We start from the raw sequence: 72,089 nt of genomic DNA, 5'->3' as shown, positions 1-72,089 counted from the left end.
AGAAATATTGAAAAATCTCAAAACTGAAATATCGAAAAACTGAAAAATGAAAGAAAAACTGACGAATCGAAAAACTGAAAAATCCCAAAACTGAAATATCCAAAAACTGAGAATCTAAAGAACCGAAAAATTGAGAAATCGAAAGTTGAAACCGGTTAGGATGTGTATCAGATCACGGATCATTGTTCATAAATGAAATCTGAGTGCGCTCTGGTCTGTAGATCAAACAAGTTCTCAGACGACGAACGAACTGACCTGACCTGACCTGACCTGACCTGAATTAAAGTGAAGGAAACAGTAAGCAGCTTGTAATATTCTGGTAAATCTAGTGTCAATTTGTCGAAAGTAAAACGCGTCCTTAAAAATATTATGACATTTTTTCTAGTTAATTTTATTCCTAGTTAGAAACAACAAAAGTCGAGGAGTCCTCAACCGTCATTTAATTTAAACTATAACGCTTCCCTATGTTCTCTGATTATAATAATGATAGTTTTGATTCTCTGTTTGGAGAGGACGAATTCATTCAAATCAAACAAATTTCTACGTGACATTCTTCCGATGTATAAACATAAACGCTTTCAAGTTGTTTTTCTTATCGAGGATAGCCTAAGGACGTACAGTAATGAAGTTCATTGGGCAATTTGGTACTTTCAAATTTTCTCGATATTTTTAATTAAATTGCAAAATGGTGTTTCATAATTTTTAATTTTTTTCCAAAAATCTGGAGGTTTCGGGTAAAAACCCAATTGGGAGTTATTTTATACTACTTGAAACCCATTTAGCGTATACAATTTTGAAGTGACATCCTCACATTATTGGTGTGGATAATCCTAATATAAATACAAAATTTGACAACAATCGGCCCAGTACTTTCGGAAATTATCTGTCTAATAAAAATGGGGACGGCAGACAGACGGATAGACGGACAGACAGACAAACAGACGGAAACGGGAGACCTCTTTCTTCGCACTGTAGGTGTGATGAATGGTCGAAAACAGGTAAAAGCAAAGAGTCGACCGACGGACTCGATTACAATACCTCCTTCGCTTTCGCTCGGGAAGTAAAAGAAAATAAAATTTAAACCCTTTTAATTTATTTAGTTATGTCACAACGTGTGATTCAAACAACAAAAATTCTTTGATACTCACATTTGCAATTACAATAAAGTCAAGGACCATGGCACACACAGGATTTTCTTCACAGGAGAAATAGACTTCTAAAGCACTAATAAATATATATATAGGTTATAAAGTCTACGTGATCAAAATTCAACTGGGAACTAATATTTAATCGAAACCTCGTTAATTATTAATGCTAGTTCCAAGACATCTTCATACCGATATAATTGCTTGCAATTTTTATTTTTCATTATTTATAAGCTGTCTGCTAAGTAACTGATACTTTTCAAAATTACCGTATATTTATATTATTTGAACGAACTTATTTATTAAGGACCTTTTTCAGATGTCCTGGAAAATAGGAGTAATTATTTTCCATTAATTTTTTTATGGCATTTACAAGCTTCTAGGCTACTTGAAACATGCACACAGCTTTTAAAGAAAACGATATCAAATGTCTGTATAAATTAAACTAACATACTGATTATTTAATAAAATTTTAACAGTTGTCTATTTATTTTTTCACATATGCTCTGGAAGTATTGTAATCGAGTCCGTCGGCCGACTCTTTTGCTTTTACGTTTTCTAGTCTTTTCATGACCGCTACAGTACGAAGAAATAGGTCTCCCGTTTCTGTCTGTCGATCTGTCCATCTGTCTGTCTGTCTGTATGTCAGCCGTCCCGGTTTTGACCATCTTCGAATGTACTGGGCCGATTATTGTCAAATTTTGTATTAATATTAGGAATATCATGTAGATGCTAAAACGCTAACCAAAATTTGTCTAATCATCCTCACCAATGTCATGCTCATGACGTCACTTCAAAATTGTACATAGTAGATGGGTTTTAAATTGTGTAAAATAACATAGTCCTACACATGTAGTATATGCCTCCGCGAAAAAAAAATCTAAATTATAAAACAACATTCTGCAAAAATTTTGAACCAGCAAAACCGAACGCATTGCAATCTTGCAGACGTTTTAAATCTATGATAATAATAACAAATTTTTAATCAAAATATATTTGCTGATCCCGCCCAAAAAAATTATGACGTCAGCTCAAATCTAAAATGTCCAAAATTGATGAGCCTATATTTATGATCTATCACTACATTAATATTTTTTGGATTTGCTTATAAGGTGACACAAAAAAATTAATGATTGCGTGAATTTATTTTGCTGATTTAATCAAGAACTGCAAAACCGAGTGTATGTATTTGCCCATCTTCTATAAAAAATTGATGACGTCAACTCAAAATTTTAGTGAATAAATTGCACCCAAAATGTACAAAATGTGATTTTGGAAAAAAACTTCAAAATAATAAAATTTAAATGTCAAGTTTGTTGCAATATTATTCTTGTCATCATAAATCTAAAGAAAAAAATTCTCACAATTATATTATATACAAGGTGAGTCACTAAACAAACTTTATAAAAAAAATCGCAGTTTTGTTATTTTTTAAATTTGTGTTACAAAAATTTGTGAAGAGATACAGAAAAATACGTGCTTTGTTATGGTATAAATGAGATTAAAATTTCATATACGGAGTGTATGTATATAAAATGTTTAAATATTTTTCAAACGAAACACCCTATATTTTATTACTGCATTTTATTCAATTTTTTGTTCTCTTTGTTTCTTTCTTGCTGAGCATTTTCTATATTTAAAGTTGCTAGTTATTAGAAGAGTGAGGACAAAAATGGAGTTCCATTTGAAAAAACTGAGACATCGATATTTGAAAATTGTAAAGTTTTAATTTTTTTATAAACACTCTGTATATTAAAATTTGATTTAGTTGATATCGCAACAAATCGTGTACCTTTATTGCTAAAAATTCCAAGAATTTATCAATTATTATTATTACAGATAGAAAAAAGTCAAAGATGAAAGTTGTTCTGGTCTTTGAGGGCTATACTTCCTCATTCTCCTCTGTATATTAAAATTTGATTTAGTTGATATCGCAACAAATCGTGTACCTTTATTGCTAAAAATTCCAAGAATTTATCAATTATTATTATTACAGATAGAAAAAAGTCAAAGATGAAAGTTGTTCTGGTCTTTGAGGGCTATACTTCCTCATTCTTCTAATTTTGCAAAGTCAGTCTCATTTGAAATGTTCAGATTAGCGTACTTCTCTTTGTATATTCCTACTTTTTAGAATTGGTATACAGAGTGAAAATATTAATGAATGAGTCAATTCATTTTATTAGTTAAATCAAAAACAGCTGTCCCTATTTTTCTTAAATTCTGGGCACACGGTAGAACATAATTCTATAATTAAAGGGCAACGTCGTATATTTGATCATAAAACTTTTTTTAACACCAATTCTTCCAAAACTACATAAATGTGTAATATTCCAAAAAAAGCGCAAATTGTTTTATTTCTTCTGAGATTACAAAAAAAGCAAAATATGACCAGGCAGTTTTCAGAATCTACAAGATAAAATTAATTTCAGGTAACAACACTAACTACCATTACCCTCATATATGTATCCAACGACAGATAAAACAAATTCAGAGCAGATATCTGAACAGGTTTCAACTGCATGGTGAAGAACAACAATTTCTTTTTAATGTCTTGAGATAAACCGGTTGTGTTTTAGTCAGTCAGTCAGAGCAATAAAAAAGTCTGGACCGTCGGCATTGTGATCCGGTTATTGCAATTCGTAGAAAACATCTTTTAGTTTAGTTTATAATTCATCTCACGTCCACAGGTTGATAAGTGTTATCACTATGTGTCTTAAATTTCAAGTACCATAAATGATTTTCATTTCAGTCTGCAGTTGCACCTCTGTTATTACATAGGACAGACTTGATTAAATTGTTTCGTTATTTTATTGATTATAAATAGCTATTCAATAATAACAATAATACAATACTTATTATTAGTATTACAATGCATCTATCCAAACTGTTACAAAAGTGTTAAAACGTGACAGTTGCACACAATATATTATTATGAAACGTTACCTTACATACACACATTAATAACTTTAAAACAGAGTGATTAACCACTCTATGTTCCAACTTGATGTAGAAACGCGAAATAAGACCATGCCGTTTTCATTATCTAAAACACAAATAGTAAACTCTTGTTTATAAAATTTTGTTTTCTTCGTACCCTCATAAAAGTGTCCAGCGTGAGATAAAACAAATCTAAGGCAGATAGTCGTACTGGTTTCAGCAATTTCATCGTAAAAAATAGCAACATCTTTTTTGTGTTTAGAGGTATTTCCACCCAATTAGACTCGAAAGCTGCGTACGGAACCTTATCACTCTAATAAATAAAAAACAAATTAACAATACAATATGCAACGATTTTACGATAGAAATCACCTTTTCTTGGACTTCGTTTCCAAACCAACAAAACAGAAATATTTGCACTACAATTGCCGACCAGTACAAAATAAGAGAATTAAATTGGTTCGAAAGAGGTGCCACCTTTGAAAAATACAAATTTAATAGTCAAAATATCAAAACATTTTTAACTTACCAACGTTAATTGATACATTGTTATTCCTATAGAAATTGTACTCACGAAAAACTGTATAAAGACAATCCAGTTGAGAAACAGATTACATTTTTTAATATAACTAGAAAAAAAGAGCATTAGTGTAGAAATTTTCACCGAAATTATGTCCAATCATACTCTAGAATGGATTTATGATGCTTGATACATTTCACAAGCATCGTGCTATTTTCTCCAGCAAACTTTTCACTCTCCTTGCCAAAATTCTTCAAACTATCGGTTAAAATCTCAAACTGACAACTAGCATACACATTAAAAACACAAATTAACGAATCGACGTGAATGTGCACACTTGTGTTATACACCACAGCAAACATTTGATAAGTGTAGGTAATCTCGTAAAAAGGCGAAACTTTGCTGTCGAATGGGTACCAAGCCAAAAACGGGAGTCTTCTTTCTTCAGAAGATTTGTCAAAAAGGGGATATATACCGAAGAATAAGTTGCTTCCGTAACACGTGGACACGTACAACATTCGAACAAATTTCCAAAAACGCACGTTCGATTTAATTATTTCCTCTTGATTGGGGGTTTTGGGTCGAAAAATATCGTCGTCGAGAATTTCCAAAACTTGTTTAAGCAATCCCATGTTTTTGATGAGGTAGTAACCTTTGAAGCCGCTCAGAATTTTGATTAGTAGAATGTAGATAATTCCGACAACGGCGGATAAATTATCCCGCATGAAATAAATGTTAATTGCTTGAAAAAACACGTGGCAGATGATGAACGACGTGTACAAAAAAAAAGTGCACATCACGTATAAATTCAATTTATACGTCAGGTTATGGGGCCACAGTCCCATTATTTTTAATGATTGGATGTTTAGCTTGAGGGTGGACTTCCAGTCGTAACTTTCCATTTTTATTATCTGCAAAAACATTTAGTAGGAAACACTTACACTAAGTAACACTTACTTGTTTTTCCAACAGAGGGTGGTTATATTTTGACCAACACTATGTTTGGTTGTGAGTTTTTGTCGAATGCGTTTTTCGAAAATAGAAATGAAGTTCTGGTTAAGCTGTTTTATTATTTATGTGAGAACTTCTTCCAGACTCGGTACGCTGACACACATTCTTGTAGGGTTTAATAATAAATAGAAAACAAAGACTCGTCAAGAGACTCGTGGAACTTAAAATTCTTGCTTAGGTTCTGGAGGAGATTTCTAGTTATTTCTGGTCGCCTGTCTACTAAAAACTAAATAGAAATGCAAACATAAAACCTCTCATATCTAAGTCGACCCGGTAATTATCATTTTTATAATTAAAGCTTGTCAGAGTTTTATAGAATTAAAAAATTTCTAAACTCCTTACCCAAATTAAGTAGCTCTTATTTGTTATTTGGGACAAACCTACTTATTATATTTTTTCTAATAATTGTATTACGGAGTCAGTCAGAAATTTTCATAGGGAAATGTTAGATGGAGAATTGAAGTACATAGATTATTAATAAGGCAGAGCCTATTCTAGTATAATTAACTAGAAATGTTATTTTATATCATTCACGCCCCTTTCTATATTTTTATTTCATTAAATTTTTAATAGGGCACGTGTCGATGTCGAGTTCGTGTTCTTTCAGTGTGCTTTCAACATTTTTTAAGAAAGGATCTTAAATGTCTTCGAATTAGTGCTGCAATTACTTGTTCTGCAGTATAAGATTCAAACTAAAATTTTTAACTTCAGTTTTTGGGGAGTCATTTTGTAGTTACTAAAATTCAACAAATAACAAAGATTAATTTTATATTTCATCGACATTAAAGAAATGCTGCAAATTGGTAAGATATTTTTATTACTTATTATTCGTTTTAAAAATTATGTCACCTTATATTTCCACTTTCACATTTACTGGAAGAATGTTTTTATCTCTTGTGTGATTAGGTTTAAAAGAATGTGTGTTATTCAATTAATTTTATTAGCATTTCTTGGTTCAAAAACCCAAAATTTTACGTTAGATTTTAAAAATACATCATTTTTAAAAAGTAATTCAAAAAAAGGTTAAAAACTTGATTCTAGATGTAACAGTTGTATTTACTTTCATCCGGATTTTTTTTTTTTCTTGGAAGAATTAGATTCCTTAGATTTTCTTAATTTTATGGATATCCAGATTATGATTTTTTTATATTCAATATTAGCATTATTTTTCGATACTGAGGTTTCAATAATAATTCAAAATCTGAAAAAATAAAACACCCATGAACTAAATTTACGCAGATAACAGTGTTGCATAATATCATCTGTGAAAATTCGTAATGTGATGTTCGTTTTCCATAAGGTATGATTTATTTCGGCAAAAATTATTTGCCTTCTGTAAATTTTATCAGATACCGCACTATATTTTCTTTAATTAAACTACTGTGCAAATATTATTACCGATCTAGTAAGTGGTGGTTTATTTAAATATATTCCTTAATTTCCAAAATATTTTGTGTTTTTTGATAGTATTTAGAAAACGTGCCGCCTCTCAGTTTTAAAATTTACTAAATGCCTAAGCACGCACGCCAAATACCACAGACATATGTATAACTGGTTGCCTAAATGCGTCATATCTTATTAAAAAATAAAACTAATTCACTACAACAAAAATAAACGAATTTATTGCGGTTAAACATCGCAGTAAATGTTGAAAATGTTCACCATTTTATTCAAGGCACACCTAACAGTTTTGTTGTTTTAAGCCTGAATGAATGATATTTGCTGTTATTCACACGTGAAAAACATTAAAAGACTAATAACCCTGTAGAAGACTGCAAAAGCACTCTCCTGCTTCAAAAATCAAATCAAATGGCACAAATCAAAACAAATATTTAAATATCACAAACTTAACCACACAAAGAAAAAAGAGAAGTAACTGAATGGTAATACATAAGTAATTACGATGGTGTGGAGGTAAATTTAAATATGGATAAAAACCAAAGACTGTATTGGGACTCCACATTCCGTTATGGGATCGGTGCCTCTGATCAAGGGGATCGAGTTTCTCGATTTTTCATGATTGCAACGAACTTCAATACCTTAATTTTGTTATTATTGATTAAAAAGGGTCCATCACGTGCTAAAATCGTTTTTCACAGATGACCGCATTAATATGAAATTTATGCTCCTGAAGTTCTCATGATTAAATGAATTATTGAACCTACAAAGCAAACAAATTTTCGATACGTCACACTGTAGCAAGGTCTTGAAATAACAAACAATATATCATCAAGTTTACATCAGGAATCTCGGTCCACGATTTTAATAATTTTACTGATGATAATTCTCAGAGTCCTTTCCCTCAAAATGCCCGCTATGATTAGTTTAAATGCCCTAAATGAACTATTTTAAATCTAGAAAGAGAAGTTATCAGGTATGGATAACGCAAGATCTTAAGCAAAAACATCCAGAAATACTGGATACAACGTAAATTAAAATAATTGAAACCTGAATAAGTGTTTTACAGCAACATTTAGAAATCTTAACATAAATCGCGAATTTTCCAACAATAAAACAAAAATAACATGTGTTGATGGAATAGTTTTAAGTTTTACACATTTCAGTTTAGAAAATCATTAATAAACTGAAATTACACTAATTATAGTCGTTGAAGAACTGTGGTGTCGAATGCGATTTATTTTACTTAGACAATTGTCCTTTTATGAAAGTACTAACTAAATTTCACTGAATTTGAATTCCACCTGCGCTTTTGTTGCAAGTTCTAACTCAAACAAAAATTACCTTAAAAAATATGTTTAACAAAAAATACAAAGTATCATATACATCTTAATGTACCTATTTAAAATCGGCTTACATATTTGCAGTTTCTTCAGTTAAAATAATTTTAAAACACTTGTGGTGACCAAATTTGAATTAAAATTTCGCGCTGAAAAAATTAACGGCGCGAAATCGCATTTGACATGTTAGGATTATAAATCATCACTGGTTCTAACACAATTTAACAGCTCGCTCTGGGAAAAAGGACCAGGATGCATTTTGTGTTTATTTATCATGTGTTTGTTTGGGATAAGCTGGGGGCAGTAAACGATATAAACTCTCAAAGCTAGTTGTTTTAAGTAACCTGTCACTTGGATCACGGCATAATTTAACATCATGTAAATTAATTGTCTGAATCGTTGATAAAGTGTGGGATAATTTAACATCATGTAAATTCTTTGTTTGAATCGTTGATAAAATATGGCATAATGTAACATCATTCCGCCACAAAAAAAAAAAAACAAAATGTAGGGTTCCATTTTATTAGACGATCACAGCCAAGGCAAAATTTTTAATTTTTTAATATTTCGAGGGCTTTTAAAATTTTTTCCACATGTCAATTTAAGGCGGGAGGTTTGGGTGATCACACACTGGTAACTTATTTATTTTTTATTTTATCTTGCATTGCAAATTTTCGCGCACACAAATTACCATATCGACACCGATTTCAACGACCGCTCGATAATGACTGGCCCTTTTCGTGTTTTTCAAGTTGCGATTAAAAAAGTGCCTGATAAAGTTACTTTTTTGGTTGTTATTCCGAGTTGCCTGTCCATTCATTGCAGTAATTATGTAGGTCACGAAACATTACCATTATTTTTTTTTTTGCATGAATTTCGCAGTCAGCCAGTATTAGTAATATTACCAAAAAGAACTCAACATGTAACAAGGGAGAACCACGTATAACACTGTACTACGACAGATCGATAGACTGATGGTTGTGAAATAAACGTTTCATTTACTTAAAACTTTCCATTAGAAAAATTTTAAGGTAGGTAGTTGGGTACAATAATCGATTTTCTAGAAAATCTTCAACGATCTTGCCGCAGAATGCCGAAAAAGAACATCTGGTTAAAAGCTTTCATTATCAACGGAAGTAAGGATTTAAAGTCATAAAATCTATGGAGAATTTTTCCAATCCTATAATAAAATTTTATTACCCAAACGACCGGAACCTATTCACAGAAAGGGTTTTGAGTAAGTGTACTTCAACTAACAAGTATTTGTCATCCCGACAAGGCCGGCATTTGAACAAAATATGCATTAAAACTCATATTCGTCGAAAAAAGCATTAAATAAGCATATAAGTTTAAATGTGCATAAAATTGAAAAAAAAGCAAATAAGCATAAAAAAGTGCGTCAAATGACTCCAAATTGTATCATAGTTACAGATATAAAAAAGTTTTGAAGTGCTTACATTTTTCACAAAAAGCATTAAGCCTAGAAATCCGCTCTCTAATAATCATCCTTATTGACTGATGCACCAGGAAAACTGCACATAAAGCAAAACCCAAATTAATTCTCACTGCAAAAAGCCGCTTTTATCGTGGAAATTATAACAGATCCCTGGTAAGTGGCCCTTTAATAATGAACTAAAATGCAACAAGCGAATTCTGAACGATTCGATACTCATGAAAACGAGGGAAACTATTGCATGTCAGCACTGAATGGATGCTTTTTGCAGTTTTTCATAACCACCACAAAAAATTGTGCAGTTGCATCTGTCACTACTCCTATGCAATTATTTAATTAGCAGTTGCATAAATAATTTCTGCTTCCTGTCGAAGGAGTGGTTCCCTATTATTAATTAATTTACTGCAATTCAGTGGCGCACATGTTAAATGTACTGTTATTGGTCGATGGCAATTACAACAGGTATAAAAGTAGATCGAATATTAAAAACTTGTAACAGTATTTAGTTTCGTCGAAGAATGCAATTATTTTGTTACGGTGTGAAGAAAGAAGATTTTTTTTTTCAACCAACTCACAAATAAGAAATTACTGAATTATCTACGCTTTTTAGTCATTAGTGAACAATACTTGTAATAGTTTAAATGGAACATTTCCACTGGAAATTGACAATTCGCACAAATCTATTTGTCCTGAGGATGCTGGGACTGTGGCCGAAAGATAACGACAAATACGAATTCGATTTGTACCTTTTTTACGCCCTCGTAGTTATATGTTTCTTCGCAGTTTTCCACACACTCACTCAAGCAATGAGAATAACGTCCAGTCTTTTAACTGAACTTCTGGGTTTGCTAAAAATCTATTTTTTCACTCGAAACATACAAATTGTCAAGCAGTTACTGACAACGTTGGACAGAAAGTCGTTTCAGCCCCGAACTTTAGAACAAAAAGTTTTAATTGAAAAGGACCTGAAGCTGTGGACACAGATGTATTTTATGCTTTCGTTGTGCGGCATTGGTGCGCTATTGTTTTGGGTGATTTTTCCTATTTTGGATGGGTCGTATCGAGAAGGTCAGTTGCCTTTTATTGCTTGGTATCCGTTCGATTTTGAAGTAACACCAGTGTATCAAATTACGTATATTTATCAAATTTTGAGTACGAGCATTGTGGCGATATCCACTATTAATATTGATACACTGATAGCAGCAACGAATTTATTCGCAGGAGCTCAATTTGATATTTTATGTGATAATTTAAAGAATCTTAATTTGGGTGAAGATGATTCGAAATATAAAGGGAAGTTAAAAATTTGTTTTCAGCACCACCAGCAAATTTTAAGGTAACAAATATCATTAATATTATGTTTAGGTTACAATATAATCAAAGATTTTTAGTTTCGGGAAAAGTACTAATAAGTTTTTAAACTGGATTGTGTTCTTTGAGTTTTTTACTAGTGCGGTGTCAATTGGACTAGTCATGTTTGAATTGACCATCGTGAGTATAAATTAAGTCTTTCGGAGTTGATTGTCTGTTCGTAGATTTCTCCATTTTCTAGTGAATTTTATTCAACCATATCATATGGGGGTGCACTCACTGTTGAGACTTTCATGTATTGTTGGTATGGCAATGAACTGACACTGAAGGTAAAACTGATTTTTGTTCAGTATAGGTAAAAACAGGATTATTTTTATTTGTAGAGCAGCAACCTGGCTTACGCAATTTTTGAAGCTGAATGGACAATGGCTAATGGCGGAGTTAAAAGATTAATAATTTTTTTCATGTCCCAGTCCCAAAGAGAGTTGACAATTTCTCCTTTTAACTTGTTTCATTTATCCTTAGACACTTTTGTAAAGGTGACTAATTTTATCTGGCGAAGTTTGTAATTTACAGACTATTTTTCAGACCTTGAAAACGGGATTGTCGTACTTTGCTTTAGTGCATAGCGTTAATATTCAGCATTGAGAAATAAAGTTTATTTTAATGGTTTACGTGTGAAATCAACTGTCAAATGTGTTTTAATAAAATTTAAATTTTGCCAAAAAAATGGAGTAGTGAGTTACATATTTTGCTGATTTTTTTGGCGCATCCACATCAGTTTGCAGAATTCAAATTTATCAGCGAAACTACTAATTTACAAATATGTTATTCTTGCAATGCAGACATTATAATATGTTATCCAATTCAACGAATTGAATGTGAAGTTTGAGCTCGGAATATACCTATTAATAAGATTAAATTTTTTCGTATTCATGTACTGCTAAGAAATATCTCAATGAATTTAAAAAAATATTCTTATAATTAAATAAAACAAACAAAAGTGTAATCACTTCTGTCAAAATTCTAGACAAAGTGAAAACCAATCCTTATCATTTCGCCAGCTGCTGTAAGTCTTTGCATATTAATTTTCATAAAATTATCTTTTTCAGTTTTTGTATCATGAAATGGATAGAATGTCAGGCCAAAGACACACAAAATAAATGAAACTAACATTGTACTGAGTAATGACTAATGAGAGATTATTATTTCACTTCTTTATAGCGTATTAAGACAAAAAATAATTGTAGAAATTTATTAAGATATAACTTTCCTCGCTCCTGAAGTACAGTGCAACAAAGCCCGTTTCGTTTAAAAATGATACAAAAATTTTATTTTGCAATTTTTGTTTCGCTTTTACCTCTATAAAATACAAAACAGTGGCGTAAAGAACAGCCCCACAACCACGCACAAATGCGAACTATATAAAATATATTTAAAGCAGATAACCAACGTAAAAAATTACTCTTAATGCTTAACTTCGAATGTTTATGTTTAGACTTCGAAAGAAATAGATTAAGAGCACGTTCAGTTTACAAGCTTCAGCAGCCGTGTGCATTTATGTTAAAATAAAAACATGAAACTTGCCAGTCGCCGGATGGACCTGATTACAACACTTCCTTAGCTACGATGGAAAAGTTGAAAACTTAAAAAAACATGGTCAAACAACACTAGTTTCACCACCTGCACAGGAATGTAAAAATTTTTGTTGGTTTAAAACTTCTAAAAATCAAACTATTTGTAAAGAGATATTTTAGGCCCTTTTAACTTGATGTTCCAGATTACACAACAGACTTCCGTTTCGAGATATCTAAGAAAATTAATATTTTTATACTCCAAAATCAAAAATCCACCACTTGTTGAATTCAGTTACAAAAACTTGGTTAAACAGTGTTTAGTTATTAAGGTTAGTACTACAATGCTTGATAACTTCTTATCTCGGATTGTAAATTAGAAGTTTAAAAATGGAAAGAAACTGTCAATGACAAGGAAATGAAAAAACAAAAGATAAGCTTAAATTATTTTACTCAAGAAGAAATCACTAAAACTGGCAGCGTCGCCGGTGTTATTTGTGAATTTTTTATGTTAGGATAATATATAATTAACTCCAAACCAAATGTAAACATGTGTTTTCGTAACAATGCATTCGAATTATAGTCAGTGGCGGATTGTGATTGATTAAAATATGATACGTTAACGAATTCAGAAAAACAAGCTCTACAAGAATTCTAAAAATACAGTTATAGTATCTTTAAAAAAATTGGTTGAAAGTTATTTCGACAGAACTTCCCTTCGAAAAATTATTATCAACTTTAAATTTGAGAATTCTGTTTTTATCATCTTTATAGTCAGTTTTTCCATATTTTTTTTTGATAACGTCATTAATATTTTAGCAAAGGCACATATATCAAATTAGTATTAATAGACTCCTTAGAGTTTTGGTACCCTTAGAATCCACAAATCTTTGAAATTTAGAGAAGACTTTGAACTTTCACAGTAATATTTTCACAAATTCAGTAAAATGTTTAGAATTTCTATAATCGGGTAAATTTTTAAAATTTCCAGAAGATGCAATGTTTTCCAATAATTATGGTTAAAGGCACTTTATATTCAGTGTAAAAACATTAATACTTCCAACTTCCTTACAATTTTTAACATTTTGTTGGATATTTCTTCTATTTAGAACCTAAAACTTTAGTTTATTTAGCATTTTTGGTATCTTTACAATTCGCAAATTCTGGTGGATGAAAACTTTAAGATTTTTAGAAATTGTCGAGTCTAGAATTTTTGAAAGGTTCGAAACTTTTTATATATTTCAAATATTTGAAAACTTTGGAATTTTTAGAATATCTAAAATGTTTTTATTTTATTTAATTTTTGGGAATTTTCGTAATTTGCAAAATTTTCAGAATGTTCAGATATTCCAGATTAGCCCAATTTTTCAGATTTTGCGAAGTACACAAAATGACCAGAATTTCCACATTCTCCAAAATTTCTAAAATTATTATCAGGCTCCAGTTATGCCAGAATTTTTAAATTCAACCGTTTCCAATATTCTCAAGATTTCTAGGTCTACCACATTTTCTCACACTTTTTATAACTTTTCTCTGATTTTCTAAAATTTATGGATCTCAAAAGATTAAATCTTCGAAATTTTAGTCTCCAAGACTTATAAGATAATAATTAGGGGCATTTTAAGAATCCACGCGATTTTTACAAGTTTTAGAATCTTTGGCTTTTTGGAATTTCTTTAGAACCTTTAGAATCTTTCAAGTATTCGAAACAGAATTTTAGTTTTTGTCCCCTTAGAGTCCTTAGACCCTTTAGAGCCTTTAAAATCTTTAGTCTTTCGAGTAGTTAATCTTTAGACTCTCTAGAGTGTTTCCAATCTATGGAAATTTTGAATACTTTGGGAATTACTAGGAGTTTTATAAAGCCTAAAATTTCTCCAATTTCTAGGATCATGTTCTTTAAAACTTTAAATATCTTATTGGATCTTTTTTATATTTAGAACATTAGAACTTTAGTTTATTTAGAATCTTAAATGTCTTTACATTCGCAATTTCGAGTGTGTGTAATCTGTGAAAGCTTTTACATTTTTTTAACCTTTCAAACCACTGGAAAATTTAGAACGGTGGAATCCAGTGATCCAGCTAAAAAGAAGTGTACCAACTTCAAAAAGTCATTAATAGAGAGCGGATTTTATGAAATTTGCATATCCGTTATTTTTTGCATATAAGTCTTGATATTTAATATGTGAACGAATCATGCTAATTAAAAATGAATACAGCTATAAAAAAATTGCATATTTGCATATATTTGCCTTCTGCTGCATATTTCACGGAACGGGTGCATATTTTGCATTTTTATCAATTTTTGTGTTAATTTGAAAAAAAAAATATTGTCATTCTATTGGCATTTATCTAGAAAAACGAAATTTTATTAATCATATTGCAAATATTGTCCTGAGCTTCAAATAACTATGAAAGGTTTGGGTTTTATGGTAGTTTGGAGACACCACTGGGTGTTAAGCTATCCTTTCAGGTAAATTCGCGCCCTAATTATTTTTGGAAATACCGTTCATTCCCAATATTTTTGTTCGTTAGTTAAGTGTATTAATTGTACGTTTAGTGGTGGCCGAAGGGACGTTATACTATTATATTTCATCGTGAGTTTGTATTGAAAGCATTTAAAGGGATACAGGTATACCAATATGTCGAAGATGACTCAAATTAATTTATGGATTAAACCTTTTCCTAAACTTATTCTTCAAGAACGAACTGTGTTTTGTCGCGCCTGCCCTAAATTGGTAAGTATTTTTACATCTCTGGACGTAGTACGCAGTTTTTCTATTTACCAATATATATAGGTACTTTAGAATCACCGGAAAAACTTTTTGTTACAATATTTCGAAAAATATTTAAAAATAAATTGGTACCAAAGTAATAATAATAATAATAATATATTTTGCCCAACAGAATAAAAAAATACCAAGACAGAATGGAGGAAGGGGTTTCCAGAACTTAGAAAACTTATATCAGAGACAAATCTCAGATTTGAAGAAGTATTTCTTGAAACGAGCGGAAAGAAATGAAATGTTTCGCACCATCACAAGAGCAGATTTGAACCACACACCCTTAAATCTGTCGAACACCGAAGAAATCCACACCCCCCACACAATAGATAAAATAATAAGTGGGCTAAAACAAAAACAACTACATGGAAAATTCTACAAAGACTTAGAAGAAAATCATGTCAATAAGAAGATGTCATTGATTTGGTTAAAAAAATCAAGTTTGTATGCCGAAACAGAAGGATTTGTGTTTGCTATTCAAGACCGAGTAATCAATACCAAGAATTATAGAAAATACATCATCAAAGATCCGAACATAAAAAACGACTGCTGTCGCCTATGCAAAGCAAAACCTGAAACGATCCAGCACATAATCTCTTCTTGCAGCATCCTAGCACAAACTGATTACAAAAGCTAGACACGACAACGCAGCCAAAATCATTCACAAAGAATTAGCAACACTTATGAACTTAATCGAAGATACGACACCCTATTACACTTACATTCCGTCTCCATTCCTTGAAAATAACAAATACAAATTATACTGGGATCGCACAATACTTACAGACTTAAACATTACAGCTAACAGACCAGACATCATACTTATCAAAAAACACACGAACGAAGCCATTCTCATTGACATTGCTATTCCTAACACAAACAACATTATTCAAACATACGACACCAAGATTTCAAAATATCTACAATTATCGATAGAAATGAAATCCATGTTGAATCTTAAAAAAATTTCAATTCTACCCCTAGTTATCTCTAATGTAGGTGTAGTTCCAAATAGCTTAGTTGAGAATTTAAAGTCTTTGCATTTGAATGATTCAATAATTGTCAAAATTCAAAAAGCTGTTTTGTTAGGAACATGTCATATTGTTCGTAAGTTTCTTGAACAGTCTGATCATGTCAGTCAGATTAGATTAGCACCAGTAGGTCAGAGTAGTGTAGGTCACTTTTCATGTGATGCGCGGATAAATGGTCGGTAGTTACGCTGGACTTTTGGGGATGGGGTGAGATTAGAGAATAATAGCAGACTAATTTGTATGCTGTAATTCTAGAATCTCGAAAGTTGTTCTGTTAATCTAATCAATGCATATCATTACTTGGTCTTAGTACCCGTAATGATAGAAGTCTTGCCTGAATGCCGGTCATTTCCGGGTCAGTGGTGGGTCTTAATTAAATAGTGGATTACTACTATTTTTTAATTTGTTCTGTTTATATTTATTTTTTAGTACAAGAATTTTATCTTTAAAAACGTGATTTATGTGTTAGTGAGATGTAATTAAACACCATGCAATGTGATTTATGTATTTTTTGTAATAAAACGTAAGCTCGGGAAACCTGTTTTTGTATTTTATAAATAAATTTAGTTCGCTTATTAAGCTTTTTTTTTTAATTTTTGGAGCATATGCAACTGCATATCTCTGCATATATTAAGAAAGTTACTGCATATTTGCATAAATTTGGTGCATATCATATGATCATATTTCTCAAAATTTTGCTGCATATTTTCCGCTCTCTAGTCATTAACAAAATTGACAATACGAAATCAAATTTTCTTTCAAAATTAATACATACCTGTAGAAATGTTTTCGATGTACAAAAGTATAAAAATTAAATTTCGGGTGCTAAAATCCAGAACTTTGTCACCTTATGAAAATAAACCTAATTTACATATATTATTAAATTTAAAACAGAGTCATTAATTTCCAACTTGATGCAGAAACGCAAAATAGGACCACGCAGTTTTCATTATCTAAAACACAGAACGTGAAATTGCGTTATTACGATTTTTTCTCCATACCCTCATAAAAGTGTCCAGTGTAAGATAAAACAAATCCAGGGCAGACAATTGCACCGGTTTCTGTAAGTTCATGGTGAAAAATATCAACATCTTTTTCGTGCTTACGGATAATTCCATCCAATTAGACTCGAAAGCTGCATACGAAAGCTTATCACTCTAATAAATAAAAGCACAAGTCAGTAGTAAATACGGAATCAAAGCTCACAATTACCGTCACTTGAACTTCATTTCCGAAAAAACAGTACAAAAATATTTGCACCACGATTGCCGACCAGTACAAAATGAGAGAATTAAATTGGTTTGAAAGAGGTACGACCTTAAAAATCAAGAAAGTAGTGGTTAAAAGTACTAAAATTATCACTTACCAGCGTTAAATGATACATTGTGATTCCTATCGAAATCGAGCTTACAAAAAACTGGAAAAAGACAATCCAGTTGAAAAATACATTACACTTTTGAATATATCTACAAAAAAATTATTATTAATGCAGCCATTTCTGACTAAATGATAATCAATAATCATACTCGAGAATAGATTTATGGTGCTGGACACATTTCAAAAGCAGCCTGTTGTTTTCTCCCACCACGTTTTCATTCTCTTTGACAAAAGTCTTCAAATTATCCGTTAAAATCTCGAACTGACAAGCAGCATACATGTTAAAAACACACACTAACGAATCTACGTGAAGATGGACACTGGTGTTATACACCACAGCTAACACTTGATAAACGTAAGTAATCTCGTAGGCAGGTGAAGCTTGACTATCGTAGGGATACCACGCCAAAAACGGTAATCTTCTTTCTTCGGTTTTGTCAAAGAGAGGGTATATAGCGAAGAATGAGTTGCACCCGTAATACGTAAACACCAAAGCGTGGCGAAAAATTTTCCACAAACCTACGTTCGACTTAACCATTTCTTCTTGACGGGTGTTTTTAGGTTGGAAAATGTCGTCTTCGAGAATTTGCAGAACATCGTTGAGTAACGATGTATTTTTAATTAGGTAGTAACCTTTAAAGAAGCTTAGAATTTTGATTAGTAGAATGTAGAAAATTCCTACTACAGCTGATAAGTCATCCCGAAGCAAGTAAAGATTAATCGCTTGAAAAGTGCAATGGCAGATAATGAACGTTGTGAATAAAATAAACGTCCATATGGCGTAGAGGTTAAATTTATATGTAAGTTTATGAGGCCACAGTCCCAAAATTTTTAAAGAGACGGTGTGTAGTTTGAGAGTGGAGTTCCAATCGTAACCCATTTTTACCACCTGCAAAAATTTATAAATAGTAAAAGACGGGGTGAAACTTCACAACCGCGCACTTACTTGTTTTTGAGTAAGACGAAGAGATTTTTCTCCGAATTTATATTTTGACCAACACTAGATTTTCGTCTGCGTTTGCGTTAAATCAGTTTTTCGAAAATAGAAGCGAAGTTGTTGAATTGTTTTATAATTTACGTGAGAACTTCTTCCGGGTCTATCCCGCCGACGTGCATTCTTTTGAAATTTAATAATAAATGAAAGTCTCGTAGGATTTAAATCCGTGTCTCGAGTTTTAAACAGGATTCCTGGTTGCTTCTAGGACGCTTAATATTAACTGAAGGAAATGCGAAGAAGCGCAAATATAAAGCTTCTCTTCTCTGGCTCAGGTCTATAATTATATTTTTTTATAATTGAAGCTTATTACAGTTTTATAAAATTAACATACTTTTGGACCTCTTACCCAAATTAATACTTCGGATTTGTTATTAAGGCAAACGTAGTTATTATATTTTTTCTAATCGTATTTTGAAGTTAGTCAGAAATTTTCGTCGGAAAATGTTGTATTATTAATAAGGCAAAGGCTATTGTAGTATAATTAACTCGAAATCCTGCTTTATATCATTCACGCCCCTTTCTATATTTTTAGTTCATTAAATTTTTAACAGGGGACGTGTCAGTGTTGACTTATTTTGTTCTTGCAGTGTGCTTTCAACATTTTTGAAGTGAAGGTCTGTCGACGAATTTTTTAATCTTAGAGAACAGGATTCGAACTAAAATTTTTAGTCTTAATTTGAAGAAAGTAATTTTTGCAGTTAATGAAATTTAACACATTAACAGAAGATTTATTTTTTTATTGCAACTGGTATTAAAAATTTTTTATAAATATTTAGGTAAGATATTCTGTAAGATCTGCACTGTTACTTTATAAATTCCACCTTGTATTCTGTCGGTTGTTGCAAAATTACTTTTGACATTAACAGAAACCATTTTTTTCTAGATTATCTTTATTGTTCATAGGTTTACATTTAAATTTCACAACTAAGTCCTCAATGTATTAAGAATCTGTGTTATTTTGACACAAAAAATACATTTAATACAGTATGGTTTAATAATAAGTAAATTTAAACATCAAAATCAAACGACAATTAAAGAGAAGTTAACATAAATGACTAATTCTGACTAAATCTGTACCATATATTATAAACTCATTAGACAAAATTCTGATATTTAAAAAAATCAAAAAATTCTAAAAATTTTGTATGGCAATCGCCACTTCGAATTAATTTCAATAGTTGGCGTTCCTGACGGACCTGTCGTCTAACTGACGTGCCATACAAAACTATTTCTTCCGTGCGATTGTGAAAAGTATATTGGATTTCAAGTCGTTCTTTGTTTTTTCGTAAAAAAAACGTCGTTTATTCTAAGAAAAGTCTTGGTTAAAGTGAATTTAGTTACGCATTGTGAGAGTTTCTTATTAATTTTGATCTGCCATTCTATTTACCTACATATATTCACTTTGTTGGTTTCGACAAAACCTCAACCTTTTGAAAAATGACTGCGAAAATAATGTTTCATATTTTGGCCGGGAAATTAGACACTTTCAGGATTAACTTAACAATATTTAAACAAATTGCTTTGTTTTTAATACCATCGTGTTTTTAGTAAAACCGTTTTCGGTTTGATTGTCATATATTAATAGTTACTTACCATATTTGAGCATTATAAATAATATTAATTATGTCTAAATTGTATTTAATTATATCGTGAAAATGTATAGCTTTGACCGATCAACTTCAACCGTTCAGAATTTTTTTCCAAAATTTAAACATTGTCGAGTAAACGAATAATGGAACACAATAAATTAAAACTGAAGTCGTACTTACCTTATTTTCGGTCCTTTTCGGAAAAATATCATCCATCTTCGTTCGTGTTCACAGTACTAATACAACACATTTTCACTAATATTTATTAATAATAAATTAGAAATTCGTGAAAAGAGCCCTACTTTTAAGCCAAAACGGAGCTCTGATGTTGCTGCCACCAAACTGAAATCAAAACTAAACACAGAGGACCGAAAAATATGACCTTTTATCAGGTAGCTCACGTGACAGCGACGTCATCGTACGTCACGATGAGATTGCAAAAATTATTTTTCATATTTTAGCTCAAATTGTGCATTTTCGGAAAACGCTAAATAAATTTTGTCCGATTGTCCGCAATAAAAATTTTATAACATCATCTCAAAATTTTCCTGTTCTTCATTCTCGCTTCAAATTAATCATATGATATACCCCGCTAATCGTGGTACTTTGGATTCGTAGTTGGTGAAAGATTTTCTACAGTTTGAGACTAATTTTCAGTCGATCGAACCCATTGTAACCATTTTTTGGAAAAATTTTGAGAATGGTAAACTCATTTTTCACGTTTATTTGAATAGATGTCGTGAGAGCGATTTCGTATTGGTAATTAGCGGAAGATTATCTAGAATTTGACACCAATTTTCAGTTGATTGAGGTTTTAATCATTCATCACTAGGAAAAATTTTGAACTCAATTTTCACGTTTGTTTGAACAGATGTGACCATGATTTCGTGTTCATAATTAGCGGAAATTTATTATCTACAATGTGACACCAATTTTCAATCAATTAAACCCATTTTTACCACTATTTTGAAAAAATTTTGAAAAATGTTACCTCATTTTTCAGTTTTATTTAAACATGTGTCGTGACGGCTAGTCGGAATTTGTAATTGGTGGAAAATTTTCTACAATTTAACACCAATTCTCAGTCGACTGAACCGATTTTAAACAGTTTGTTTTTTTTGGAAAAATTTTAAAAATTGTAAATTCATTTTTCACGTTTATTTGAATAGATGTCGTAAGGGCAATTTCAGATTCCTAATTAGCGGAAGATTGTCTACAATTTAAAATCAATTTTCAATAAATTAAACCCATTGTAACCACTTTTTTAGAAAAATTTTGAAAATTGTAAAGTCACTTTTCGCGTTTTTTCCAATAGATGCCATCACCGCGATTTCAGATTCGTAATTAACTGAAAATTATCTACAAGTTGACATCGATTCTCAGTCGATTGAACACATTTTAATCATATTTTTGGAAAAATTGTGAAAATTCTAAATTTATTTTTCACGTTTATTTGAATTAGCGCAAGTTGAAACCAATTTTCAGTCGATTGAACCCATTTTAACCATTTTTTTGGAAAAAAAAAATTTAATTCAATTTTCTCGTATATTAGATGCCCTGAGAGCTATTTCGGATTGGTAATTGGCGGAAAATTACCTATAATTTCGCACCAATTCTCAATCGATTGAACCCGTTTTAAGGACTTTTTTGGAAACTTTTGAAAATTTTAAACTCACTTCACGTTTATTTGAATAAATGTCGCGGCTGCGATTTCGAATTCGTAATTCGCCGACAATGATTATCTATAATTTTACCCCAATTCTCAGTCGATTGATCCAGTTTTATAAATTTTTTTGGAAAAATTTTGAAAATTGTAAACTGATTTTCCACGTTTTTTTTTTTGATTAGATGTCACGAGGGCCATTTCGGATTGGTAATGGGCGACAGATTATATACAATTTCACACTAATTCTCAATCGATTGAACTCATTTCAATGATTTTTTTGGAAAAATTTTGAAAATTGTAAACTCACTTTCCACATTTATTTGAATAGATGTTGTCACAGCGATTTCGGGTTCGTAATTAGCGGAAGATTTTCTACAATTTGACACCAATTGTGGGTCGATTGAAAAGATTTTAACCAATTTTTTTAAAAAAATTTTTAAACTTTAAAATCATTGTTCACACTTATTTGAAGAGTGGTCGTTACGGCCATGTCGGATTCGTAATTAACGAAAGGTAATCTGCAATTGGACACCAATTCTCAGTCGATTTAACACATTTTAACCTTTTTTTGAAAAAAATTTGAAAATTGTAAACTGATTTTCCACGTTTATATGAATAGGTGTCGTGACAGCAAATCGGGATTTGTAATTGGTGGAAGATTATCTACAATTTGACACCAATTCTCAGTCGATTGAACCCGTTATATCCATTTTTTTTGGAAAGTTTTTGAAAAATGCAACCTCATTTTTCACTTTTATTTAAACATGTGTCGTGACGGCTCGTCGGGATTTATAATTGGTGGAAAATTTTCTATAATTAATTTTGACACCAATTCTCAGTCGACTGAACCGATTTTAAACAGTTGTTTTTTGGAAAAATTTTAAAAATTGTAAATTCATTTTTCACGTTTATTTGAAAAGGTGTCGAGACGGAGATTTTCGATTCCTAATTAGCGGAAGACTATCTAGAATTTACACCAATTCCCAGTCAATTGACCCCGTTTTATCCATTTTTTTGGAAAAATTTTGATAATTTTAAACTCACTTTTCACGTTTATTTGAAAGCATGTTGTGACGGAGATTTCGAATTGATAATAATTAGCCAACGATTATTATCTATAATTTGATACCAATTTTTAGTTCCTCGAGCCCCTTTTATCCTTTTTAAAGAAAAATTTTGGAAACTGTAAACTCTCATTTTTCAGGAATTTGAAAAAGTGTCGTGAAGACGATTTCAGATTGGTAATTGACGTAACATGATCTACAATTTGACACCAATTCTCAGTCGATTGAACCTGTTTTAACCAATTTTTTGAAAATTTTGAAACCTCTAAAATCATTGTTCACACTTATTTGAAGAGTGGTCGTGACGGCGATGTTGGATTCGTAATTAACGAAAGGTAATCTGGAATTTGACACCAATTCTCAGTTGACTTCACACATTTTAACCCTTTTTTGAAAAAAATTTTGAAAATTTCAAACTCGCTTGTCACGTTTATTTGAATAAGTGGTGCGATGGCTATTTCTGATTCGTAATTCCCCGACTATTATTATGTACTCCTATAACTGGATCTCAATTCTCAATCAAGTGAACCCGTTTTATCAATTTTTTTGGAAAAATTTTGAAAATTGATTCGGATTTGTAATTAGTCGACAATTATTATCTATAGTTTGACCTCAATTTTCGGTCGATTGAATCCATTTTATAAATAAATAAATAAATAAATAAATAAATAAATAAATCCTTTATTGTCGAACCGGATAACCTAAGAATATGACAATAATTAAGAAGGAAAAACAGAAAATTTAATACATATTTTAGTAAAATTAAACTACAATGAGTACAAAAAAGAAAAAAATTAACCGTAGGAAGAAATCACAAGAAAAAAACAATTAATCAATTTTTTTGGAAAAATTTTGAAAATCACGTTTATTTGAACACATGTCCTGAGGGCGATTTCGGATTGGTAACTGGCAGAAGGTTAAAGTATCTGCAATTTCACACCAATTCTTTATCGATTGAACCCGTTTTAACCATTTTTTGGGATAAAATTTTAAAATTTTAAACTCACTTTTGACGTTAACTTGAATACATGTCGTGACGGTGATTTTGGATTCGTAGCTAGCGGAAGATTATCTACAATTTGACACCCATTTTCAGTCAATTAAACCCTTTTTAACCACTTTTTTGAAAAAATTTATTTGAATAAGTGTCGTAACGGCGAGCCCGGATTTGTAATTGGCGGAAGATTATCTAACATTTGACACCAACTCTTAGTCGATTGAACCCATTTTAACTTTTTGTTTTAATTTTTGAAAATTTTAAACTCGATATCCACATTTACTTGAATAAATGTCTTGACGGCTATTTCGGATTTGTTATTAGCGGCAGAATACCAAGAATTTGAAACTATTTCTAGGTCAATTAAACCCGTTTTTCCATTTTTTTCTTGCTTGGAAACATTTTGAAAGATGTAAACTCACTTTTCACGTTTTTTTGAAAAGATGTCGTGACGGCGATTTTGGATTCGTAATTAGTAGACTATTGTTCTCAATAATCTAAGGCCAATTCTCAGTTGATTGAACCCGGTTTATTTTTTTTTTTAACGTTTTGAATAACGTAAACTCAATGTTTACGTTTATTTGAAGTAATGTCGTAATATCAATATCAATATAAATAAATCATGTAACTAAATTAGACGTTCCTACAGCAAATACTAGTAAAATTCGGGTTTTTTCTCATAACATTAATGAAGATTTTGAGTTATTGTGTGGTAGGTACATATTTAATCTGAAGAAATCTTAAAAGGGATTTGTACTTTTTTTCACTAAAACTTATTTATTAATGTATATAAGATAAATATACTATACACTTGTAGGTACCCTAATGGTAAATGTGTTTTTTACATGGTTCTCAAAAATCGCTTTTCATTGATTTTGTACGAAATTATTTTCTCATATTTAGCTGATAAAGAAGAGCAAAATACGACCAAGCAGTCTTCATAATCTACAACAAAAATCGACATATTTATATACACAGTGGCCATCTTTACCCTCATAAACGTCTCCAGTGTGAGATAAAATAAATTCAAAGCCGATATTTGTACCGGTTTCAGCAGAACCAGACTCAAGAAAATTAAATGTTTTTTAATTTTCTGAGACAAATGCGTCCACTGTGATTCAAAAATCGCATATGCAATATTGCTGCTCTAAAAAAAAATTAAAACCGAATTTTAATGTTGGTCATCGTACCTTCAGTTGAACCTCATTTCCGAAGTAACAGTACAAGAATATTTGCATTGTAATCGCAATACCATAACCCAGAAGCGAATTAAATTCGTTGGAAAATGGTACCACCTTAGGGTAAAAAAGATGATGTTCCTTTGTAACTACGGAAAATAGAAATCTTACCAAAGTCAACTGGAACATCGTTATTCCTATCGAAATCCCGCTTATAAGGAACTGGAGAAATATAATCCAATTAAAAATGTTATTACAAGTCCTAATATATCTGGAAGCAACTATTACTTCAGAAAAATTAAAAATCTCCACTCGTATTTTACCTTAATATAGTTCTGTGGTGTCGAATACAAAACATCAAACTATCATTAACTTCGGTCGTTATTTTTTCATTTATTGCTTCCCCAAGACGCCTTAAATTATCACTCAACATATCAAACTGAATTCCGGCAAACATACAAAACACCGCTGTCAAACTATCAACATTGACATGCACGGTTGTGTTAAATCCAAGCCCCATGATTTGATGAATGTAGGTAATTTCGTAGTAAGGAGACACTTTACTGTTGTAAGGATACCAAGCCAAAAAAGGCAAACGTCTCTCTTCCGACGACGTTAACGGAAATACGACATAAAAAACATTAGTAATGAAACAAACACTAACATTCACTCGGTTCAAATATTTCCAAAAGTAGGTTCCAGATTTTACCAGTCCTTCCTGGTTTTCATTCCTAGGTTGAAACAAGTCGCTGTTTAAAATCCTCAATAGTTCCTTAAGGTGTTTCATGTTTTTCATGAGACAGAGGGCTTTAATTGTGCCTAGAATCTTGATGAGGAGGATGTAGGAAGTTCCCACTAGAGCTTTTAAATTGTTGCGAATAAAATATACGTTGATTGCTTGCGCTGTTACGTGCATTATCATGAATGTGGTGTATAAAATTAAAGTGTGAATTATGTAAAAGTCGCACTTGTAGGTTGTGTAGCCTTTGGGCCACAACCCCAATATTCGAAGAGATAACTTGTTAAACTTGATGGTGTCTTCCCAGTTGTATTTTTTCATTTTCGGATTGTCTACAAAATTGTTTTAAATTTTTTATATTTTCACTAACCAGTACGTGAATACTCTGAAAAACAATCTACAGAAGTGGAAAATTTCAGTTTTAGTCGCATTTATATGTCGGAAAATAATGCAGCTGGTTGTCTCATGAATTAAAAGCCCTTAATTATGCTCTACATTATTCATTTCTTTATCTCTTTAGAGCCTTGCAATGTATTTTCCTTTTTTAAGTATTAATTAAGTGAATTAAGTAAACCACTTATTATATTTTGTTCTTCTGATATTTTACAATTCGAATTATTCGAATAGATTGATAAACGTGGATTATTAATAAGAAAAAGACGGTTTGGAGGGTAATTAAGTAACTGAAATGTGAAATTTAGTTTCATATTTTAGACCAAAATTTCCAGCTGTTTTGTTTTAAACCGCATGTTCTCTGGTTTATTAAAATCCGCTGCTTGTTGTATTTGATAGAGCGTAGAAAAAATCGAAACTGAGTAAGTAAAAAAATATATAAATTTTCAGTTTTCTGTGCTTTAAGTTTGTGCATGTTGAACTAATTTTTAATATACACCAACATTTTACAATTTATCTTAGACTCTACAACATTGATTCCTTTCCAAATACTAGATGACGTCATTTAAAAATTTTGGAAAACAAATCTTACTTGGGACGTGCAGGACATCAAGCTTCTGTGTATGTATAAATTGCTCTTACTTTTGAGAACTTACGCAAAATCGTTTAAAAGAACTAATAATTGTAATAATTTACTTCGTGGTTTCGTCAAAAACACCTTCTCCGGTTTTCTTGAAATTCTACAAACACATCGTACATTGTTTGTTGGCACTAAAACATAAACGACATAATTAAATACAAAACCATGCTAAATCAAATTTTATAATTCATTCAAAAAACTGGATTTATGTTCTAAATAAGCTCGAAAGATACAGGAAGTTCCAACAACAAACCAATTTTTTTAAATGAGCATGAAACATTAGGTTGCCAGTTAAAAGTAAATCAAAACTTCGAAAGATTTTTAAACTCAGTCCTAAAATACAGTAACTACATTAGATTATTAAAATTAGCCATGTATTTTTTTCAAACTGTGTGATTTGTGTTTGGTTTTATTAAAAATGGCTAATATTTTGAAAAAAAAGCTTTCCAGGAGGTTTCCAAGTCATCATTTTAAATTTGATAATCTCTGTAAATTTTTTAAACGACACGTAAAATGTCAACAAAGAGGTAGCATATCTATAAATAGAAATGAAGAAATGTTACTGCATTATTATCACTTTTGACTTGATTGTTTCAGTTCTTGGATTTTTCATTTTCTTGTTTCTGTATGAATTTTTCAGCGGTTCGATTTTATAATTTCCGCAGTTTCCAATTTTTGATTTATCAATTTTTCGATTCTTTAATTTTTTATTTCTTCAAATTTTCAACTTTATAATTTCTTGTTTTTTCAGTTCCAATTTTTTCAATTTCTCGTTTTTTCAGTTTTCGATTTGCAATTTTTCAATTTTATTTTTTATATTTCTTCGAATTTATGACATGCAACTTTTCAAGTTTTCATTTACAAATTTTTCAATTGTTCGATTTTCCAACTTTCGGATACTTCAATTTTTAGATTATGAAATTTTTGAATTTGCATTTTCTGGAGTTGTCAATTTTTCACGTCTTCAGTTTTTGTATTTGCAAGTTTTCGAATTTTCAGTTTTTAATTTATCAATTTTTCAGTTTGCAAGTTTTCGTTAAGGTTTTTTCCTTTTTCTATTTTCTCAATTGTTCGATTTTTCAACGGTTCGATTTTATAATTTCCGCAGTTTCCAATTTTTGATTTATCAATTTTTCGATTCTTTAATTTCTTATTTCTTCAAATTTTCAATTTCTCGTTTCTTCAATTTTCGATTTGCAATTTTTCAATTTTTATTGTTTTTATTTCTTCGAATTTATGATATGCAACTCTTCAAGTTTTCATTTACAAATTTTTCAGTTGTTCGATTTTCCAACTTTCGGATACTTCAATTTTTAGATTATGCAATTTTTGAATTTTCATTTTCTGGAGTTTTCAATTTTTCACGTCTTCAGTTTTTCTATTTGCAAGTTTTCGAATTTTCAGTTTTTAATTTATCAATTTTTCAGTTTACAATTTTTCGTTTCGGTTTTTTATTTTTTCTATTTTCTCCATTGTTCGATTTTATAATTTCCGTAGTTTACAATTTTTGATTTATCAATTTTTTGATTCTTTAATTTTTTATTTCTTCAAATTTTCGATTTCATAATTTCTTGTTTCTTCGTTCCAATTTTTTCAATTTCTCGTTTCTTCAATTTTCGATTTGCAATTTTTCAATTTTTATTGTTTTTATTTCTTCGAATTTATGATATGCAACTCTTCAAGTTTTCATTTACAAATTTTTAATTGTTCGATTTTCCAACTTTCGGATACTTCAATTTTTAGATTACGCAATTTTTGAATTTGCATTTTCTGGAGTTTTCAATTTTTCACGTCTTCAGTTTTTCTATTTGCAAGTTTTCGAATTTTCAGTTTTTAATTTATCAATTTTTCGTTTCGGTTTTTTATTTTTTCTATTTTCTCCATTGTTAGATTTTTAAATGGTTCGATTTTATCATTTCCGCAGTTTCCAATTTTTGATTTATCAATTTTTCGATTCGTTAATTTTTTATTTCTTCAAATTTTCAATTTTATAATTTCTTGTTTTTTCAGTTCCAATTTTTTCAATTTCTGGTTTCTTCAATTTTCGATTTGCAATTTTTCAATTTTTATTTTTTATATTTCTTCGAATTTATGATATGCAACTCTTCAAGTTTTCATTTACAAATTTTTCAATTGTTCGATTTTCCAACTTTCGGATACTTCAATTTTTAGATTATGCAATTTTTGAATTTGCATTTTCTGGAGTTTTCAATTTTTCACGTCTTCAGTTTTTCTATTTGCAAGTTTTCGAATTTTCGGTTTTTAATTTATCAGTTTTTTAATTTACAATTTTTTGTTTCGGTTTTTTATTTTTTCTATTTTTTCCATTGTTCGATTTTTAAATGGTTCTGTTTTATAATTTCCGTAGTTTCCAATTTTTGATTTATCAATTTTTTGATTCTTTAATTTTTTATTTCTTCAAATTTTCGATTTCATAATTTTTCTTCGTTCCAATTTTTTCAATTTCTCGTTTCTTCAATTTTCGATTTGCAATTTTTCAATTTTTATGGTTCTTATTTCTTCGAATTTATGATATGCAACTCTTCAAGTTTTCATTTACAAATTTTTCAATTGTTCGATTTTCCAACTTTCGGATACTTCAATTTTTAGATTATGCAATTTTTGAATTTGCATTTTCTGGAGTTTTCAATTTTTCACGTCTTCAGTTTTTCTATTTGCAAGTTTTCGAATTTTCAGTTTTTAATTTATCAATTTTTTAATTTACAATTTTTCGTTTCGGTTTTTTATTTTTTCTATTTTTTCCATTGTTCGATTTTTAAATGGTTCGGTTTTATAATTTCCGTAGTTTCCAATTTTTGATTTATCAATTTTTTGATTCTTTAATTTTTTATTTCTTCAAATTTTCGATTTCATAATTTCTTGTTTCTTCGTTCCAATTTTTTCAATTTCTCGTTTCTTCAACTTTCGATTTGCAATTTTTCAATTGTTATTGTTTTTATTTCTTCGAATTTATGATATGCAACTCTTCAAGTTTTCATTTACAAATTTTTAATTGTTCGATTTTCCAACTTTCGGATACTTCAATTTTTAGATTATCCAATTTATGAATTTGCATTTTCTGGAGTTTTCAATTTTTCACGTCTTCAGTTTTTCTATTTGCAAGTTTTCGAATTTTCAGTTTTTAATTTATCATTTTTTTAGTTTACAATTTTTTGTTTCGGTTTTTTATTTTTTGTATTTTCTCCATTGTTTGATTTTTAAATGGTTCGATTTTATAATTTCCGTAGTTTCCAATTTTTGATTCATCAATTTTTTGATTCTTTAATTTTTTATTTCTTCAAATTTTCGATTTCATAATTTCTTGTTTCTTCGTTCCTATTTTTTCAATTTCTCGTTTCTTCAATATTTGATTTTCAATTTTTCAATTTTTATTGTTTTTATTTCTTCGAATTTATTATATATGCAACTCTTCAAGTTTTCACTTACAAATTTTTAATTGTTCGATTTTCCAACTTTCGGATACTTCAATTTTTAGATTATACAATATTTGAATTTGCAATTTCTGGAGTTTTCAATATTTCTCGTCTTCAATTTTTCGATTTGCAAGTTTTCGAATTTTAAGTTTTTAATTTATCAATTTTTCAGTTTGAAATTTTTCGTTTCGGTTTTTTATTTGTCCTATTTTCTCAATTGTTCGATTTTTCAGTGGTTCGATTTTATAATTTCCGTAGTTTCCAATTTTTGATTTACCAAGTTTTCGATTCTTTAATTTTTTATTTCTTCAAATTTTCGACTTCATAATTTCTTGTTTTTTCAGTTTTTATTGTTTTTATTTCTTCCAATTTATGATATGCAACTCTTCAAGTTTTCACTTACAAATTTTTAATTGTTCGAGTTTCCAACTTTCGGATACTTCAATTTTTAGATTATGCAATATTTGAATTTGCAATTTCTGGAGTTTTCAATTTTTCACGTCATCAGTTTTTCTATTTGCAAGTTTTCGAATTTTCAGTTTTTAATTTATCAATTTTTCAGTTTGAAATTTTTCGTTTCGGTTTTTTATTTGTCCTATTTTCTCAATTGTTCGATTTTATAATTTCCGTAGTTTCCAATTTTTGATTTATCAATTTTTTGATTCTTTAATTTTTTTTTCTTCAAATTTTCGATTTCATAATTTCTTGTTTCTTCGTTCCAATTTTTTCAATTTCTCGTTTCTTCAATTTTCGATTTGCAATTTTTCAATTTTTATTGTTTTTATTTCTTCGAGTTTATGATATGCAACTCTTGAAGTTTTCATTTACAAATTTTTCAATTGTTCTATTTTCCAACTTTCGGATACTTCAATTTTTAGATTATGCAATTTTTGAATTTGCAGTTTCTGGAGTTTTCAATTTTTCACGTCTTCAGTTTTTCTATTTGCAAGTTTTCGAATTTTCAGTTTTTAATTTATGAATTTTTCAGTTTGAAATTTTTCGTTTCGGTTTTTTATTTGTCTTATTTTCTCAATTGTTCGATTTTTCAGTGGTTCAATTTTATAATTTCCGTAGTTTCCAATTTTTGATTTACCAATTTTTCGATTCTTTAATTTTTTATTTCTTCAAATTTTCGATTTCATAATTTGTTGTTTTTTCAGTTTAAATTTTTTCAATTTTTTTTATTCAATTTTTTGATTTGCAATTTTACAATTTTTAATTTTTTTATTTCTTCAAATTTACGATATGCAACTCTTCAAATTTTTGTTTATAAATTTTTCACTTTATCATCAATTTCTGGAATTTTCAATTTTGAATTTTTCAATTTTTCGATTCTTTAATTTTTCATGTCTTCAGTTTTTCGATTTTCAATTTTTGGTTCCGGTTTTTTATTTCCTTTTTTTCAATTCTTCATTTTATAATGTTTCTTTTTTTCAATGTGAAGTTTCTTTTGGCTTTTTCAATTTTTCGTTTCTTTGAGTTTTCGTTCGCAAATTTTCTAGTTTTCATTTTAAAAATATGTAATAATAATTAGGAGTATAATTGTTAAAATTTTTCGCCTTTCCATTTTACGATTTTAGAATTTTACCATTTTTATAATTAATTGAGTTTTGAAACTTTTTCATTTATTCCATTTTTCAATTTTTCGATCTTTCAGTGTTACAGTTTTTCGACTTCACACTGTTGAAAATTCTACAATTTTTCGATTTGACAATTTCTGGATTTTCCAATTTTTCGATTCGATTCATTTTCTCTTGTTTGCAATTTTTCGATTTTACAGTTTTATTTCGTTTTTTTAGTTATTCGATTTTTCAGGTTTTGAATTTTTTAAATTTTCGAATCAATAAAATGTAAAAACTGCAAAATTGTGCAACTGAAAAATCAAAAATGAAAAAACAAAAAGCATAAAATGAAAATATTCAAAAATCTAAAACTTGGAGATCAAGAACTTGAAAAATTGAAGAAACAAAAATTGAAAAATGGAAATAAAAATTATTGAATCGAAAGAAACATAAAAAAAATAAACAAAATGAAAAAAAAAGAAAAATTGCAGAAACGAAATATTGAAAAATTTGGAGATTGAGAAATCGAATAATTGAAAAAACTAAAGTCAAAAAAAAATTTGAAATCGAAACGTTGAAAATGAAAAAAATTCGACACGGTTTCACATACTACAAGTGTAGGAGTATCTTATTTTATGAAATTTAAAAAAACTTTTTATTATAAATTTTGAAGATGACCTCATCCCATTGGTGGTGGGGATACAAAATTTTACAACAATCCAGTAGTTTCGGAGATTACTTGTCTAATAAAAATGGATACAGACACCAGATAGACGAACAGACCGACAGACGGAAACAGGGGACGATTTTTTATTAAATATTCAACCGAATTCATTATTTTTATTTAAAATGAAATAATTTCACTGGCGCAGAATGGAAACTAAAACCCGCCATCGAATTACTGCTGGTGGTCACTATCGGAACAAGAGCCGATTCCAGCCCACTACCGCGACTAGACGCACGGTTTCCACGGCAACGGTGTAAACAAAACGTTTAACTGAGCCATGATTTTGTCTCCGTCTGCTTTTATCAGCACTTCATCACCGTTGCTCTTAAAAATACTCTAGTAGCATAGTAGTAATTGTGATGAATAATCAAGGCTGATTCATAAACCACAGATACAAAATTATGTTATTTTATAAAATTTAAACAGTATTTACTTGACAAAATGTTAAGGACATATCATCAAATTGCTAGTGCGGATAATTAGTCAAATTTTAGTTAGCGTTAGTTCTAACATACATTTAAAATGTGAGAACAATCGGCCTCGTATTTTCAGAGGTTTGTTTTAATGAACTTCCAGTCTAATAAACAGTTGTTAATAATTTAATAATAATTTGCTAGAATCCACGACGTCATTTTTTACTTTTGACAAGTGTAATTTTTGACAATTTTTAGCGGAATTTTAGACTGTCAATTAAATTCACATTAAAACTATCAGAATTACGAAGTCAGTTATTTAACTTTGACGTCTAATATGTTCAAAAACTTGGTTCGAGGATTTTTTAACCATTTTTTACGGGTACCTCAGAGCTTTCGTATCAACGTCCTGTCGAGCTTTTCCATCACTTTTGGATCATGCCGTATAAAATTACAACACATAATACATTGGGAAATGAGCATATTTTAATTATAACGAGAGATGAAAATGTCAGTTCGAACATAGACAACTTTCTTCGCATTAGAGGAAATAGCGGGTTGCATACCTTGAAAACATTACAATACATTTTATTTGGTACTTACAAACAAAACAAAATAAGTAAATAAAAACCAAGGATTATTTCAAACCAAGTTCAATATTAAAGTCTATAAAAAAATGAGTTGTGAATTTTCTCTAACATTAAACAAGAAATTATTAATTTCATTTAACTGAATTGTTTGGGTTTTCCACGCGGTATTATAACGATTCACAGAACTATTTATATGCAAATTCGAATCTGTTTTTTTCAATAAATAATAAATAAATATAAAGCGTCAAAACACTAGATTCAAATTCATTATTTATATTTTGTTTATTATGTTAATACATTACAAAATATTTTTCATTGACGTCCAAAGTGATACAGAGTGCTACAAAAAATGTCTCTACGAGTTGACTTGATGCAATAAGGCAAAATAAGAGTACGAAGTCTTCAAAATCTAAAACAAAAAACGTGTTATCTATGAATATTCACCCAAAAATCAGTACCCTTAAAAAAGTGTCCAAGTTAAGATAAAACAAATTGATAGCCGAAAATCTCACTGGTTTCTGCGACACTAAAGTAAAAAATAACAGCTTCCTTTTTATTTTCTCGGAAAAGTCTGTCCACTGACACTCAAACGCTGCATAGGGAATATTACTGCTCTAAAAACACTGATAATAATAATATAGAAACAAGTATTGTTAAAAGGTACCTTAACTTCAATTTCGTTTCCAAACCAACAATACATAAAAATTTGCATCGTAATGGCAACTCCATACGACAATAGTGAAAAAAATTCATTCGACATTGGAATCACCTTCAATTCGTCGACAATAAAATTACATTTTCACACATCCATACCTACCAAAGTTAGCTGAAATAAAGTTATCCCAATACAGAATGCGAAAACGAAAAACTGGACGAAGAGAATCCAGTTCAAGAACCTGTTGGATTTGTCGGCAAAACTGAAATATCGTCATTATAACGCCACTATCAATAGTATCAACATCTGCTACCTCAAAATTTCTTTATGATGCTTCACACAACCGATAAAATTCTTCAAAATATTTTCGCCTAATTTATGAAGGTTTCTTAAATTGTCGCACAAAATATCAAACTGGCTGCCATTGAAGACGTTCAAAGCTGCCACTAAAGCATCAATATTGATATGGATTGCAGTGATATACACAATGCTGCTAATTTGATAAATGTAAGTGAGTTCATACATTGGTGATTTCGTGGTATCAAAGGGATACCAAGCCAAAAATGGTAGTCGTTTTTGTTCTGTGCTTGTTGTGTCTAGCAGGGGGTAAATAGCCCAGAACATGTTTGGTAAAATACATAGAGAAAATAAAGTTTTGTAGATCACTTTCCAGAACCACGTGCTTATTTCTATGGCACCCATTTGTACGGTGTTTTTTGGCTGAAACATGTCGGTATCCAGAGTTCGTAAAAGCTGTTTTAGCATCCCCATGTTTGTGATGACGCAATAGACTTTAAAAACTACTAACATGTCGATGACTAGGACATAGACTGTTCCTGTCACAGCTTCCAGATTGGTTCGGATGAAGTAAATATTGACAACTTGGAAAAATATGTGTCCTAGGAGAAACACAGTTAGGGCTGTTGCTGAATGCATCATGTATAGTCCTGGTTTGTAGGTTTCTTCACCCCTAGGCCACAACCCCAGCATTCTTAGAGTCAACATGTGAAATTTAATGTGGTAGCGCCACTCATATTTTTCCATCATTTTCAAAATAGAAGTATGAATTAGTTCGCTCTCGTATCGTAAGACGTATTTACTAACAAATATTCAGATCCTCTTACTTATTTTTAGCTTTTTTGTTTCAGTTATCTAATTTAGTCGTGCTCTAGAATCCTAAAAATAGGTTGCATTTTTAGCATTGTTGAGAAATAGGTAACTTGGCACGCACTCACCTAGTGTCTCCAATACTTATTTTTATTTCGGCCAATGTCAGTGTCAACGATTCAAAGCCCACAACTACTAGAAAAAATATTTACGTTTTTCGGTCGGTTGTCTCGTCTGGATTTGTGGACAGCTTCCGCAACATTTATAGCTGATTTTAATTTTTTATCGATTCATTCAAGACCTCTAATTAAATTTTAAAACTAATTTTTGTTTGAAGCTCTTCGTTGTACCAATTATTTCGATGTACACCGTTATTATCTGCATTCGGTGAGTATCTAAGGCTACATTTATCAAAAAAATATTGGTAGAAACGTGAATATAAATTTTTAATAAAGGCAAAAGGGTATAATTATCTAAAATATAATTTGTGATCACGCCCCTTTTTCATTTCTGTTTAAACAGACTTACGTTTCATGGAGAGAAGTTTGGGCTAATTATGTAGTTCAGTTTGCAATTAGTAAAGCAAAAATGTGACCAATATGCTTACTATATAGAGATTTCTCTAGTTCGTTCAGTGTGAAGGGTATGTACAATATTTTGTGTTCACATATCACTAATTTTTATTCAAAAAAATATTTTTTCAAACTTTTAACAAATTAAAAAAGTCAGAAAAACTTTTTAAAACGCAAATTTTTTAAGGCTTTAATATCATCGATGTAGAAACTGAAAATTTTATGCACTCCCACAATTGCTTTCCGAGTTAGTGCATTAATAAATAGTCGCTGACAACATACTGTAATATAAACTACCGACCCTCATTAACGATACTTAATAATTTACAGAGTGTCTGTTTGCAAACAGAATCGGAATAATTGCAAGTTTCGATTTAAGTTATTAATTATTATCATGCTAAAACTTCACTTGCCGTGTATAGCCATACCAGACTGAATTATTTTTAACGTACGATTGTGCCACAATAATCTTGTTAACAGATACTGATTCGAGAATGTAAATTGACAGAATCGGTCGAATAATTCACTTTATTTTTACACGATCTGCAATTAAGAACAAATATGATTGATGCTGAGCAACCTATGACGTCACTTGGATTTTTTCAAAAGCAATCTGTGCATTTTTATTAATGACTGAGACTTACTTACCTCCATTTAACAATAATTTTTGTGTCATTTACATACACAATATCGAAATCAAAAAGCTGCAGGATTCGTTTTTGTTAAATTGGTAAGTGTTAGGTCAAAAGGAAATTTGCTTCTGCGACCTGGACACCTGTTTCAAACAGCTGTAAATAGGATTAGCATTACTTAATCATGATGTGTTTATCGCAGATAATTACCTATGTTCTTATGAAAACAGAACTCTCAGCTGACGGAATAATTATATGATGTTAGGTAATCATATATCTCTTTACTGTAATAAGTACAGCAACGTTTTGTTAAATATAAATTATATTTATAGGCAGGTATCGTTTCTTTCCGAATCAAATAACAAAATTAACAACGATGAATAGTACATTTATTTGTAATAAGGTTATTTTGACAAATACACAACTTTATACTTTTACAAGACGTAAACCAAAGTTTGCCGGTTGTCGGTTCATCCTCACCATAATTTGGTGACGTTTCAAAATTTTGCGAAGTAAACCTAGCTTGATATTTTTATTAGAACAATCGCCTCTATGTGTAATTTAAAAATATGTTCATATTTCAAATTAGTATAATTTTCTTTAGTGCCCTTAGGAATAAGTAATATGCATTTTTTGTTGCCCCTTTGCAATAAATTTGAAATATAGACACACTAAAAATAAGTTTAAAATGAAATATTGAAGCTAATTTTATAAAAAAAAAAAATAGGAAATGTAAGAAACACGAAATGAGAAGAAAAGAGAAATGCCAAAAGTGAGAAACGTGAAAAATGAGAAATATAGGAAATGGGAAACGTGAAAAATGGAAAACGGAAAATGCGAAATGAAAGAGAATTTAAAATGCAACACATACAATATAAGAAATGAGAAACGTCAAAAATGCGAATTAATTGAAAAATGAAAACTGAGAAGAAATGTGAAATAAGAAATGAGGGCTGCGAAATGTAAAAAATGATAAACAATAAAAATGAGAAACGTGAGAAATGGGAAGTATGAGAAATAAGAAATGTGAGTAGAAATGCGAAATGCGAAATAAAAGGGAATGAAAAATGTGGGAAACAAAAAACGTGTGAAATGGGAACGCGAGGAATGGAAACATGAGAAATAGTAAATGTGAAAAAGGAGAAATTAAAACTGAAAAATGAGAAATTAGAAATGAAAATTAAGAAATACAAGAAATGGGCAACGTGAGAAATGGAAAATGTGATCAAAGAAATGCGAAATGATGAACGAGAAATGAGAAATGAGAAATTAGAAATGAAAAACGTAGAAAATAGCAAATGTTGTAGATAGGAAACTTAAGAAATATGAAAATTAACGAGTGGGAAATGTGAAAAAGGAAGAACTGGGAAGTTATAAATGGGAAATAAGAATTAAGAAATGTAAGAAATTTAAAACATGGGAAATGCGAAATGTGAAGAAATGGAAAATTTAAATCAAAAATAAGTAGAAATGAGAAGAAATTAGAACTGAGAAATGAAAAGTAATGACAAACGAGAAGAATTGAGAAATGTTTGAAATGAGAAATGCAAGAAATAAGAAACGTGAGAAACGAAAAATATAGGAAATGGGAAACGTGACAAATAAAAAACGAGAGAAAAGGGGAACATTATAAACAGGAAACGTGGAAAAATAAGGAATGGGAAATGTGAATAAAGAGAAATAAAAATTATTATATTACACGAAACGAAAAGCGGAAAATAAGAAAAGTGAGAAATGATAAATGGGAGAAATAACAAATGAGAAATGAAAATTTGACAATTTTACAAACGAAATCGTGAGAAATGGGAAACGTTAGGAATGGAAAATAAGAGAAATGGGAAATGTGAGAAATGAAAAATGATAACTGAGAAATGAGAACTGAGAAGTGAGAACTGAGAAACGAGAAATGAGGCTTGAGAAATGAAATTTGAGAAGTGAGAATTGAGAAATGAGAATTGTAAAATGAGAATTCAGAAATGGAATTGAAAAATGTGAGAAATTTCAAACTTGAGAAATGGAAAATGTGAAAAATGCAAAAGGCCAAATGCAAAATAGGAAATTTAAATGAAAAATAAGTACAAATAAGAAGAAATGAAAACTGAGAAATGAAAAGTAATGAAATGAAATGCGAAATGCAAGAAATGAGAAACGTGAGAAACGAAAAATGTAGGAAATGGGAAACGTGACAAATAAAAAACGTGAGAAATCGGAAACATTATAAAGAGGAAACGTGGAAAAATAAGGAATGGGAGATGTGTACAAAGAGAAATAAAAATTATTATATTACACGAAACGAAAAACGAAAAATACGAAAAGTGAGAAATTAAAATTTGACAACTTTACAAACGAAATCGTGAGAAATGGGAAACGTTAAAAATGGGAAATGTGAGAAATGAAAAATGATAACTGAGAAATGAGAACTGAGAAGTGAGAACTGAGAAATGAGAAATGAGGCTTGAGAAATGAGATACGATAATTGAGAAATGAGAATTGTCAAATGAGAATTGAGAAATGGGAATTGAAAAATGTAAGAAATTTGAAACCTGAGAAAACCTGAGAAAATGTGAAAAATGCAAAAGGCCAAATGCAAAATAGGAAATTTAAATGAAAAATAAGTACAAATGAGAATAAATTAAAACTGAGAGATGAAAAGTAATGAAATGAAATGCGAAATGCAAGAAATGAGAAACGTGAGAAACGAAAAATGTAGGAAATGAGAAACGTGACAAATAAAAACGTGAGAAATTTGACAACTTTACAAACGAAATCATGAGAAATGGGAAACTTTAGAAATGGAAAATATGAGAAATAGGAAATGTGAGAAATGCAAAATGCCTAATGCGAAATCGGAAATTTAAGTGATAAATAAGTAAAAATGAGAAATGAGATGAAATTAGAACTGAGAAATGAAAATGTCAGAAATAAGATACAAGTAATGAGAAACGTGAGAAATGAAAAATGTAGTAAATGGGAAACGTGAGAAATAGGAAACATTACAACAGAAAACGTTGAAAAATAAGAAATGGTAAATGTGAACAAAAACAAATGAAAATTATTATATTAGAAGAAACGAAAACTGAGATATAAAAAAAGTGGGAAATGTGAAATGGGGGAAATAAGAAATGTGAAAGGAGAAATTGTAAACTTGGCAAACGAAAACGTGAGAAACGGAAAATATGAGAAACTGGAAATGTGACAAATGAAAAATGATAACTGAGAAATGAGAACTGAAAATGAGAGCTGAGAAATGAGAACTGAAAACGGAGAACTGAGAAATGAGAATTGACAAGTGAGAATTGAGAAATGAGAAGAAGTCAGAAATAAGAAGTGTGGGAAATGAGAAACGAGAGAAATGAGAAAAGTAGAAAATTTATAAGAACTGAAAAAGTATATTTGGGTACAGTACATTACGTGAAAACAAAAATTTATTAAAGAAACATGGCCTGAAATCCGTACTGCTTATGTTTTAACAACATATTCTTTTTTTTGTCTTGAAAACTTGCTCAGGATAACTAAAATATTAACTATTTAAGTGTTTATGGAATATTAGTACAACTTTTTTGTGTATGTCTCATGAAAAACTGATGACGTCATTTCAAAATCGGGAGACTTACCCTTGAATTATGACACACTTAATAAGTCACCTTTATTTTTGATTTTACGGATGTGGATTTAAAAAAAAAATAACACAAAACTTTACAACTGATCATAAAACCTGGGTGAGAGAATAACTTTTGGATTAAAATAATTATTCTGAAATGTCGAGTTGACAATACTAAAGCTTAAAGTTAAATATCCAAACTATTATTGGAACATAAAAAATGAAACGAAACTAACGATAGACGAAAAATTTATTAACAAAAGTTGCCGAAAACGTTATCCATCATTATCGAAAGCATTTCAAATGTAACAATTTCTAATTGTTTGGCCTACTTCAATTCCAACAAGTTTTGTGATCGATTTTTGTAAACACTCTACTTGAGTAACCATTTTTTCAAGTCAGTTTTTTTAAATTCCATACGACAGATTTACTTCTTGGCTAAGCCTTCGAATTAATGTGGACACAATTTCTCTTGGATTTTCTAACACCTCAGCTGTTCATTTTTTTAGCTTTCCACTACCAGCTCTTCTGACATCCTGATAAACATCGTCAAAAATAACTACGTTTTCCAGCATACTTCCATTTCTAAAATAGGATGCTAGAAGAAAAGCTTTAATAACATTATTTAAAACTTCTCGTGTCAATTTGAAATTTAATAAATAACTCTATCAATCTAAGACAAGCGGTTTTTCGTGCTTGGCCAACTTTGACCTTTTTTTTTTCAGTTTCGCTCTATTTGCCAGTAACATTGCCGTAGGTATACAGCAAGACATTTTTTTAACTCTGAACATATGAAAGAAACTAAAACATCATTTGTTCTATTTCTTTCGTGGTGTTTATACTCCATGCATTAACGTGTGATTTTTTTTTAAACTGAACATACTTTCATATGTTCTGACTTAAAAAAATGTCTCGGTATATTTTTGTAATTTATTTTTCAGCATTAACTTGTTGCAAGAGTGCAAAATAAGAATAAGATGTCTTTAGGATCTACAAAAAATTATCTATTACTGTTTAGTGAACGTAAATATGATATACATACCCGCAGAAAAGTTTCCAAAGAAAGATAAAACAAATTCAGAGCTGACAATTTCACTGGTTTCTGCGCTCTGAGCGTGAAAAATAACAACATCTTCTTTATATCAAGCGAAAAACTTGTCCAATCACATTCAAAAGCCGCATAAGGAATTTTGCTACTCTACACCCACAAAACGATTAAAAAAATAAACTAATAATGAGTATAAACTCACTTTAATTTCAACCTCGTTACCAAACCAACAATACATGAAAATCTGCGTCGTAATAGCTAGTCCATAAGCCACAAGTGAATAAAATTCGTTAGACATCGGGGCCACCTCAAAAAAAAAAACACACACACAGTAGCAGGAAAATTACCAGTAAATCTACAAACTTACTACAGTCAACTGAAACAAAGTCATTCCGATACAAAACGTAAAAATAAAAAATTGAATAAACAGAATCCAGTTCAGGAATTTGTTAAATCTATCTGAAAAACTGAAACAAACAAGATACTTTTAGTCACGCAAAAAAAGAAAATATTTCTTGTGCAACCTTAAAATTTCTTTGTGGTGTTTGACACAAATTAGGAAATTCGCTGCGATGCTGCCACCCAGTTTATGAAGATTTCGCAAATTGTCACACAGAATGTCAAACTGGCTACCATTGAACACATTCAAAGCCGCCACCAAAGCGTCTATGTTAACATGAAGAGTCGTAATAGTACAAACACTAATCACTTGATAAATGTAAGTAATTTCGTACGCTGGAGATTTCGAGGTATCAAAGGGATACCAAGCCAGAAACGGCAGCCGCTTTTCCTCCCTCGCAGATCTGTCCATCAGGGGATAAATAGCCCAAAACATGTTGGTCCCAATGCATGAGTACAAAAGGATGTTGTAAATAATCCTCCAAAACCACAAACTCGTGTGAATCGCACCTATCTGCTCAGAATTTTTAGGTTGAAACATGTCGGTTTTCAAAATGCTTAAAAGCTGCTTCACCATTCCCATGTTCCTGACTAGATAGTTGACTTTGAAAACCACGATCATTTCCACTAGGAGCACGTAGATTGTTCCTGTGACGGCTTCTAGGTTCGTTCTGATGAAATAAATGTTGACTGCTTGAAAGAATAAGTGCCCTAGTAAGAGCACTGTTAGTAGAATTGCAGCGTGAAGCATGTAGAGGCCTGGTTTGTAGGTCGTGTCACCCTTAGGCCATAATCCCAAAGCTCTTAGTGTTAAAATGTTCATTTTAATGTTGGACTCCCAGTCGTATTTCGTCTCCATTGTGTAAACCGTATGAACCGTTGTCTAACGGTTAACTATTTATATATTAAATTGTGGTAGGTTTTTTCGCACTATTTTTACAAGAATAAAATTTTTTGATACAACTCATTGATCCGTCTTATACGCGTCACATGCACACAGAAAAGACTATCTGCCGAAACTATCATTATCGAAAACGATTTTCTCCAGTGGTGGTTTCATTTTTTATTAATTAAGGTACCTTGAAATTCAGTCACTCGTTATTGTTACGTTAATTCTTAATTACAGTAATTAATTAGACGTAAACTGGTTATTAGAATTTTTCTTTCTGGTGTAACATTTATCTATAATATTTCTCAAGAAAATAGTAATTACATGTCTAGAAGGAAAACCTATTTTATTAATAAGGCCAGGGTCTAGACGGTGATTAATTGTTAATGTTTGAAGAAAATTCTTTTCGTCGATGTACGTCACACAGGATTTTTATAATTATTAGAGCCGAGGACAATTATTGATCGTGTATTAGAAGGTTAGTGGCGTTCTTACTTTTAACACTAATTATTATTACAAAATTCAAAGATAAGACAAATGTGCGTGTAGTGAACAATTGTTGAAGACTGACTTCATGCCTTAATATATTTAAATGTGACCTCAAAGCACGATATTAAGATAAACTGTACAAAAATTGTTGTTAATTATCGTATCTACCAAGAAGTCTGAGCAATTATGGTAAAAAGGTAATGTATTGCAAAAGTGTCAAGTTCAAGTTTCAGTCAGAATATCCTGCAGATCGGTTTAGATCATAACTTTTTGTGAAATTTATTTTACCGAGACACTAGTCGAGTTAACACATAATTTGAGATTTCTAAAAATTTATTAAACTGATTTACAAATTTTCTAAAAATTTGAAAATTTCGATATTTCAGTGGTCGATTCTGGAAAAATCTTCGATATGAAAATGTATTTAGTTAAGTTTCGAAAATGGCAGAAATGGGTCGAAATTTGAAGAAGGGGGGAAAATTTTCACTTTTAAAAAAGTTGTCTAAAAATTCTCAAAAAATTTAGCGATGTGGATCTCGACGTTACGAAATTAAAACATATGGCGCACGTGTGTTAATCATAGACATTTTCTTGTAGGTTTCGACATCCAGGAGTCATTTTCGGCTTCGGTTCTTCGAAAATTAATACCATTGTTCCAAAATCGACAATTGAAATATAGCAATTTTTACAGTTCTAATAGCAAATAGTATCACAAACAATTTACGAATAGCGCTTTCTTTTACTTTTTTCACATCCTAGATTCGATTAGTTTGCACTCCCACTACATAGAAGCACATAATTAGCCCCGCCCACCCACCCTGCGTTCATTTCAGTGATTAATTTTAGCCAGTGAATGAAATGAATCATCTTATACTCAAAGAAATAAAATTAGTCTATAAACTGAGAAGAGTGGGGATACTTTCCAAGAAAATAGAGGGCGGGTGGGCGGGGATAGTATTTGACAAAAAAAGACAGTTTTGGCACATGAAATATCTTCCAAGAAAATATTTAGAGACCTATTGGCCGGGACTAGCATTTTATAAGATATGAGTGATTTTGACACATGGCATTTTCGACTATTTTTCAACCATTTTCGAAGATTAGCTAGACATTTTCTTGTAGATTTCGATGTCCAGATATCATTTTCGACTTCGTTTCTTCGAAAATTTCTGTCGTCCTTTCACAATCGCCAATTGAAATATATCAATTTTTACAGTTCCAGTAGCAAATAGCGCAACAAAAAATTTACGATTGGCGATTTTTTTTTTTTTTTCATATCCTGGATTATGTTAGTTTCCACTCCCACTCAATAGGAGAACAAAGTTAGCCTCACCCACCCACCCTGCTTTCATTTCAGGGATTAATTTTATCCGGTTTGAATGAAATGACTGACCTTATACTGAGCAGAAATAAAATTAGTCGTTAGAATGAAAAGACTCGGGGTGGGTGGGGCTAGTACTTGCTAAGATAAAACTCATTTTGGCAAATCACATACTTTCCAAGAAAATAGAGGGCGGGTGGGGGGGGGGCTAATATTTGATAAGATAAAACTCTTGTTGGCAAATGAAATATCTTCCAAGGAAATAGAGACCGGTTGGCCGAGATTAGCATTTTATAAGATATTACTGATTTTGACACTTGACATTTTCAAAATATTCAGTTTTAATAACAAATTTTCTAAAAATTGCAAAATTTCGATATTTCACTGACCGATTCTGGAAAAACTGCTGAAGTTATCAAAGAAACGAGACCGGAAGTGAGTTGTAGTACTCGAGAAATTCACAAGAAAATATTTGTAGTTAATTTTCGAAAATTGTCAAAAATGGGTCTAAATTTGATTGCATTGGAAAAATTTTTCATTTAAAAGAGTTGTCCAAAGATTCTCAAAAAATTCAGGGATGTAGATCTCGACGTGCTGATTCCAAAAATATGGCACACGTATGTTCATCGCACAACATTTTCAAAATTTTCGGTTTACACGACAAATTCTCCAAAAATTCGAAAATTTCGATATTTCGACGACCGATCCTGGTAAAACTGTTGGAATTATCTAAAAAAGAAGCCGAAAATGGCTTCTGGTTATCGAAATCTACAAGAAAATGTATTTAGCTAAGTTTCGAAAATTCCACATGGGTCTAAATTTGAAGGTTTTTTGAAAAATTTCACTTTTAAAAATGTTGTCTAAAAATTCTCAAAAAAATCAAAGATGTGGATTTCCACGTGACGGATTAAAAAATATGGCGCATCTATGTTCATCGCGCAACATTTTCAAAATGTTCGATTTTTAAAGCAAAATTTCTAAAAATTTTAAAATTTCTATATTTTGACTACCGATTATGGAAAAACTGCTGAAGTTATCAAAGAAACGAAGCCGAAAGTGAGTTCTAGGACTCGAGAAATTCACAAGAAAATATATGTAGTTAAGTTTCAAAAATGGGTCTAAATTTGATTGCATTGGAAAAAATTTTCATTTAAAAAAGTTGTCTAAAGATTCTCAAAAAATTCAGGGATGTAGATCTCGACGTGCTGATTCGGACAATATGGCGCATGTATGTTCATCCTTCAACATTTGCAAAATGTTCGGTTTTAAAAACAAATTTTCAAAAAATTCGAAAATTTCGTTATTTCGACGGCTGATTCGGGAAAAACTGTTGGAGTTATCAAAGAAACCAGGCCGGAAGTGAGTTCAAGGGCTGGAAATCTACAAGAAAATGTATTTAGTTAAGTTTCGAAAATTCCAAAAATGGGTCGAAACTTGAAGATGGTATTGAAGTATTTGAAAATTTTCAATTTTAAAAAAGTTGTCTGAAAGTTGGCAAAAAATTCAGGGATGTAGATCTCGACGAGCTGATTCCAAAAATATGGCACATATATGTTGATCGCCCAATATTTTCAAAATCTTCGGTTTACACGACAAATTTTCCAAAAATTCGAAAATTATCAAAAAACGAAACCGACAATGGCTTCTGGATATCGAAATCTACAAGAAAATGTATTTAGCTAAGTTTCGAAAACTCCACATGGGTCTAAATTTGAAGAAGGAATTGAAGTATTTGAAAAATTTCACTTTTAAAATTTTGTCTAAAAATTCTCAAAAAAATCAGAGATGTGGTTTTCCACGTGACGAATTAAAAAATATGGCGCATGTATGTTCATCGCGCAACATTTTCAAAATGTTCGATTTTTAAAGCAAAATTTCTAAAAATTCGACAATTTCTATATTTTGACGACCGATTATGGAAAAACTGCTGAAGTTATCAAAGAAACCAAGCCGAAAGTGAGTTGTAGGACTCGAGAAATTCACAAGAAAATATATGTAGTTAAGTTTCGAAAATTGTCAAAAATGGGTCTAAATTTGATTGCATTGGAAAAATTTTTCATTTAAATAAGTTTTCTAAAGATTCTCAAAAAATTCAGGGATGTAGATCTCGACGTGCTGATTCGGAAAATATGGCGCATGTATGTTCATCGCTCAACATTTTCAAAATGTTGGGTTTTAAAGACAAATTTTCAAAAAATTCGAAAATTTCGATATTTCGACGGCTGACTTGGGAAAAACTGTTGGAGTTATCAAAGAAACGAGGCCGGAAGTAAGTTCAAGGGCTGGAAATCTACAAGAAAATGTATTTAGTTAAGTTTCGAAAATTCCAAAAATGGGTCGAAATTTGAAGATGGTGTTGAAGTATTTGAAAAATTTCAGTTTTAAAAAAGTTGTCTAAAAATTGTCAAAAAATTCGGGGATGTAGATCTCGACGAGCTGATTCCAAAAATATGGCACATATGTATATGTTCATCGCCCAACATTTTCAAAATTTTCGGTTTACACGACAAATTTTCCAAAAATTCCAAAATTTCGATATTTCGACGACCGATCCTGTAAAACTGTTGGAATTATCTAAAAAAGAAGCCGAAAATGGCTTCTGGATATCGAAATCTACAAGAAAATGTATTTAGCCAAGTTTCGAAAATTCCACATGGGTCTAAATTTGAAGAAGGAATTGAAGTATTTGAAAAATTTCACTTTTAAAAATGTTGTCTAAAAATTCTCAAAAAAATCAAAGATGTGGATTTCCACGTGACGAATTAAAAAATATGGCGCATGTATGTTCATCGCGCAACATTTTCAAAATGTTCGGTTTTAAAAGCAAAATTTCGAAAATTTCTATATTTCAAAGATGGATTCTGAAGAAGCTGTATTTAGTTCACACCTTCAAGTTTAAGAAGTGTATTTGTTTGTATATATTATATAAAGAGTTATTCAGGGCACTATTGCATAATTTTAAAGGCGAATTATATGACAAACAATAGTAAATAATCTTTCAGATATGGATATGTCAAGGAATCTCAAAATTTCGTGAGTAATCAAAATTGCTTTCCACTGTGGTTGATTATAATGGCATTTCAAAGGCAGCTCATCTTCAACAAACAATAAAAACATGTGTAAAGTACATACTTTTGATAACCTAGCAAATTTAAAAATTCCGTAGCTTCTCTATTTTTGAGAAATAATTATACCTTTACTAGAACTTTTTACTTATTTTTTGTATTATAATTCGCCATTGAAATTATGCAAAAATGCTCTGAATCACCCTGTATATACAAACTTTTTTCATTGTTGTAGATACTTGTAACAAAGTTGATCTCAATTTATGTTGTTTATCATTTTTGAATAAGTTCATCTTCTAAAGTATGAGACATTCAAAAAACGATTTAGATTTCAATAAAATTCCTCTAACTCGTCGATGTTTCAGTTTCCAGATTTTTCAATTTTTCCAGTCTTTAGATTTTCGTCTTTTCGATTGCTAGGTTTTTTAAATTTTAGATTTCTCGATTTTTCAATTCTTCGAATTTGATTTTAGTTATGACATAATTAAAACTCAGCCTAGAGTTTATACTTATTTTAGAACGGTACCAAAGTTTTCTCGATCGATAAATCTCGTATTATCTTTATTTATTCATTATTATACTACTTGAAAGAAAAACTCTTACTGTAGAAAATTTTTCAGTTTTTTCTATAAGTTCAAATTACTTTCTTGCCTACAAAAACCGTTTCGAACAAAAATATTTCGATATTTTTTCTTCAAATTTGAAAAAGTTCACTTAAACACGCAAAATATTTTTTAAAAGATTAAATAGTAATTTTAAAAATACCTCGAAAACAAATGGTGAAAAATTTGACATCGTTATCTTTTATGATATATTTTTGAGACAGCCTGAATAACAGTTTCCAAAAAATAAAAGCATTGATGATCCTCACGTTGCTACTAATAATTTTTCAGATGACGTCACAGCTCTCTGGAAGGGATAAATATATACATTTCCACGAAAAATACAAATACATGTTTAATGATCCAATCTTATTTCTGGATACAAAGACGTTCCCATCCATGTGCTATTTATTTATTAATCAGAAATTATTTACGAGCTACGGGGTTTAATCAACAATTAAATTCCTTGTACATTTCGCCTATAAATTAATAAGACAAAAACAATTAATTAAATTAAAAATAGATCCAAACAAATTTTCAAAAAAATACATGTTTTTCTTTTTGGCACGCCTTAACACTCGGTTGGCGTTATTTTTGTCAACACATCTAGTCCAGTAATAAAATAAATATTAAATAATCTAAATTCGGTATTAGTACCTTAAAACTTGTAAACAAACATACTATTCTGCCAACAAAAACATTTTGGCTAAGAGTTGACCTTGATTAGCGTGTCCCAGTTGGCATTACTGAATTAGGTCACGAAAAAGTGACAATATAAAAACAGCAATAAAACACTAAGCGTCAGAAAAACATTTTGAATTAAAAAAGCTCTCAACTAATCTCTAAGCCGAAAATAAAAAGATCTCACATTATACACAGATTACATAGATGTGAAATATAAGAATAAGTCTGCTAAAAATTATTTATTAAAGATTAAATACAAGTTTATCATAACGCTGTTTAATCTACAACCTAAAATTTTCAACAATAAAATTGTCTACAACTTCTAGTTTAAAAAAATAGCTGGTTACGCTTTTTCGTGCTTAATTTATTTTTTATTTTATTTATAATTTGATAGTCTCCACTACATTTAACTACATATTTAAATTATTTACACAGTACTTATTTCTTAAACATTACTTTTTCGAAGTAACTTGATTCAAGAGGGCGAAATAAGACCACGAAGTTTTCATAATCTGAAAAACAACCTCCTACTAAAAGCACAATAAAATTTTGTTATATGTACTCACTTTCATGAAAGTATCCAGCGAAAGATAAAACAAATTTAGAGCTGATAACTTGACAGGGCGCTGGGCTTTCATGGCAAAAAATATTAAATCTCGTTTTAAGCTTTCGGAAAAATTTGTCCAGTCACACTCAAAAGCGGCATACGGGATATTGTTGCTCTAAAATGTAAACAACAATAATAAATTCCAATAAAAAATATTAGTATGGTATACTTTGACTTCTACGTCATTTCCAAACCAACAGTACATAAAAATTTGTAGAGTTATTGCGATTCCGTACACCAAGAGAGAGTAAAATTCGCTCGAATTTGGTACCACCTAGACAAGTTTAATATCAAAAACGCCCAAATATAAAATAACTAACTTACCACACTTAGCTGAAACATAGTTATACCAATACAAAATGCGCTTACAAAAAACTGGATAAACAAAATCCAGTTCAAAAAATTGTTACACTTGTCAGCGTAACTGAAAACAAATTATGTACTAATTTTTGTAAATTCTTCTCCCTTACCTTAAAGTCACTTTGTGGTGCTTAACACAGTTAACAAAACTAACTGCGACATTTTCGCCAAGTTTGTGAAGATTTCTCAAATTATCGCACAAAATATCAAATTGACTTGCGTTAAAAACGTTCAAAGCTGCCACCAGCGAGTCCAGATTGACATGAACAGTAGTAAAAAAAACAACGCTAGCAATCTGGTAAAGAAAAGTCAGTTCGAACACTGGCGATTCCTTCGTTTCGAAGGGATACCACGCAAAAAATGGCAGTCTCCTGTTTGAATGCCCAAACAGCTCGAAAAGGGGATAAATCACCCAAAAGAGGTCCGTGCCGATGCAAAAATATAGGTAGAAGTTGTAAATGATTTTCCAGAATTTAATACTTTCTTGGATGGCATCGATCTGAACAGAATTTTTCGGTTGAAACATGTCGGTTTTCAGATCTTTCAGAAGTTGTTTCAGCATGTCCATGTTGGTGACGAGGTAGTAGACTTTAAACACACAGACCATTTCGACCAGGAGGACGTAGACGGTCCCTGTGAGCACTTGTAGGTTATTTCGTTGGTAGTACATGTTTAAAGTTTGGGAAAAAAGATGCGTGATCATGAAGAATGCCACAAGGAAAATCATGTATGTGAGATAAGGGCCTCGTGTGTAGTCATCGCCCTTTGGCCACAGTCCTAGAAGACGTAGCGTTAGAATGTTCATCTTAATGTTGGATTCCCAGTCATATTTGTCCATTTTGATCTGAAACAGAAATATTTACGGAAGTGAATGAATTCGTTTTTTTTATAAATTTACTCGGTGGAAGTTCATCAAGTACTTTTAACGAAAGCTGTGTGAACAATGAGCACTCTAACTGAAATCAATTTCTTAAATATTTTGACGCCATCTCTTATTATTAATGAGATAATAACCACCCTTTTTTGTAATTTATCAAATCTGGAATTTGTTTCGTTTATTTAAGAGCAATTATGGGACCTAATTACTGATTAGAATTTTTTTTCCGAAGTTTAGCAATCATTGTCATGAAAATTTTTCGTGAGAAAACTGACAGATGGAGAGGCAGTTTATTAATTATTCAGTTGAGGGCAGGGCTGGATAGTAATTAGATAAAGTGGAAAATTTTCGTTCAATTTTTTACAATTAGTCCGAAGATAGTGTTCAAGTGTACAGAAGCTGCTGTCGGTAAGTTTTCATTCCAAGTTGAATAAATGTTAATTTTGTCACTGTCCAAAAATGGCTAAATAAATTTTCACGTCAAAGACTTATTTCAGAATTAAGTGCAAAATACAGGAAAAATTTCAAACCTGTAAACGGTGTTGGAAAAGTTAGTTTCTTGGTTGTCGTCGTTCAAACAGTTGAATTATGTTAATTTCAACTGACTCTTTCATTTGATATGTGTGTTATATTTGTGTGGTGGTCCAATCATTTTCTTCATATACGCTTCTGCGCTGTTGCTGAAAATCCTGAATTATTTGCTCTTATTCCTTACATAAATTTTTAATTGGTGTTTGCTTAGTACAACCGTAGATATTAAATTCTTAATGCTAATGCAATGTTTGTGGAACTTCGGAAAATTTGTTCAGAAATAGTAATTTCAGTCTTGTAATATAATGCATGTTAATTAAATTCTTGAAATTTTTGCACTTGTGGCCACCAGTATATTTCAAAGCTGTTACATTATTAAAACGTGTGTCTACATTTCAACGTTCCCACAAGGAAGTAGTAATTGTTACGGGAACAAGACCTAAATTTAAACTCTTATGCAGAACTGCATCAATAATTGACACTTTAATTGTCCACTTGAAACTGGAGTAATTTTGTACTCGGACAGTTCATTACCTCGACATCTGGGTCCTTTGAATATATCATTTTTGTCTACCTCAGGTTTTTTATAACTTATGCCTACGTGAAAAAGCAGAAATTTGAAAATGTTGCCTCCCCTAAATATTTTAGAGACTGTTTTTTCTGAATTTGCAAGTCAAAAATGTGTAATTTTTCTATGCCGGAAAATCTAATTTGGATTTGATTAATTATATCATCAAAAAATTTGCTTAATTTCATTTGCGGATCCTTCATTTCACTTCCTTTGCAACGTTTCGACGATAAAATGTCAGTATCAAGTTTTCTACAAATTACACCTAAAACCAAAACATAAAAAATTGTAATTCACATTTGGTTAATTATAACTTATCTAGGTTTAGGGGCGGCAAAAATTTCTCTAGGAGAGGCTCAGGATCCCCTAGGGTTATGAAACGTAGAGAAAATATAAAACTATCAAGTCGCCCGATGGACTTCGTTACTTTCCTAGCTTACGCTCAATAAGTAAAAATGGTCTCTCAGCAATAATAAAACAACTTGAAGTATTTATGTTTATTCTTCGGAAGAAGACACGTAGAAATAAATTTGATTTGAATGAGTTTGTCGCCTCAAAAAAGAGGATTAAAGTTATCAATTAAGTTACCCAAAATCAGATAAAATGTTCTGAATATTACTATTATTATTATTCTTATTTAATCATTATTGAAAAATAAAGACGTGCGTATTCTCACATTTTCGAGAAAATGGAATGACTCGTTCTTAATTTGATCAATAAAAAATTTGAGAGTGATTAATTTGATTCAATTTATTTTATCTAATGAATAAAAAGATATGCCGTCCACAAGAAGGTTTAAAAAAAATAGTAATAATAAACAAAATCAAGGCAGATTCGTAAACCACATGTACAGGAGTATATTACTTCCTACAAAGTCAGTAATGTTAATTAAACAATATAATGAGCGGACGTTGTCAGATTGTTGCTGAAGACGATTGTCCAAATTTTATATAATACATAATAATTTACATAATATCACTTCTCACATGTTTCACTCGGTTTTGACATGCAACTATTTTTTTGTTTAATTAAGAATTGATTCTATAATCGTAAATTAAACAATCGGATAATTGAAAAACCGCAACATCGCAAAATTAGAAAATCGAAAATTTAAAAATTCCGAAAATTGAAAAATTTAAATATACGAAAAACTGAAAACTCGAGAAATCGAAAAACCCAAAATTTTAAAAATTGAAAAGTTAAAATATCTAAAAGTCGAAAAATTGAGAAATCGAAGTATAAAACGGTCGAAAACTTGAAAAACCTAAAGTTTAAAAAACGAAAAATTGAAAATCCAAAAAGTAAAAAGTCGAGAAATCGGAAAATCTATAACTCGAAAAATCGAACAATTGAAGAATCGAAAAACACAAAATTGACCGAAATATCCATAAATTGGGAAATCGCAAACTTAAAAAAATCGAAAATTGAAAAATCAAAAAACTGAAAAATCGAAAAATTGAAGAACTGTTGAACTGAAAAATTGAAACTTTGGGAAGACGAGAAATGAGTAAATCAAAAAATAGATTAATTGAGAAATCGGAAAACTGATAATTCAGAAACGTCAAAATTTGAAAAATTAAAAAATATAGAAGAACTGAAAAATCGTAAATTCGAAAAATCTGAAATTTAAAACATTGAAAAATTAAAATACCGTAAAATTGAAAAATGGAGAAATCGAAACATCAAAAAGATAAAAATTCGAAACTCTAAAGTTGAAAAATCGGATAATTCAAAACTCAAAACATGGAAAAATCGAAAAGCCGAAAAATAAAAAATCAAAAAACCGACAAATCAAAAGATGAAGAAATCGAGGACTCGAAAAGTCGAAGAGTTAAAAGTGGAAAAATTCAAAACTTGGGAGATTGAATAATCAAAAAACATCGAACCGTCTGCATCTCCATAAAACGAGATCTCAGAAAATTGAAAAATCGAAAATTTAAGAATTCGGAAACTTGAAAAATTAAAATAGAAAAGAATTGAAAACTCTAGAAATTGAAAAATGTAGAATTTTAAAAATTGAAAAATTAAAATATGGAAAAGTTAAAAATTTGATAAATCGAAATATAAAATAGTCGAAAAATTGAAAAATCTGAAGTTTAAAAAACGAAAAACTGAAAATCCAAAAAACCTCTAAAACCAGGAAGTCAAAAAATTGAAAAATTGACATTCCGAAAAATCGAAGAGTTAAAAATGGAAAAATTGAAAAATTGGGAGATTGAATAATCAAAACATCGAACCGTCTGCATCTCCATAAAACGAGATCTCAAAAAATTGAAAAATCGAAAATTTAAGAATTCGGAAATTTGAAAAATTAAAATAGAGAAGAATTGAAAACTCGAGAAATTGAAAAATCTAGAATTTTAAAAATTGAAAAATTAAAATATCGAAAAGTTAAAAATTTGAGAAATAGAAATATAAAACAGTCGAAAAATTGAAAAATCTGAAGTTTAAAAAACGAAAAACTGAAAATCCAAAAAAAATCTAAAACCGAGAAGTCGAAGAGTTAAAAATGGAAAAATTGAAAAATTGGGAGATTGAATAATCAAAACATCGAACCATCTGCATCCCCATAAAACGAGATCTCAAAAAATTGAAAAATCGAAAATTTAAGAATTCGGAGACTTGAAAAATTAAAATAGAGAAGAATTGAAAACTCGAGAAATTGAAAAATCTAGAATTTTAAAAATTGAAAAATCTAAAGTTTAAAAAACGAAAAACTGAAAATCCAAAAAAAAATCTAAAACCGGGAAGTCGAAAAATCGAAAAGTCAAGTAATCAAAACATCGAAGAATCCCAGAATCGAAAGAAATATCGAAAGATTGAGAAAGGAAAAAATTGGAAAATTGGAAAATCGAAAAACTAAAAAAGCAAAGTCGAAAAATTGAAAAGTCGAAGAGTAGATGAACTGAAAAATCGAAACTTCGAGAAGTCGAGAAATGAGAAAATCAAAAATAGATTAACTGAGAAATCGGAAAACTGAAAATTCAGAAACGTCAAAATTTGAAAATTAAAAAATATAGAAGAACTGAAAAATTGTAAAATCGAAAAATGTGAAATTTAAAACATTGAAAAATTAAAATACCGTAAAATTGAAAAATGGAGAACTCGAATCATCAAAAAATCAAAAAGATAAAAATTCGAAAATCTAAAGTTGAAAAATCGGATAATTAAAAAATCAAAACATCGAAAAATCGGAAAGCCGAAAAATAAAAAATCAAAAAACCAAGAAATCGAAATATAAAACAGTCGAAAAATTGAAAAATCTGAAGTTTAAAAAACGAAAAACTGAAAATCCAAAAAAAATCTAAAACCGGGAAGTCGAAAAATTGAAAAATTGACAATCCGAAAACGGCCAAAATCGAAAATTCTAAGAGTTAAAAATGGAAAAATTGAAAAACCGGGAGATTGAATCATCAAAACATCGCACCATCCGCATCTCCATAGAACGAGATCTCAAAAAATTGAAAAATCGAAAATTTAAGAATTCGGAAACTTGAAAAATTAAAATAGAGAAGAATTGAAAACTCGAGAAATTGAAAAATCTAGAATTTGAAAAATTGAAAAATTAAAATATCGAAAAGTTAAAAATTTGAGAAATAGAAATATAAAACAGTCGAAAAATTGAAAAATCTGAAGTTTAAAAAACGAAAAACTGAAAATCCAAAAAAATCTAAAACCGAGAAGTCGAAAAATTGAAAAATTGACAATCCGAAAAAGGCCAAATTCGAAAAGTCGAAGAGTTAAAAATGGAAAAATTGAAAAATAGGGAGATTGAATAATCAAATAATCGAGCCATCTGCATCTCCATAAAACGAGATCTCAAAAAATTGAAAAATCGAAAATTTAAGAATTCGGAAACTTGAAAAATTAAAATAGAGAAGAATTGAAAACTCGAGAAATTGAAAAATCTAGAATTTTAAAAATTGAAAAATTAAAATATCGAAAAGTTAAAAATTTGAGAAATCGAAATATAAAACAGTCGAAAAATTGAAAAATCTAAAACCGGGAAGTCGAAAAATCGAAAAGTCAAGTAATCAAAACATCGAAGAATCCCAAAACTGAAAGAAATATCGAAAGATTGAGAAATTAAAAAATTGGAAAATTGGGAAATCGAAAAACTAAAAATGCAAAGTCGAAAAATTGAAAAGTTGAAGAGTAGATGAACTGAAAAATGGAAACTTCGAGAAGTCGAGAAATGAGAAAATCAAAAATAGATTAACTGAGAAATCGGAAAACTGAATATTTCGCAAGGTCAAAATTGGAAAAATCGAAAAATCGAAAAATTAAAACATTGTACAATTAAAATATCGGAAAAAAATGAAAATTCGACAAACGGAGAAATAGAAACTCCAGAATTTAAAGAAATGAAAAATGTAAAATTCGAAAAACCGAGAAATCCAAAAATCGAAACATCGAAAAATTCAAAAACTGAGACATGAAGAAATCGAAAAATCAGAGGATCGCGAAATTGAGGAGACGAAAGTTAAAAATCGAAAAATTGATAAATCGAGAAATTGAACACTTAAAACGTCAAAATATCTGAATTCGATAAATAGAGAAATCAAAAAATTGATAAATGGAAAAATTTTAAAGAAGGAAAATTGGAAAAATCTAAAAGTCCGAAAATCGAATTACCGAAAAACTAAAAAAGCGAAGTCGAAAAATCGTAAGCTTAAAAAATCGAAACTTTGGGAAGTCGAGAATGGGAAAAATAAAAAAAAAGATTAGTTCAGAATTCGGAAAGCTGAAAATTTAGAAACGTCAAAATTTGAAAAATTTCTAAAATTGAAAAGAACAAAAATTGAGAAGTCGTATTATTCAAACACCGGAAAATTGAGAAACGAAAATTTGAAGAATAGGAAAATTGAAAAAGCCCAAAATTGAAAAATTGAGAAATCGAAAAGTCGAAAAATCTCAATAGGCTTCAGGATTATGCTACTTTTTAACATTTAAATAACATTTATTCGACAAAATTGTAAAATTACGTCATTAATTCCCAGTAGCATGAACAAATAAATTTTGACTAACGATTTAACACGCTTCCTGGAAAATATTGTTGATTCTTTTCCAAAAATCTTGACGTTTAAGGTAAAAACAACACGGATTCATAAACCATAAACGTAGGATATAAAATTTAAATTACATCTACTATTGTAAAATTTGGAAATTACGTGATTGTTGGTAACAAATTTTGGCGAGTGTTTTAGCATTTCATAATACAATTTGAAATGTAAATTTGTAAATTTTGTCATTCGGGAACATTATATTTTAAATCGTTAAAATGTTCAAGAACTTTGTTCACTTATTCGTTGTAAAGTCTTAGAATTATTTTATAAACACTCTGAATATTAAAATTAGATTTAGTTGCATCTTGCCGTATATTATATTCTCTTTTTTGGATAGTTTAATGTGCCTGCTAACAAAGTAAAAAACTGGAGAAACTGTCAAATTTGGACAGAGAAAATTCCCAACAAAAAAAGAAGGAAAATAAAAACTACGATAAGACGTAGAAATAAAAAATGCGGGTTCCTAATGTTTATATATTTAGATACGATCAAGCAAAATTTTGAGATTTTTTCTGGACGTCTAAGGGAAAAATCAAGGCGAATTCATAAACCACAACTACAGAAGAATGTTATTTCATAAAATTTAAATAAGATTGACGTTGCAAAGTGTGAGATAACGTCATCAAATTATGACAAAATGCGTTAAAACTGTAAAAAGTCCAGATGTAAGAAGTCCAGGCAAATTCATAAACCGCAGTTACAGAAATGTTTATGTACGTAGGAAAATTTTGTGATCGCGTCATCAAATTGTGTCAGTGTGAGAAAAACTTGCAACAAAAAAAAAAAGAATAAAAAACGATTGAAACAAGGGAGTGAAGAAGTGACAAAAACAGCAAAAAGGACCACTTGCTAAAAAAAAAATCATAAAAAAGCAACGAGAAAAGGTAATAAGAGAAGCGATGAAAAGATGACAAAATGAGGGCGGAATCGGTCCAGTAGTTCGAAAATTATCTGTGTAATAATAGTCTGGACAGACGGCAGACAGACAGACAGACGGAAACAGGACACCTATTTCTTCGTACTCTAGGGGCATGAAAGTTCGAGGAAAAGTAAACGAGGGAGTCGGCCGACGGACTCATTTACAAATACCCACCCAACAAGATAATAATAACAATTATTTTCCTATTTATTTTGAAAAAATATTTTATTGACCAGAAATCAGAAGTACTAAAAATAATAATAATGCAGCCTAAATTCATTGGTGAGGCATTGTTTCACCTGCCTCGTAAGATAAGCCGCCCCTGGCAAATGGATTAACAGTTGCTTCAAAAATATGAATGCATTGATAAAGGGCAAGGTAAAGCCCGTACTTCTACATAGTTTTCCCATTTCAGAATGTTCTGTTATTTCAACAAAGACACGTATGTCAATTCGGACACGTGCAGTGTAAGACTAATATTAATTCACAAAAACAATAGGATGAATAAGAGTCACAGTTTAAGATAAAAAAAGAAGCCATCCAACAGCGCTTCGAACGCGACAGGTGATAGTACAATTTGGAATTTCTTTTTTGAAAAAATTTGGATGTATATGGGAAAAAATCAATTTTCTTTTTTTACATGTGTTCAAAAACCACAGTATGAGTTGATTGAATTTACCCCTTAAATTGCTGCGGTATTTTCTATTAATCGTTAAATACTTAGACACGTTTTTTGAAAACTAACACTTTATTACATTAAATACATACATTATTCAAATATATTCGCCATTACTACATCACTGAACAAACTTATTCCCTTGCAGTGACTTGATGCAAGAGAGCGAAATAAGACCAAGCAGTCTTGAGAATCTAAAATAAAAAATCCATCCTCAACTACAGAACAATCAATTAAAAACTATCCTTACCCTCATGAAAGCCTCCAAAGACAGAAAAAACAAATTAAGGGCCGACAATTTCACAGGCTTCAGCGAACTCAGAGTGAAAAACAGTAAGCTCTTTTTTAAGTCTTCGGAAAAGTCCGGCCATTCACACTCGAATGCGGCGTAGGTGACTTTATTACTCTAAACACAAAATCGTGTGTTGGCGCCAAAGGAAGTAACACATTTTTTACCTTAATTTCTACCTCGTTTCCAAACCAACAGTACATAAAAATCTGCACTGTGATGGCAACACCATATGAAAACAGCGTGTAAAACTCATTCGACATCGGCACAACCTTAAACTGAGTCAAAAACACTCGACCAAAAATTTTCCAAACTTACCAAAGTCAACTGAAACATAGTTATCCCAATGGAGAAGGCGCTTACAAAGAACTGCACCAGCAAAATCCAGTTCAAAAATTTATTAGACTTATCAATATAACTAAAAAAAAACAACAGATTCTAAAACATCCACACCTAACATTTTTTTTTACCTCAAAACCGCTTGGTGATGCTCAACGCAGTAAACAAAATTATCAAACACACTTGCCCCAAGTTTGTGCAAATTCCTCAAGTTATCACACAAAATATCAAACTGGTTGCCACTGAAAACGTTCAAAGCGGCGACTAAAGCGTCTATGTTGACGTGGACAGTGGTGATAAAACCGACACTAGCGATTTGATAAATGTAAGTGATCTCGTAAGCAGGTGATTTTGTTGTATCAAACGGGTACCAAGCCAGAAATGGCAATCTTTTTCCACTTGTACTTTTATCCAAGAGGGGATAAGCAGCCCAGAACATGTTCGTACCAATGCACATATACAAGAACGCTTTGTAAATTATCTTCCAGAACCAAATGCTTGTCTCGATTTCGCCAATTTGGACCGAATTTTTCGGTTGGAACATGTCGGTTTCTAGATCTTTCAAGAGTTGTTTGAGCATGCCCATGTTAGTGACGAAGTAATAGACTTTGAAAACCACCAATACTTCGACTAAAAGCACGTAGACTGTGCCTGTGATAGCCGCTAAGTCTGTTCTAATGAAGTAGATGTTCACTGTTTGGGAAAAAATGTGGGCTAGTAGAAATAGAGTTACAAGGATTATCATGTGCACCATGTAAGGTCCGAGTCTGTAGGTACCTTTCGGCCACAGTCCCAGAATTTTTAGAGTTACAATGTTTACTTTAATATTTTCCTCCCAGTCGTATTTCTGCATTGAGACCTAGAATTGAGGCAAAATTTGACACAGCAAAAAATACTTCACTCGAGAGGCTTCAGCGACTTTAAAATCTCTGTCGAGTTGTATTTAGTACATGAACTAGCTTAGCTCAAGACAAATATGATTTACGCTGAACGTTGTGCTGGATTTTATAATTTAATGGTAGCTGTCCAATCGTCTTCTGTCTTTATGCAGCTGCGCCTTCAGCTTCCATAAATAATTTAATTCAGAGTTTGAATTTTTAAACGCAGTAATTTGTTCCGTTCAACCCTGGTTGTAGTGACACACGCAAGATTTAAATCACAAAAAAACTAAAAATAGTCGTAAACTATTTCAAACTATTTTGGCTTCACAGTGTTAGTTTTCATCCAAAGGTATTTTTAATTCGGTCAAGTTCACACATTAGTGCGTATAAAAATACACTTAGACAAAATTCCGATCACGTAATAATGCACTACGCCAAAAATTAATAAACCGTGTAAGCCAACTGCCTCTATTTATTATTCATTAGGTTCAAATTTCTTACGTCCGAGAATTATTTTTCCATAAATTCTAAACCCTCAATTACCACTAATTAGTACTTTTCTTTCGATATTCAGTAAACTTTTTTCATGAGAAAACCATCAGATGGAAAACATAGATTATTAATAAGGGCACGAACCGAGATAATCGTTTTTCGTTTATTTAAGGAAACCCTGGTGATTGAACTTTCGGCGATTAGTAACGAACGAACTTCTGAAGCCTCCGCACCAAAAGGTAATCTTCAAAATTTGTCACAGTTGTGTAAAAACGCAAGTCATCATGACAAACGAATTTTATTAATCTTGTCTCATCTGCGAATACTGAACAACCTATCAAACACTCGTTCCGTGATTAGACGCGTCTCAAGGTTATCAAGATCACTAGTTCATCATTGTTATCACTATTTAGTCTAATTTAGTCTCTCAGTAAAAGTCCGGATGTCCTAAAAGTCTTTAATACGTTTCACCATTAACAGATTCAAGTCCAGAACACTACCTAAACACCTAATACTGAACATTATGTGGGCCCATATTATGTTTATCATAGTCCATAAACCTAAACTACTTTATCACTTATAAAATAAATAATAGCAAGATGTCCATAAAAGTCCGTCACTTAGCAGTACAAATTGCCTCCTTCGTTCTCGATCAACTGCGTGCGAACAAAACTAGCAATTTTGTCAGTCAATGCCAATTTAGCAACGTCTTTTTCGAAATCGTCCAATTTCCCCACCCCGACCACGTAACCGTTAAGACGAGAAGCCACGTGCGAACTCTGCAACAGCTCGGGCGTCAAACCGAGCTCTTGGCACAGCCAGGAATGTTCTTGCAGACGGTACTTCTGGTGATAGCTGAAGAAGCAAAAATTAGCACCAAACGAAAAATTTTTCACTCGAACTTACTTTTCAGCGGGGTAGAAAGCACCAGCTGGTTTGATTTCAGTAAGAAGTTTGGCGTTGTACTTGTGGGCTTCTTTTTTCAGCGAGATTTCAGCGACGCGCTTTTGGTCGTCGTCGTGGTAGAGAATCAACGACATATACTGGAAATTGACAAAATAGAACTCGTCTACGCCGGTTTTGCCAAACTTACTTGTTTTTTGATGATTGTGGTCACCCCGTACTCGTGGTTGTTCCAGAACAGCTCTAATAGTTGGTCGTACCCGATGACTTTGGGGTCGTAGTCGATCTCGATGACCTCCGTGTGGTCACCCCTGTTACATCCAGAGTCATTGACTTTTTAATGTCGTTTGTTTTTACTTACAGTTTTCGGTACTGAGGATCCATGGTGGTACCCCCGGAGTAGCCGACTCTGGTTCGGAGCACCCCCTGCTGGGCGCCGAAAAGGGCGTCGCAGGCCCAGAAGCAGCCCATCCCGAAGGTGGCCTTCTTGAAGGGAACGGTTATCTCGTGCAGAATACTGGGCATCCTGATTGTTAACCTGCGGGATGACGAAGCAACTTTGAGCTACTACTCTGTTTACTACCTATTTATACAATCCCGAGATAGTAGGATTTTTAGGTCGGGTCATGTTTCAGAAAAGTCAAAGTCATCGCCTTGCATTTACTACAGTGGGTTCTGATAATCGTTATCACACCATTGATGATTGTGGCTGATGTAACCGTGAATTAAATTTCCTTCAGTGGGGTCTTTCATCATCAATTGTGGAGTGATCCTAAATGGTTGACAATGGTGTAATGGATGAGATAATTGTGTTTATTGTGTGGAGTGGCATTAGTGATAATGCTGTCGATTATGGTTGAGGGCAAAAAGGAATTGTTTTGACGGATTAATGGTAATGTGGGAATTTTGAACAGTCGGTTTAATCACTGTTTTTTAGAAAGACGGGGTTTGTCAACAAGTTCATAATCTTTATCGCTGTTTCTAATAATTGTATCTAATTTCGTCTAAGTCATAAAAAATATCATGCAAGAGATAATTGAGTGTGTAGGGTTACGTTAAGATTTGATAAGAATACACAGAAGAATGTGGAACGATAGCGACAAAAATTGGTGAAAAACATTCGAAGAAAAATAATAAATTATTAAAAAACAACCCGCAAAAAACACAATCTGATTCCTGATTTTTTTCCATTTTAAGGTCTTTCAAAAAGTATTTTAGGTTTCACGCTTTACAACAACGCATTTCAGATAAAGGTAAGTTGTTTCTTTTAATTTCCTTTTCTTCATATCATCTTTTACATTTTAAGTTTAGAATCAACAGTTTTTTATATTTTGCAAACATTGTAACAAATTATCAAAAATTCCTGATAAATAAAGTGATAATGATTCACATTTCTTCAACCACGTAACACCAGCGTGAAGAATTTGTTCTTGGTAGTAGTAGAACTATTAAAAATGTAAATAATAACAATAAATTACTCAGTAATTGATAATAATTTCACCGAACACGCTATATCACAACAACACACTAGAAAAATATTTGCATATCAAAAGTTTATCTTTCGTTAATAATGAGTAACTGTAAACTGGTATGCAATTAGAAAAGAGCTATCAATGCTTAAAATTCCAACTACATATGTGTTGTTTCAGTGTTCAAAGTGCGTCATAATTTCAAAAACAGTCAAAAAGAAGGTGTAAAACTTGAATCAATACAATATATTTACTAAATTTAATATGCAATATTTTGAAAAAAAAGATTATTTTTATTTATAACGGATTAACGAATACTAATCGATTTCCATATCAATTCACTAAAAAATAATTTTGTACTGTAAATTTATCACAATTTTGATTAAATATTTATCGTTCTGTGCATTTTAGAAATTCGTATGAATCTGACTCTGTTATCTCTATATAGAAAGAATGCTTAATAGATAATCGATAATAATAAAAATCTGCTATAAATAATCGTTAGTCAGTCATTTGAGACATAATTATTGCAAGCTTATCTTCTAAATATCCCTGTGTGGTCTACCTTTTCGGAGAATTAAATAATTTTTTAATAGAATTTCTAGAACAATACGACAAATTTTGTTAATGTCATGTGGTAATTTTTGACAATCAAGTACACATAAAATTTTGCGAAAAATTTCAGATAATCTGCAAAACATAGGAAACTACTATTAATCTTGTCTTTCGCATCGTTAATAAAAAGAGAAAATAATATGGGACAAATGTGTGACCCTTGAGACACTCCTCTAGTGGCTACTACTAAAATATTGCGGAATAAATCCTATCTTAAATGTGCAAAATATAGTGATACACTTGTGATTTACCACTGCATAATATTTTTTAGATTTGCTTATACGGGGTGTCTCAAAAAAAATAATGACTGAGTCAATTTATTTTATTGAATAAATCAAGAATTGCAAAACTGAATACTTTGAATCTTTGACGTTTTGAAGGTATTGTAAGCATGGTAACTTTTTGGTCAAAATGTACAACTTTCGACCAGTTTTTTGATTTTTCTCTATTTTCCCATATTTGAGTTTTACGATTTTTCAATTTTTATAGTGTTTGGTGTTTCTAAATTTTCTAATTTTCTATCAATCGCTTTTTCGATTTTTCGACTGTTACACTATTAGATGTTTTGATTTTTCGATATTTTGAATTTCTCATTTCTCGACGTCTCAGTTTTTCGATTTTCATATTTTCGATTGTTTCTCGACTTTTCGATTTCTCAATTTTTTAATTTTCCCCTATCTAAATTTTTCGATGTCCCAGTTTTAAAATTTTTCACTTTTCTATTGTTCAATTTTTCTTCGATATTTCAATTATTATGATTCATCAATTTTTTGTTATGCTAATTTTTTCAATTTCTCGTTTTTTGATGTTTCAACTTTTTGGTTTCTTAAATTTTCTAATTTTATATCAATCGCTTTTTCGATTTGTTGATTTTTCAACTTTTACCTCGATTTTTCGACCGTTACACTATTAGATGTTTTGATTTTTCGATATTTTGAATTTCTTATTTCTTCATTGCTCATTTTTCCGTGTTTCGGTGTCTCGACTTCAGTTTTTCGATTTTCATATTTTCCATTGTTTCTCGACTTTTTCATTTCTCGATTTTTTTAATTTTTCCCTATCTCAATTTTTCGATGTCCCAGTTTTGAGATTTTTCACTTTTCTATTGTTCAGTTTTTCTTCGATTTTAAAATTTTTCGATATTCGAGTTTTAGGATTTTTTAAATTTTCGAATCTTCAACTTTTTCATTTTTTATTATTCCAGTTTTTGGTGTTTCTAAAGTTTCGATTTTTCAATCAACTGATTTTTCGATTTTGTGATTTTTCGACTTTTCCAGACGTCTCGACTTTTCCGACTTCTGGACTTTTCGATTTTCGACTTCTCCACCTTTTTACTATTAGATTTTTCGATTTTTGGATATTTTGATTCCCTCATTTCTCCATTGCTCAATTTTTAGATGTTTCACGACTTTTCAATTTCGCGATTTCTCGATTTTTCCATTTTTATATTTTTGATTCTTACTCAAATTTTCGATATCTTAGTTTGTCTTTTACAGTTTTGAGATTTTTCAATTATTATAATTCTTCAATTTTTTGTTATGCTAATTTCTTCAATTTCTCGTTTTTTGATGTTTCAAATTTTTGGTTTCTTAAATTTTCTAATTTTATATCAATCGCTTTTTCGATTTTTTGATTTTTCAACTTTTACCTCGATTTTTCGACTGTTACACTATTAGATGTTTGATTTTTCGATATTTTGAATTTCTCATTTCACCATTGTTCGTTTTTCCGTGTTTCGGTGTCTCGACTTCAGTTTTTCGATTTTCATATTTTCGATTGTTTCTCGACTTTTCGATTTCTCAATTTTTTAATTTTCCCCTATCTAAATTTTTCGATGTCCCAGTTTTAAAATTTTTCCCTTTTCTATTGTTCAATTTTTCTTCGATTTTAAAATTTTTCGATATTCGAGTTTTAGGATTTTTTAATTTTCGAATCTTCAATTTTTTGATTTTTTAATATTCCACTTTTTGGTGTTTCTAAGGTTTCGATTTTTCAATCAACTGATTTTTCGATTTTGTGATTTTTCGACTTTTCCAGACGTCTCGACTTTTCCGACTTCTGGACTTCTCGATTTTCGACTTCTCCACCTTTTGACTATTATATTTTTCGATTTTTGAATATTTTGATTCTCTCATTTCTCCATTGCCCAATTTTTAGATGTTTCACGGCTTTTCAATGTCGCGATTTCTCGATTTTTCCATTTTCATATTTTCGATTCTTCCTCAACTTTTCGATATCTCAGTTTGTCTTTTTTAGTTTTGGGATTTTTCAATTTTTCTATTTGTCGATTGATCAATTTTTGGAGATCGAATTTTGGGATTTTTCAATTATTATGATTCTTCAAATTTTTGTTATGTTAATTTCTTCAATTTCTCGTTTTTTGATGTTTCAGCTTTTTGGTTTCTTAAATTTTCCAATTTTATATCAATCGCTTTTTCGATTTTTTGATTTTTCAACTTTTACCTCGATTTTTCGACTGTTATACTATTAGATGTTTTGATTTTTCGATATTTTGAATTGCTCGTTTCTCCATTGTTCATTTTTCCGTGTTTCGGTGTCTCGACTTCAGGTTTTCGATTTTCATATTTTCGATTGTTTGTCGACTTTTCCATTTCTCGATTTTTAAATTTTCCCCTATCTCAATTTTTTGATGTCCCAGTTTTGAGATTTTTCACTTTTATATTCTTCAATTTTTCTTCAATTTTTAAATTTTTCGATATTCGAGTTTTAGGATTTTTTAATATTCGAATCTTCAATGTTTTAATTTTTTAATATTCCAGTTTTTGGTGTTTCTAAAGTTTCGATTTTTCAATCAACTGATTTTTCAATTTTGTCATTTTTCGACTTTTCCAGATTTCTCGACTTTTCCAACTTCTGGACTTTTCGATTTTTCGACTTCTCCACCTTTTGACTATTAAAGTTTTCGATTTTTGGATATTTTGATACTCTCATTTCTCCATTGCTCAATTTTTAAATGTTTCACGGCTTTTCAATTTCGCGATTTCTCGATTTTTCCATTTTCATATTTTCGATTCTTCCTCAACTTTTCTCTGTTTCAATTTTGGGATTTTTCAATTTTTCGATTGATCAATTTTTGGAGATCGAATTTTGGGATTTTTCAATTATTATGATTATTCAATTTTTTGTTATGTTAATTTCAATTTCTCGTTTTTTCATGTTTCAACTTTTTGGTTTTTAAATTTTTCAATTTTTCAGTTTTATCATTTTTCGAATTCTCCAGATTTCGTTGTTTCGATTTTTAGATTTCTCGCTTTTTCAATTTTTCGACATAAAAACTAAAAAACGGAAAAACTGAAAATCGAAAAATTAAAAAATCGAAAAGCAAAGAAATTGGAAATTCAAAGAACTGAAGAATGAAACATTTTTAAAATCGAGAAGGCGAAAATTCGAAAGTGAAAAATCAAAGAATTGAAAAACTGAAATTCGAAGATTCGAATACTGAAAAATTGAAAATTCAACGAATCAGGTCAGGTCAAGTCAGGTCGAAATTAAAAAAATTCAAAAATCAAAAAACCGAAAACTTGATAAATGGAAAAATCGAAAATTCGAAAATTGAAAATTTGCATTATCGAAAGCCCGAAAAGTCGAAAAATAAAAATAACCCGAAATCGAGGGACCGAAACATCGAAAAAATTCCCAAAATAAAAGTGCCGAAAAGTTGAAAAATCGACAAATGGGAAAGAGAAGTCGAAAGATCCGAAATTTAAAAAAACGAATTGACTAATCGAAAAATCGAAGAATCAAAGAATTGAAAAATAGAAACATCAAAAAATTGGAAAATCGAAAAATCGGGAAGTCGAAAAGTGTAAAAACCGAGAAAATTCGAATTCGAAATTGAAAATTAAACCACCTGGAAATCGGAACATTAAAAGATCCAGAAAAAGTCAAATTCGACAAGTTTTTTATTTATGCCTCTGGTTTTTATTTTATCGAGAGGTAAAAAACAAAAATCTCAAAGTCTAATTCCATACGTGTTTTTAAGAAGGTGAAATCTTCTTTTTTCTTTTGTTTTGTCGTGTCATCTGCGTTTTATACATCCAGTTTTTTTTTTTTTTTTTTTAATAAAGTAACTCACTGAGATGAAGTACCGATAAACAACCATTCAAAAATAGTTTTGTATTATTAGTACCACTATTATCACTGTTATGCGTAAATTCGTGTTGTATTATGAATTAACCTTGTATTTAATTGTCTATTTAAACAAAAAAACATTCCAAAGCAAAGTATATTTATCTTTGAAGTAAAAATTTTTAAAATTCTTTAGAAATCGGTAGAATTTTGATAACTGACAACACAGCAGCGAATTCTCCCATATAAAATGCATTGCTTACAGGTTCTGTACGTTATCAAGTCAAAGCGGAACAATCATTAATAAAGCCAAGTAAAAAGTTAGACCTTAAAAACAAGAAAATCACTATTATTTTTTTAACTTCATTTTCTGGAGTTGTATTGTCGTTGCTTTAGTTTCTTCATTTTACGAAGGAAAGTTTATTTATTTAATATTATTTATTTAAAATAAACAAACCACCAATAAATAAACCGCCTGTAAAAAATAATTTGTAACATTAGTATTCCTATTATCACTATTGTATATAAATTCGTATTTTACTATATTAACTTAACCTTGCTTTTATAAATCACTATTTAAACTTGAAAAAAATTCCAGAGCAAAGTTCAGAACTCATATCAAGAAGAATTTTTAAACATTTTGGTTCTGGAAAGGAATGCATCTATTAATTTGACTTTAAAGCAAAAATTTTGACGCTGTGAAGGTTTTTCTGTTTAAATTATGTTAAGAATTGGTTGATTTTTGTGCTGATTGAGATTACATTGGTATTTTGTTTTAAGATCTTTTTGATGATATTATCGACTGGAAATTTGATTTTGGAACCTCATTTTTATCATATTTAGTAGATTTTGACTTTGGTGCGATAAAAAAATTCAATACATAAAAATGTAATAAATATATATATTTTTTGACAAGATAAACTCTATAAAGGCGTTTTCGCTGACGTCAAAACCAATCAAAGCAAGTTTAATGGCATGATTAATGCAAACCTACTGATTAAATCAAATCAATTACACGTCTACAACCCACTGAAAAACCAGATTTGCGTTTTTCAAGAACCTAATTCCCCCAATCACCACCTGTTGCACTATCATTATCATTATCATCATTAAAGTTCCTAATTTGGATTCTCCACCGAAGGTACGAACCTCAGGTTGCGTCAGCCTTTCATCAAGTCTTCCAACCGCAATTTCCGCTATCTTCGCGCGAAATTGACCTCACCTACTCGAGCGCATCAAACACGTTGCCACTGCACTTTGCTATCTCAACAGTTCAAAGCGTGAATAAAACAGCAACGAGGCATAAAAACCGATAACGTATCACACTGTGGCTATTCAGTCGATTAATAAAGTAAGTCAAGTATGAAACAAGGCTGCCAAAATCGCCCAACTCCTCAAACTTTCTACCAAATCAGTCGACAAAAGGATGATGAAATCGCCAATTACCCACGATCACTCAAGTCATAAAACCGCTGATGAAAGAAACCCGACGAATTCCCATTACGGGGTCAAAAATTTCGCGAAGTCGATTTTCGGTAAGTCGAAAAATCGAGCTTAGGTCCTAGATTTGCAGCCTTGGCCGCATTCCCTAGCTCTGCACGGCAAATCAGCGTGATTCTTCGTTCCCCGAGTCGTGCACTCATTACTGAAAAGTATCACGTCTTTGAGAGTTTTTAGAGCGGCCGTAATTACTGCTATTATGAAAAGAAGAATGTTGGCTGCCCTGGGCGGCTGGAGCTAACTGTCGGCAAGAGCACCAGACGGATTTTCGGAGGCTTTACATAAGACTGACAATCGCCGAGAATTTATGCGCTCTTATCTCCGACTATATCAGGACCTTGAATTTTTTTAAGGAGCTGACTGTAGCAGCCTGGAAGCCGGCCAGAATGCAACACGTGCGCCCACAACCGAAATTTTATCAATGAAAAGCGCCAACTGGGAAAGTGGAGCAGGAAAAGTGCCAAACTCAGGACGATTATTTGTATACAATGAGGGTAAATATTTGGGAAGGGTTTCGTCACTTTGATTAGTTCGGAGTCCTTGCTGATCGGAGGTGAACATCCTTTGACTAACAGCGGAATATTTCCACAAGGGTTGCCACTCAAAGAAAATACAGTCAAACCTTAATAGATATGTAAAAACATTTCATTTTTTTTTTTACTGTAAAAAAATTTTAAAAATCAAAAAAAAGTCAAATTTTGACTTAAACCATCGTCAAATTTTCGTTTTGATTAAACCCGGCCACCACTAAACTAAAACGTGTTGATATAAGTCAAAGTTAACTCACCTTGTGATTCTTGGAGAGAGTCGACGAGCACAACTTACTCGAGCAACGGCACTGTTGGGTCTGAGTCAATTTGCTTGCTCTCGTGCTGGTGGTGGTTATATTATAACAATCGAACGTGATCCACGTGATCGTGCGAATTTGAGCGGCTCTCTGCTGGATTATATTGTTGTAAAAATAATTTATTTAAATTGGGGAGTCTGGGAGTTACGTAAGACGTCCGCGACTAACGCTGTCCTTTGCCGGAGCGGCTTAATTGCCAAAAAATGGAAAAAAGGCGGTGTTAGAATAAACCGGGTTTTGGTTTTCGTGTTTTGCGGTAATTTGTTGTTGTCGAGGTGCATCGCCGCAGGGCATAGCAACGCGGTTTATTGCTTAATTTGTTCTGCTTTATTTTATTTTTATGGGCTTGTCAAATATTGTCGTGTTTGTGCGGATTGTATAATTTATTTCTTTACAGGACTGTTTGTGGCGAGTTGGTTTGCAGTGTTAATCCAGGGGGATTTGTTGTTTGATTTTTTGTTGTCAAGCGCACGAGAAATTAGTTTTTTTATGTTAAAATTAACAACAGTATCTACTAGTGTTTTATGCTTGTATTTTATGTAGTCGTCTGGAAAAAAAAATCTTTAAACTTGACTTTGGTTATAATTTATTTCTTTGCGGGGTTATTGTTGATTTTTAATTGTTGATTGGTACTTTCTCATTTTTTATTTAACAATTGGAAACAGAAAAATAGCTACCCATAATTGTGTTTTAAATTCAGTGTTTTTCAGTAAAAGCAGAATTGTCTATTATTTATTTTTCAAAGCAAAATTACCTCGTCTTTTTAAAATTTTTAAGAACTTGTTAACAAACCGAAATTTTATGTCAAATATAATGCAAGAGTCTCTGCTTTTTACCCAACAAAATATCAGATTTTTAGTTAGTAACACATTGCCTAAATGTCACTTTTTCGACATTTTATGGCCTTTAGAGTACGAAAAAACTGGTCTCCCATTTCCGTCTGTCTGTTGTCTATGTGTCTGTCGTCTGTATCAACTTTTTAAGACCTATAGAGTACAAAAAAATAAGTCTGTCTGTCGATTGTGGTCGAATTTTAGACCTGTTTTAGGAATTTTACGTAAATGGTAGAACGCTAATCAACACTTTGATGACTTACACCTTAAAAATTTTACATTGTATTTACAATTTTTCAAGAAGATAAGTTGGACTCTACTACAGGGGCGAAGGAAGTTCTTTCTAAATGTTTTATCGCGTTTTTCTTTTTTTTTTTTTTTGTAGTAGTTTTTTGACATTTCTTGTTGCTTTTTTTCTCTCTTTTCGTAATGCTTTTGACTTTTTGTCTCCTTTTGTAATTTTTTTATTGTCTTTCGTTTTGTCTATTTTTCGTTTTTCTGGCCCCTTTTTTTATTTTTATTTCTCCCCATTTTTATGGTTTTATTCATTTTTAAAGAAACAAGATTTGATGGACTGTTCTACAAGAGTGAAGGAAATCCTGTCTAAATAACCTTGGACGTTTTTTAATTTTTTTTTTGTCGTTTTTTGTCACTTCGTTTTTGAGTCGCTTTTTCACTCGTTTTTATCGGCGTTTTTTAATTATTTTTCATCTTGTTTTTGTTTTCTTTATTACTTACTTTTATTGCTTTTTTTCCTCACATTTGTACCAGAATTTTTACTATTGTTTTCTTTTTTATGGCCTTTTTTGTTGTTTTTTTCGTGTTTTCGCCGTTATTTGTTGTTTTGTTTATTGTTGTTTTTTTCCCACTTTTTTTATCGTGTTTCCGACTTATTGTCTAATTTTGTCATTTTCTAATTTTTTGTTACTATTTGTGAGTTTTTTCTTTTTGTCTATTTTTTGCCTTTTGGCTACTTCGTTTTGTGGTGTTTTTTCGTGTTTTCCTGTCGTTTTTTTTGGCATTTTATATGGTTTTATTAATATTTAAAGATTTGTTAGACTGTACGACAACGGCCAGGAAACATTGAAACTGTTTATCTATAGTTTTTTATTATTGTCTTTTTTGTGTGTCGTCTTTTTTTGTCGCTTTTTTTTGTTTTTTTGTCATCTTGTTTTAATTGTTTTTTTATTGCTTTTTCGGGTTCTTTTTCCTCAATCTTTGTCATGGTTTTGACTTTTTGTCTTCTTTTGTCATTTTTGTTGTTTTTTTGAAGTTTTGATTTTTGTCAATTTTTGTCT

General features: G+C 30.8%; 5 protein-coding genes across 5 annotated transcripts; all 5 read right to left on the bottom strand.

Moving 5' to 3' along the window:
* Positions 1-4,751: 4,751 nt before the first annotated feature.
* LOC135139592 (odorant receptor Or1-like) lies at positions 4,752-5,504 on the bottom strand. Its single transcript, XM_064069890.1, has one exon. The coding sequence runs from the start codon at positions 5,502-5,504 to the stop codon at positions 4,752-4,754; it is 753 nt and encodes a 250-aa protein (XP_063925960.1).
* A 28,717-nt stretch (positions 5,505-34,221) lies between these two features.
* On the bottom strand, positions 34,222-35,565 carry LOC135139408 (odorant receptor Or1-like). Its single transcript, XM_064069626.1, has 5 exons — positions 34,835-35,565; positions 34,684-34,783; positions 34,531-34,635; positions 34,325-34,480; positions 34,222-34,275 (listed from the first exon to the last, which is right to left on the bottom strand). Exons 1-5 carry the CDS (start codon positions 35,563-35,565, stop codon positions 34,222-34,224), a joined length of 1,146 nt encoding a protein of 381 aa, XP_063925696.1.
* A 5,798-nt stretch (positions 35,566-41,363) lies between these two features.
* Positions 41,364-42,739, bottom strand: LOC135139591 (odorant receptor Or1-like). Its single transcript, XM_064069889.1, has 5 exons — positions 42,006-42,739; positions 41,849-41,948; positions 41,684-41,788; positions 41,476-41,631; positions 41,364-41,423 (listed from the first exon to the last, which is right to left on the bottom strand). The coding sequence occupies exons 1-5, from the start codon at positions 42,737-42,739 to the stop codon at positions 41,364-41,366; spliced, it is 1,155 nt and encodes a 384-aa protein (XP_063925959.1).
* Positions 42,740-49,274: 6,535 nt separating this feature from the next.
* LOC135139227 (odorant receptor Or1-like) lies at positions 49,275-60,879 on the bottom strand. The gene is made up of 8 exons (XM_064069379.1): positions 59,294-60,879; positions 59,142-59,241; positions 58,991-59,095; positions 50,008-50,741; positions 49,862-49,961; positions 49,707-49,811; positions 49,497-49,652; positions 49,275-49,442 (listed from the first exon to the last, which is right to left on the bottom strand). The coding sequence occupies exons 1-8, from the start codon at positions 60,013-60,015 to the stop codon at positions 49,383-49,385; spliced, it is 2,082 nt and encodes a 693-aa protein (XP_063925449.1). The 5' UTR covers positions 60,016-60,879; the 3' UTR covers positions 49,275-49,382.
* Positions 60,880-60,978: 99 nt separating this feature from the next.
* Positions 60,979-70,007, bottom strand: LOC135139228 (peptide methionine sulfoxide reductase). The gene is made up of 5 exons (XM_064069380.1): positions 69,899-70,007; positions 61,800-61,976; positions 61,629-61,749; positions 61,442-61,578; positions 60,979-61,390 (listed from the first exon to the last, which is right to left on the bottom strand). Exons 2-5 carry the CDS (start codon positions 61,961-61,963, stop codon positions 61,156-61,158), a joined length of 657 nt encoding a protein of 218 aa, XP_063925450.1. The 5' UTR covers positions 61,964-61,976; positions 69,899-70,007; the 3' UTR covers positions 60,979-61,155.
* Positions 70,008-72,089: the final 2,082 nt, after the last annotated feature.

This window comes from Zophobas morio, unplaced genomic scaffold (genome assembly GCF_036711695.1).
Source record: "Zophobas morio isolate AGI-343-1 ecotype UQ-CSIRO unplaced genomic scaffold, CSIRO_AGI_Zmor_V1 ptg000031l, whole genome shotgun sequence".
Taxonomy (NCBI): domain Eukaryota; kingdom Metazoa; phylum Arthropoda; class Insecta; order Coleoptera; family Tenebrionidae; genus Zophobas; species Zophobas morio.
Note: the sequence above shows the minus strand (reverse complement) of the source record. Positions and strands in the feature narration are given on the sequence as shown.

Bases quoted from the DNA above. Each gene is read 5' to 3' on its own strand.
- LOC135139228 (XM_064069380.1), bottom strand. From the start codon at position 61,963: ATGCCCAGTATTCTGCACGAGATAACCGTTCCCTTCAAGAAGGCCACC. The intron at 61,750-61,799 runs GTAAGTAAAAAC...TGGATGTAACAG, and splicing joins GATCCTCAGTACCGAAAACT to GGGTGACCACACGGAGGTCA. The intron at 61,579-61,628 runs GTAAGTTTGGCA...GTCAATTTCCAG, and splicing joins CCACAATCATCAAAAAACAA to TATATGTCGTTGATTCTCTA.
- LOC135139227 (XM_064069379.1), bottom strand. From the start codon at position 60,015: ATGCAGAAATACGACTGGGAGGAAAATATTAAAGTAAACATTGTAACT. The intron at 59,096-59,141 runs GTAAGTTTGGAA...ACTCAGTTTAAG, and splicing joins CTATGTTTCAGTTGACTTTG to GTTGTGCCGATGTCGAATGA. The intron at 49,962-50,007 runs GTAAGGGAGAAG...ATTTGTTTTCAG, and splicing joins CACCACAAAGTGACTTTAAG to TTACGCTGACAAGTGTAACA.
- LOC135139592 (XM_064069890.1), bottom strand. From the start codon at position 5,504: ATGGAAAGTTACGACTGGAAGTCCACCCTCAAGCTAAACATCCAATCA.
- LOC135139591 (XM_064069889.1), bottom strand. From the start codon at position 42,739: ATGGAGACGAAATACGACTGGGAGTCCAACATTAAAATGAACATTTTA. The intron at 41,632-41,683 runs GTGAGTTTATAC...TTGTGGGTGTAG, and splicing joins GTAACGAGGTTGAAATTAAA to AGTAGCAAAATTCCTTATGC. The intron at 41,424-41,475 runs GTATGTATATCA...AATTTTTTGTAG, and splicing joins CTTTGGAAACTTTTCTGCGG to ATCCTAAAGACATCTTATTC.
- LOC135139408 (XM_064069626.1), bottom strand. From the start codon at position 35,565: ATGGAAAAATATGAGTGGCGCTACCACATTAAATTTCACATGTTGACT. The intron at 34,784-34,834 runs GTAGCAGATGTT...ACGATATTTCAG, and splicing joins CATCATAAAGAAATTTTGAG to TTTTGCCGACAAATCCAACA. The intron at 34,636-34,683 runs GTAGGTATGGAT...GACGAATTGAAG, and splicing joins CTTTATTTCAGCTAACTTTG to GTGATTCCAATGTCGAATGA.